Consider the following 72,089-nt stretch of genomic DNA (forward strand, 5'->3'; position numbering starts at 1 on the left):
TGGCGTTGTAGAATGAAAATGGAATGCGATCTACAAAAAGTGAGAGAGGTTATTGTAGGTCTCTGCAACATGGTCTTGTAGGAACTAAAATGTCATGCATATCTCAAAAGAGCTTCAAGATATGCCCTATCAAAGATTGCAGCCCTGTGGCATTTAGTGACCCTTAGGGACATTCTAGTTCAGCGTGCTTAAGAACATTTGAGCTCTGAAGGGGACAAGATGAGGTTGGAGATAGGGTTTACTTGACCACTTGGAGCTAATGGAGTAGATAGTTTGATCCCACGACGAAAGATGAGAGAGATTTGGTAGTTGACAACTTTGTACTGGCCAACTCTACAAGTTTCAGCATCACCTGAGATGGCATTGTAGAATTAAAATGGAATGCGATCTCCAAAAAGTGAGAGGGGTTATTGTAGGTCTCTACAACATGGTACTATAGGAACTGGAATCTCATCCATATCTCACACGAGCTTTGAGATATGCTTCGTCAAAGATTGCAGCCCTGTGGCATTTAGTGACCCTTAGGGACATTCTGATTCAGCGTGCCTGAGAAAATTTGAGCACTGAAGGGGACAAGATGAGGTTGGGGATAGGGTTTACCTAGCCACCCAAAGCTAATGGAGTAGACAATTTGATCCCACGACGAAAGATGAGAGAGATTTGGCAGTTGGCAACTTTGTACTGGCCAACACTTCAAGTTTCAGCATCACCCGAGATGGCGTTGTAGAATGAAAATGGAATGCAATCTCAAAAAAGAGAGAGAGGTTATTGTAGCTCTCTACAACACGGTCTTGTAGGAACTAGAATATCATCCATATCTCACACGAGCTCCGAGATATGCCCTGTCAAAGATTGTAGCCTTGTGGCATTTAGTAACCCTTAGGGACATTCCGGTTCAGCATGCCTGAGAATGTTTGAGCACTGAAGGGGACAAGATGAGCTTGGGGATAGGGTTTACCTAGCCACTTGAAGCTAATGGAGCAGAAAATTTGATCCCATGATCAAAGATGAGAGAGATTTGGCAGTTGGCAACTTTGTACTGGCCAACATTGCAAGTTTCAACATCAGCCAAGATGGCGTTGTAAAATGAAAATGAAATGTGATCTCCAAAAAGTGAGAGAGGTTATTGTAGGTCTCTGTAACACGGTCCTGTAGGAACTAAAATCTCATCCATATCTTGCACGAGCTCTGAGATATGCCCCGTCAAAGATTGCAACCCCGTAGCATTTAGTGACCCTTAGGGACATTCCGGTTCAGCGTGCCTGAGAATGTTTGAGCACTTAAGGGGAGAAGAAGAGGTTGGGGATAGGGTTTACCCAGCCACACGGAGCTAATGGAGTAGACAGTTTAATCCCACGACGAAAGATGAGAGAGATTTGGCAGTTGGCAACTTTGTACTGGCCCACACTACAAGTTTCAGCATCACCCAAGATGGCATTGTAGAATGAAAATAGAATGTGATCTCCAAAAAGTGAGAGAGGTTATTGTAGGTCTCTGCAACATAGTCTTGTAGGAACTAGAATCTCATCCATATCTTGCACGAGCTCCAAGATATGCCCCGTCAAAGATTGCAGCCCTGTGGCATTTAGTGACCCTTAGGGACATTCCGGTTCAGCGTGCCTGAGAATGTTTGAGCATTGAAGGGCACAAGAAAAGGTTGGGGATAGGGTTTACCTGGCCACTTGGAGCTAATGGAGTAGACAGTTTGATCCCATGATGAAAGATGAGAGAGATTTGGTAGTTGGCAACTTTGTACTGGCCAACACTGCAAGTTTAAACATCACCCGAGATGGCGTTGTAGAATGAAAATGGAATGCGATCTCTAAAAAGTGAGAGAGGTTATTGTAGGTCTCTACAACATGGTCCTGTAGGAACTAGAATCTTGTCCATATCTTGCATGAGCTTCGAGATATGCCTCGTCAAAGATTTCGGCCCTATGGCATTTAGTGACCCTTAGCGACATTTCGATTTAGCGTGCCTGAGAACGTTCGAGCACTGAAGGGGACAAGACAAGGTTGGGGATAGAGTTTACCTAGCCACCCAGAGCTAAGTGAGTAGACAATTTGATCTCACGACGAAAGATGAGAGAGATTTGGCAGTTGGCAACTTTGTACTAGCCAACACTGCAAGTTTCAGCATCACCTGAGATGGCATTGTAGAATGAAAACGGAATGCGATCTCCAAAAAGTGAGAGAGGTTATTGTAGGTATCTGTAACACAGTCCCGTAGGAACTAGAATCTCATCCATATCTCGCACGAACTCCAAGATATGCCCTGTCAAATATTGCAGCCCGATGGCATTTAGTGACCCTTAGGGACATTCCGGTTCAGCGTGCCTGAGAATGTTCGAGCACTGAAGGGGACAAGATGAGGTTGGGGATAGGGTTTAGCCGACCACCTAGAGCTAATGGAGTAGGTAGTTTGATCCCACAATGAAAGATGAGAGAGATTTGGTAGTTGGCAACTTTGTACTGGCCAACACTACAAGTTTCAAAATCACCTGAGATGGCGTTGTAGAATGAAAATGGAATGCAATCTCCAAAAAGTGAGAGAGGTTATTGTAGGTCTCCACAACACGATCCTGTAGGAACTAGAATCTCATCCATATCTTGCACAAGCTCCAAGATATACCCCATCATAGATTGTAGCCCTGTGGCATTTAGTGACCCTTAGGGACATTTCGGTTCAGCGTGCCTAAGAACGTTCGAGCACTGAAGGGGACAAGATGAGGTTTGGGATAGGGTTTACCCAGCCACTCAGAGCTAATGGAGTAGACAGTTTGATCCCACGATGAAAGATGAGAGTGATTTGGTAGTTGGCAACTTTTTACTGGCCAATACTGCAAGTTTCAGCATCCCCCGAGATGGCATTGTAGAATGAAAACGGAATGCGATCTCCAAAAAGTGAGAGAGGTTATTGTAGGTCTCTACAACATGGTCCTATAGGAACTAGAAACTCATCCATATCTTGCATGAGCTTTGAAATATGCCCCATCAAAGATATTTGAATTCATAGTGTTTAATGAGAATATAGTTGAGACTTGCTTTACTTTTCTATGTTAAGTTTGGCTTTCAATTTTGGTTTCCCTACTTATCTGTGTGAAAGTTCCACTTCCATAAGTAACATGGATGCAATAGTACTAAATTAAGTATAGGTCCATGGTTCTAGAAGCTTCACATAGCTTCTCTTCAACTATGGATCTTGTAAGCATTGTACCATGACTAATGGTGTTGTGAGAATATACAAAGCATATATATTGTTTGACCAAATGTCTTGAATGTACATGAACTATATGGAAGAAGAGAAGACATGTTGCAAAGTCTTTGAAAATTTTCTTCAAGAAATGTAAGGAGCCATGGGTGATTCATCCAAATTATTTGGTAAAATAAGAGGAGGAATGAATCAACCTTGATGATACAGGTAAATTCTGAATAATATTTATTTAATCACATTGTTTGAAAAAACTTTAATGACCTTTAAATACAATTGAAAGAAATGGAATTGATCTCCCTTACTCATGTAGATGAATAAAATTGGAATTTAAAAAAGAGAGGGACATCCACCATAAAACCATGCAATCATGCACTTCTTGATGGGAGTATCATAAGTTCATTGTTAGATGGATATGCCAAATGTGGAAGAATTAAAAGGAAAATATGTTGATTGATTGAATATAAAACCAAACATGTGGAATATTTAAAAATATATCATGGGGCTATTAATAAAAGCAAACTAATAGAATCAAACTCTACAAACATGGGTATTCAAACTATGAACAAAAAAAACATCATTATTGAGGTTTTAGCATGTTGCGCAAGATAGGGTCTTATTGAAGCTAACAAGAAGCATCATTGTATATAGCATTTTATAGGCATAAAATTAAAGTGGCATAAAACCATTCACATGCAAAAACATCTAGAACATCTGATAAAATCATACGTTCAAACCATTCATGTAGCCATAGTCACAAATTTCAACAAAGAATTCAACCAACATAAAGGTGCTAAACTTTGTAAGCTACGGATAACTATTGATCTTTAAATATAAAAAACATTTGTATGGGTCTAAGGTAATATGCATTATGAAATTTCTTGATTTTCCAAAATATTATATCTTAAAATTTACAATCATCAAATCTTAGCATCCAATCAACTAATCCAGTAATACAAGCATCAAACCAATGTGATAACAAAAAATCAAAGTTGATTCCATAAGGTCTAACAATATCATATAATTCATTTATCAATAATTTGAAACATCATAAGCATATGTCTAATAATGTCATACATGAAATATATATGTAAAAAATGACATACATAGAAAAAATTATACAAAACATATGCCCAATAATGCCATATAGGTGTAAAATGTACATCATTAGATATATACTCTTTCCAACTAGGGGAAAAAAATGAATCCCTAATTGTCTTTAATTTCCAACAAGTGGGAGATGGTGTATATAATGAGGTCTTCCTAACATGCTCACTAGTCCATTAGTCTAGAATCTTCTGTAACTCGACATGTTACAATCAAACTTATATATGAATTTTATATTGAATTTTAGTACTAATGAAATTTTAATGTAAACTCTTTCATTCCTTAGTCATTGGCTTAGAACTAGTGAGTGCAATAAGGACTCGTTGATCAATACAATGATGAAGATGTAAAGGAATCTCTGATGTCAATAGCTGAAAATGATAATACATGAGACTCAAATGCAGTTATGAAGAATACACATTTTCTTTTGTCTCCATATCAAATAAAATATTTTGGTACCTCTATGAATGTAGTATTACATCATTCATTTTATAGTGTTGATCCCAAAGCTACAACACTTATTATTTATTACACATGTATGTAAATTTGTTAAGCATCAAATTCAACACCTTTGTGTGCAAAATAATGTACTATATGTTAGAGTAATAAATTCATTTTCTTAGTAATTAAATTATATTGATATAATTACTAAGTTACTTATTATATTGATATAGTTTACTTATAATTCCTTTCGATTTATAACTAATTGAAATGATTTCTCCAATTTTCCATCTAGTCACTAGAAAATTGGATTTGTTGTCTCTTTCTCTTAAAGAACCGGATCTACTAGTTCCTTTGGTCTAGAAGCCTTCCATTGAGATTGGTGTTTTGAAAGGTTCAAGGGGTGAGGAACTTTTTATAGAATATCTTGAAGAAGGAGAGGTCATGTATAATGGTTTTGAGGAAGGCTAGAGTTCCATCCAGATGGTGTTGCAAAATGGCCAAGCAGAGGAGGAGGTAGAAGAATAAATAGAATAAATGCATGAGAAGGAGGGTCATGGGGGCAATGTAAAATTTGGGGAGGGAAGCAATTAGGAGAATGGGTCAAATATGCTTCTCAACTAGAAGGAGAGTATTGCATTGGACACTGATACTAGTCCGCCTCATAGCAAGATCACCTTGTTAAGGAGATCACTACCAATCAGAATTTTACCTATAAGCCTACAAGACTTCATCCCTTGGTAGTGGTAATGTTGGTAATTATGGTTGAATGTGTTTGAAATAGAAAAAGAAATGAAGGGTGTTTTGCATGACACTATTCACTCATCATAGGTTGTATGGATTCAAACCCACACCCCCTAGCTTTTATACCATTATATGAATTACAAATTATAAGACTATGCCTTTCATGATAGTCACATTTTCATATTGGCAAATGAAGAATGAATTTTGGAACAAACATAATAAATACTTCCAAATACAAATGAAGCCAATGTATTGTATTATAAGCTCGAATGGTAAAGACCAAGCCCAAACATTTATTAAGGTGTAGCATTTATAACTGTCAAGTTCATGTGAAGAAGTCATCGTTCATAGTCTCATTGTTGTGTCATTTGATGATAAGAAGAATACAATGATATAGAGGTTGATAGTGACTTAAAACTTTACAAAATGCAATCAATGAGAATTTTACATTGAGGGGGGAGTAATAATCAATGTTTTATTCTCATTGTTTGACAAACTCTTATATAAAGAGGGAGTAGACAGATGATATGGTTTAGTCTTCTTCCGAGAATCTTAGTCATATTGGTTCGGAAGGATTCATGATACAACTACTATACTTAGCGTGACCAATTGATGCTAAAAACCTTAGTATTGATGCTACAAACCTTAGTATTGACATAATTTAACCTCTGCAATTCTAGGCATAAGATGATTAGCATACAATGGTACTTCAACAAAGAACACTAATAAATATTGAGGATGTGAATTGATAATACCATTTCGCAGATGATTTTGGCATCTCACCCTTTATCACTTGTGCATCAACTTTATTAGCCCTCTTCTTTGGTGACCTAAAAATGGAGAATTAGCACAGTATAAAATCTAAGATAAGATTAAAAAAAGGGTCCTATTAAAGAATCTAATATAAATTCAAATAATGTATCTAGATTCTAAACAAATCAAAACTACATCTCATCACTTACACATCATAACAATATGGTCCACCTTAGTCATGTGATAGTCTTGGGGAAGAGGTTGTAACATTGTATTTGGATCCAATTGATCACTTTTTCTCTCTCTCTCTCCCAATTCAATCTAATGAGCCAACTAGATCTGCTCGACATTTTAATGTCTCAAGTATTGCCTCATGGTCTAACTCGCGAACTTTCCAAAGAATCTTATTATGTGATTTTCCACCATATTTTATCAAGTGGACATTTGATGCGACAACAAGGTTTGAATAATGAAGAATCTTCCTCTCTATTTGCTAATCCTCGAATAACCACAAGTTAGGATTCTTCATAGGATATCGTCTAAGCCATGTGCCTGTTACAACCACCGCACCGACATGGTACTCTAAACCTTCACCATCTATATGAGTGATCCAATTTTTGTTTGGCTTCAACACAATGACACAAATAATAATCTGTCCCTTCTTCATTGTCTTCAGGTGCAATAACAGCAAAAACATGGCCTGCAGTGACAAATGTACAAAATGCAGTCATTAATTCAAAAAATACTTGGGTAAAAGTTATAAAGTTACATATTGAAATTACAAAGATATATATATATATATATATATATATATATATATATATATATATATATATATATATATATATATATATATATATATATATATATATATATATATATATATATATATATATATATATATTACCAGGTTGCACTAGATCTGACAAGCGGTCAAAGTCAATAGATGAATCCATCTCTACCATTTCCAGTGCTTGTGGGGGACGATAGGTGTCAATTGGGTCCAAAACTTGTATATCCCATTTGTCCACCCATTCAGTTAACTCACATTCATCCAAATTTTCCTCTGCACATGATGGACAATAGCATGCCATTTTTTGTGTGTGGATACTCCATGAACCTACATCAGAGCTTCTAAAAGAGTGTAACTCACTAGATCCTATTAGTGTGCAACAATCTTGATATGGTGCAATGTTAGTATTATCTATCAACCAAAAAAATCTATGAACTGTAGACTCACCTTCCTTACTTGGACCCATTGTACCGTTACACCATTGGATGATGGATTTTGCATCTATCAATATTGCTCCATCTTTGTACTTTAGTTCTTCACGAGCCAAGGCTCTTTTAATGCATGCACTTGCACCATCATGCTCTTCCTTACCATGACCAGCCTCTGTGAAATTCCACATATATTGAATTCTACACAACCTGTGCATCCTGCTCAACCAATAGAACATATGTGCATTCTTGAATTGAGATGCACAATTGTCTGACCAAATAATGTGTTGACGATATGATATGCCCCTGTTAGCCAAATCTCCATAAAATAGTTGAAAAAAACCATGTACAAACTCCATAGAATGTGATTGATCATCGCTGATGTAAAAATGGTACTCCCTCAAAATCTTCTTGTCATCCTATGTACTTGTAGGTGAATGCATAAATGTTATGTGAACAAATATGAAAACTTGTTGAGATGTATAATACTTTGCTTGCACCTCATTTTGTGGTTGTAGTGTGTAGTTCTCTGCAAAATCTACAATTGAAACAATGGTATCCAATGGAAACGTATCCTTGCACAACTTGAATTGCAAATCCAACCATCGAGCTCTATGGATATGCCTTGCATACTCGTACATAATCTTTTCACGAAAAATCTTCATGAACTCATGCACTGGAATGTTTTCAATAACTAGATCATATTTTTTACCATGTTTCCCATCTTTTAGAGCATATGTCACTATCTTGAATTTTTCATAATCTACTATTTTATTTCCAATTGCATGTGTACTATCCATATGTTGACAAGTTGATAAAAGTTGCAAAGAACCAAAAAATAAGCATGTACCATCCAAGCATGATGTCTTGTAAAATTTTTGGTCATCCCCTATTTCACATAAAATTTTGGATATGAATTCCCTTGAAGATCTTGGTGGCTCTTTTATGTCACAATCCTACAAAACAATCTGAGAATGCAAAACTACGCATATGTGCCTAAAAACATCAAAATGGTTAGAAAATTCAATATGTATCCTACAACAACAAGTTTTGTGTGTGATTTATTTTCACATAAAAAGGTTTACCCATCTCAAAAAATCTTTGACTTATTCGAATTCGAATTTGAGGCTACCAATCCTCCTTCTTACAACATCTCTTTGATTAGGAGAAACACGTTTGTTATTTTTCCAAAAATCTTCGATCAATGATTTCAAGGCTTCACTAATTTCTTTATCCTTTTGCGGTAGTCTACCGCTAAATGTCCATAACTCATTTTTTGTTGGATCTTCTAATATCTCATGCCTTAGCATGGCTCTCCTTAAGGTACCTCTACCAATTTTTAATGTTTTGCTTGTCTTTCTCATGAGTCGAGCTTTCTTCATTTGGCTACTTACTATTGTCGATGTGAGTACTCGTCTTGTGATATTACTATCTTTTGTGCGTGATTTAGAACCCACTTTTTCATAAGCACTCATTAGATTCTTTACAATATTTCTTTCATTTGAATCATCCATCGTTCTTAGCCCAAGAATCTTCATGATAGGCCTAAATTTCAAATTTCTCATCATTTCAACAAATAATTGGCATTGACTTGTAATATTTAATTCTTCAAAAAATAATCTCCACATATGATTAACTTTTCTTTGACAAGTACGCTTGCTAATCTTGTCAGGCATTGATTTCAAAATGTTAGTATCAATATCAATCAAATATTTTGGTTTTCTAAAATGAATTCTAGAAGGTGTTCTAATCTCTTCAATTCTCTCAACATTTTGAACATCAATATAAGGTTGAGTGTATTGCATACCTTGAACCGAAGATGATGTGCCTTGGCAATAAGATGTAAAAGATGGAATATCACCTACTTGATGTGTTGATGTTGTGCTTTCAACATGACACGATGGAGTGTGTATATCGTCGGATCTATAAATCAGTGTCTCTTCAACATGAGAGGATGATATGACTTCAACATTGGAAGATGGTGTAGCGGATGATATGACTCCAACATTCAAAGATGGTGTAGCGGACGATATGACTCCAACATTGGAGGATGGTGTAGCTTCACAATTCAATTGTCTTCTTGAGCGTAACAATCTCATTCATTCTCTTTGTCTTTCTAATTCTTCCTCCTTGTTTCTTTGTACTGGTGGTTCTTGATCCTCTTCGAAAGTCAATTCTTCATCATTGCTTTGCAATTTTCTTTGTTCACGTAGTAATTTCATTTGATCTCTTTTCATTGTCAAATCTCTCTCCCTATCTGCATTTATTTGAATCTTTGGTTTCTTCCTTGGCATGATAATGATTTCTACATGTCAAATTATTCAAACATCCGAATTACTTAAAATGTGTAAATTACAAATTATTCAATTACATATAAAAATTATAATTATTTGAATGAATACACAATATATATCAAACGACTTGTCAAATTTCTAACCATTTTGAAATAACATTTCATTCAAACATACAATTTTCAATAAATTCACTATATATTACATAACATATCAAATTATAATCAAATTTATATCTATATATCGACAAACAATATTTAAAATGGATTGCACTAACCTTTTATATTAAAGGAATATTCAAAAATTCTTCAAATCACGTATCCAATGATTGAATTTGGTGTTTGCTAGCTTCCAAAAATGTTGAAATATTGTTTGCTAGATGTTGAAACCTATGTTTTCTATCGAAATAACAGAGAGCATAACAGACCAAAAGTTAAAAATGGATGAAATGGGCCCCAAGGTTGGTTTTTGACCATTTTTTGGTGATTTGAGATAGTGCGTATGCACTATAGCGCGTACGCACTATAAAGTGCATATGCACTATAGTGCGTACACACTATCTCAAAACACATCACTCCCCATCCTCCCTACTCTCTATCCTCCCTACTCTCTCTCCCATCCCCTCCCTCTCTCTCTTCCTACTCTCTCCCATCCTTTACTCTCTCTCACTCTCCCTCTCCCACCACCTACTCTCTCTACCTCTCTCACCCCCTCTCCTCTCCCATCCTCGGCTCTTTAGATCTCTCACACACACTCTTATCCCCCTTATCTCTCTCCCTCTCCCTCTCCTACCACCTAATTTCTCTCCCCCATCCCCTACTTTCTCTCTTCTCTCCCATCCCCTACTTTGTCTCTCTTACACAAATTCCCATTCACCCTCTTTCTCCCTCTCCCATCGCCTACTTTCTCTCCCCCATCATCGTACTCTCTCTACCACCCCCTACTCTCTCACACACTCACACTACTACTACCTACTATCTCTCTCTCTCTCAAGTTCTCTCTCTCCTTCTCTACTCTCTCTCTCCCTCATCTTGTACAAGCTCTCTCTACCTCTCCCACTCTCTCTCCCATCGCCTACTTTCTCTCCCCCATCCCCTGCTCTCTCTCTTGTCTCCCATCCCCTACTCTCTCACACTCTCACACTCTCCCCCATCCCCTACTCTCTCTCTCCCCTCCCATCCCCTACTCTCTCACACTCTCACTCTCTCCCATCCCCTACTCTATCTCTCTTACACATACATCCCCATCCCCCCCTCTCTCTTTCCCTCTCCCACCACCTACTTTCTCTCCCCCATTGTCGTACTCTCTCTCTGCCACCCCCTACTTTCTTAAAACACATCACTCCCCATCCTCCCTACTCTCTCTCCCATCCCCTCCCTCTGTCTCTTCCTACTCTCTCCCATCCTTTACTCTCTCTCACTATCCCTCTCCCACCACCTACTCTCTCTACCTCTCTCACCCCCTCTCCTCTCCCATCCCTGGCTCTTTAGATCTCCCACACACACTCTTATCCCCCCTATCTCTCTCCCTCTCCCTCTCCTACCACCTAATTTCTCTCCCCCATCCCCTACTCTCTCTCTTCTCTCCCATCCCCTACTTTGTCTCTCTTACACACATTCTCATTCCCCCTCTCTCTCCATCTCCCACCGCCTACTTTCTCTCCTCCATCGTCGTAATCTCTCTACCACCCCCTACTCTCTCTCACACTCACACTACTACTACCTACTATCTCTCTCTCTCTCAAGTTCTCTCTCTCCCTCTCTACTCTCTCTCCCTCATCTTGTACAAGCTCTCTCTGGCTCTCCCACTCTCTCTCCCATCGCCTACTTTCTTTCCCCCATCCCCTGCTCTCTCTCTCATCTCCCATCCCCTAATCTCTCACACTCTCACACTCTCCCCCATCCCCTACTCTCTCTCTCCTCTCCCATCCCCTACTCTCTCACACTCTCACTCTCTCCCATCCCCTACTCTATCTCTCTTACACATACACCCCTATCCCCCCGTCTCTCTTTCCCTCTCCCACTACCTACTTTCTCTCCCCCATTGTCATACTCTCTCTCTGCCACCCCCTACTCTCACACTCTCTCCCATCCCCTACTCTATCTCTCTTACACACACACTCCCATCCCCCCTCTCTCTTTTCCTCTCCCACCGCCTACTTTCTCTCCCCTATCATCGTACTCTCTCTCTACCACCCCCTACTTTCACACTTTCACACTCTCTCCCATCCCCTACTCTCTCACTTTCATAGATACACACACTCTTATTCCCCCACTCTTCTTCTTCTCTCCCATCCCCTACTCTCTACATCTGTCACACACACTCCCATCCCCCCTACTTCTCTCCCTCTCCCTCTCCTCTCCCTCTCCCACTCCCTCTCCTACTGCCTACTGTCTATCTCTCTCAAGTTCTCTTTCTTCCTCTCTCTCTCTCTCTCTCTCTCTCTCTCTCTCTCCCATCCCTTACTCTCACTCTCTCTCCCATCCCCTACTACTTTCTCTCAAACTCCCACACTCTCTCCCATCCTTTACTCTATCTCTCTTATAAATAAATACACATTCCCATCCCCCCCTCTCTCTCTCTCGCAGTCCTTGTCCCACTGCCTACTCTCTCCCATCCCCTACTCTATCTCTCTTAAATTCTTCCATTCCACCTCTCTCTCCCTCCCACTCCCTCTCCCACCACCTACTCTCTCTCTCTCTCTCTCTCTCTCTCTCTCTCTCTCTCTCTCTCTCTCTCTCTCTCCCCCTCTCTCTCCCATCCCTCTACCATTGCCTACTCTCTCTATCTCTCTCTCCCCTCTCTCATTCTTGACTCTCTCTTTCACACACACACACCCATCCCCCCTCTCTCCTCTTCCATCCCCTACTTTTTTCTCTCACTTGCTCTCCCTCTCCCACTACCTACTCTCTCTCTCACTCTCACTCTCACTCTCTCCCTCTCCACTCTCTCTCTCTCTGCTACCCTCTGGTCTCTCTTAAATTTTCACACTCTCTCCTATCCCCTACTCTCTCTCTCTCTCTCTCTCTCACACACACACACACACACACACACACACATTTCTATTCCCCCCTGTCTCCCCCTCTCCCACTCCCTCTCCCATTGCCTACTCTCTCTTCCATCCCCTACTCTCTCTTGAGCTACTTTGTCTTCCCCCTTTTCCATTCCAGACTCTCTCTCTTTCACACACATGTACTCCCATCCTCCTCTCTCTCGAGTTCTTCCTCTCCCACTTCGTCTCCCATTGCCTACTCTCTCTCTGCCCCATCCCCTACTCTTAACCTCTCTCTCTAAACCTGTACTCTCTCTCACACTTCCTCTCTCTCCCATCCCCTACTTTAAATCTTTTTCCCCCATCTCGCACTCTCTTTTCCACCCCTACTCTCTCTCTCACACTTCCTCTCTTTTCCACCCCTACTCTCTCTCCCATCCTCTACTCTCTCCCCTCTCCTATCCCCTACTTTCTCTCTATCTTTTTCATGCACACACATCGCCATTCCCCTATCCCCCCCCCCCCCCCAACCTATTTCTCCTTTGCAACTTACATCTTAATAGTGTGTGCGCCCTATAGCGCGCACGCGCTATTTAGAACTAAGGTTTAAATAGCGCATGCACGCTATAGCGCGTGTGCGCTATAGGGTGCACACACTATTTAAATCTTAATCAAACCCAAGCCTAAGGCTTGGTTTTTCCTTGGAGATCCAACCCAAAGGTTTGGATTTGATGAACAGGCTTGAGACGTGTTTTCCAGCAAACATAGAAAAAATGATTATTTTTTCTTTTGTGCTCCCCTTCAAGATTTCTCGTAGTTGGGTATCGATAAGATCAGGCTACATAACATTATAGGTCTCTGTGTTAGCTATCTAACTATATAATTTATTTTTAATTTGAACTATTTCAAGCCTTTCATCTATAATTTCTTTTGAATGTATGTTCATTTTTTGTCAGAAACCACCACGTACTAATTGGGCTCTAGATTTTAGCTCATTCATCAAATTTTGTAACAACTTAGTTTTTTAGAAACTAGACTCCATTCTACACACTTTGAAAAAAAAAAAGTTATGATTTTAGATTAGTTTTCAATTATTTCTAGGGGGAGCACACAGATATTTCACATTTTTGGGATGTGTCTAGTTAAAAAATTCATAAAAAAAAAAATACACATTATAAAATTACCTGAAAAATCTGGGATAAACTACACAGTGTTAAGTAACTTTTGGCCAGAGCGATTAAAAAATTTCAAAAAAAAAGTTAAAATTTTTGGGGGGCCACACTTTGTACTGTGTTATGTTTTTTTGGAATAAACAGTACCACTTTTTGTGGCCCCCTTTTTTGAGGACCTAAAACTAAACCATTTTGAAAAAAAATTAGTAGTTTAGAAACTAGATTTAAAGGACTACGACTTTTTTTTTTGTCATATCTAAAAATTTTGAGTGTAACTATCTTCAAATTCTTGTTGAAGTTCAAAATTTGCAGATTTTAGGAAAAAGGTGTCCACTTATACCCCCCTTTTGGCACCACAACTTTGTGCACTTACCCATGAACTATGTGCTAGAACCATGTGCTACCTAACCTATTAACCCCACATTTAATATTGAAAATTTAATTCTTTTCCCCAATATTAAATAATTACATGAAATATTATCACAATGTTACAATACAACTTATCAAGTATATCCCATGCAAATCTTTACATATTGCACATCCATCTAGGTACCCCTAGATACAATATTACATAATGGAATAAAATAATACAATAAAAAATATTATGCAATGTGTGCAACACCCATTATCTCAACATGAAAGACTGCACAATTATTTGGTGAATATTATTTTTGCAAAAACTAACGATAACAACTATCTATATTTGAAGATTGGTAAGAACAATGAAGGTACTACTATCTGAAATAGTTGTTGATGATATCATATTTGGAGGAAATGAAAAATTATAGAAATAATTTTTTGATGAGATGAAGAAGGAATTTGAAATGTCTATGTTTGGTAAGATCAAATTCTTTGTTGGATTACAAGTATATCAAATGAAGCAAGGTATCTTCATTCCTCAATCCAAATATATCAAGGAGATATTGAAAATATTTGGAATCGAAGATTCAAAACCATTTAGTACACCTATGGCCACTGGACATAATTTATCTAAGAATGATGATTCTACTAATGTAAACCAAACATTGTATAGATTAATGTTTGGAAAACTACAATATATTGTTCATAGTAGACCTACTATTGCATTAGTAGTTGGGATAGTTGAAAGATTATTTTGCACCTCCTAAGGAGAATCACATGATGGAAGAGAAAAGGATATTGAGATATCTAAAAGGTACATAAGACTATGGATTGTATTACAAGAAGAATGATAAGTTTGAACTAAAGATGTTCACTGATTCTCATTGGGTAGGAAATGTTGATGATAGAAAAAGTACAAGTCATTGAGCATTCTTTCTAGGAAAGAGAGTACTTTCGTGGATAAGCAAGAAGCATAATTACATTTCTTAATCAATAACTGAAGCTAAATATCTAGCTGCAACAGTAAATTTTTCAAACATCATATGGATCAAGTAATTGTTGAAAGGTATGAAGGAAGAGATTACTGATCAAGTTGTTATCTATTGTGATAACACTAGTGCTATTAACACATCAAATAATCTTGTAATGCACAAAGACTAAGCATATTTCTATCAAGTATCATTACTTGAGAGAACTAGTTCAAGACAAAGAAGTGAAATTGGAGTATGTGAATACTAAGGAGAAAATAGTTGATATTTTTACTAAAGATTTACCTAAGGATGCTGATGAATATCAAAGAGGTAAACTATGGGATGATTCCCCTAGACAAGGCTATTTATGTTGAGTTAGTGCTCTGCATCAAATGTGTTGATTGGACTATCCTACAAGTTGATGCAAACAATCCTACTTTTGGAGTTTCCTAAAGTAGTAGTGAAGGAAGAAGGACAAAGAGTTGTGTCAGTCATATATAGATGAAATGGATGAATTCAGTACTCATATGAAGATATCTACATTTAATATGCATGAGATAGATAGAGAATCTTTGGCATTGTTGTCAAAAAGGGAGAGATTACCATGAATAGGGATATATTGTGAAGAAGTTACCATAAGATAGACATAGAAAATGAGAGAGGGTGATAACATAAGAAAGAAGAACATGTAATTAGTAAGAGGGAGAGATTAATAAGCATGAAATGTGCTACCAAAAATACAAAAGAATTTGATTAATTTCATCATCTGATATGAAAAAGGAAGCATATGTATTGGATATCGCAGCTGCATGGATGAGAATCCCAATGAAACTAAAGAAGTATGTTATTGGACAAAAATATGAGAATCAGAATAAAACTAAGGATATAAGTGAAGATCTAATAATGTACATAGAGGGAGTTTTCTTGATTGAGTACATGTTTTGGATTGCATGGTAACTAGAGTTGTTGCCATCAATGCTAAACAGGGAGATTGTTGGAAACTACAGTTGGAAATATTGTTATGTTTTCGTTGATGTCAAACCTTATTGGTGAGACAAATTTTTATCTGATCTAAGTGCCATATCTATATGGTTGATGAAGAGGATTTGAGAAGTTGGTCATAATAAAAGCACCTAGAGGAAAGGTTGGGTTATGAAAAAGACACTACACATGGACAGTTGATTAGTTAGACCTTGACAAGGTAAAATGATTTTATAATCATGTTACATGTAAAGAAGAAACTTGTACTAAAGCCTTGAAGAAGTGATCAAATATTGACCAAATGAATATGCTTGACTAAGTAACAGAGTAGAAGATTAAGGAGCTTGAAGTAGATCCTGAGTGATGCTAGTGTTGAACAAGTGCCAATATAAGCCAAGCATAAATAGTGTTGACTGAGCATCAATATTGATTGAGTGACAGTATATGTGCTAAACATAAATTTTAGTTTTGATCAAGTAGCCCAGTGATGACCGAGTGTCACAATACAATGTTGGTCGAGGGATAACAATTTGATGGTTTTTGAGAAATCATAATTTCTAGCTAACAAAGTTTATTTTTGGAATATGTAAGGTGTGTTAAAGATAAAAATTGATGAGATAGAACATTTAAATCAAGGGAAACCATGTTTGTGTGTTTCTATGAAAGGATTCAAGAAGAATTTTGGAGAAGCTTCTAGAACAAAAGAAAGAGATGAAATGTTGGAAGGATTTGATGAATCTAACCAAACCCTAAGATCTATGATGATGTTTAAGCAACAAAAGATTAGAATTACCTATTTAAGGAGATACAAGGGCTAACCTTTAGTAAGGTAAAATAAGGTTTTGAAGGTTGGAGTATTTGTTGACGCTATTGACTAGCCAGCTCAAGAAGAAGGCTAAGAAGAGTTGAGAAGAGGTTAAGAGTGATTGCTTGAAGACTCTCCAAGTGAATCAAAGACTAAGATGACAATGAAGGCTTGTCAAACGATAAAATTTTGAGCTGAAATGAGATCTATATTTACAAAGTGAGGTGTATTTGCCAGATCAAACCTATTTTTACTTTCTAACCATAGTATTAGTTCAAAATCCTTTTATCAAGGTTGACCTAATAGTCATATGTAAATCCTTCAATCAAAGTGGCATTCTAATGAAATTTTATAAAGTCCTCTAACAAGGTCACTCCCAATAGGGTGATTAAATCCTTTAACAAGGTCACATTTAATAGTGTGTTTTGTACCCTTTAATAGGGTTGGCTCCTAACATAGCTCACTTCAGAAGAATGAAAGATTGGTGACATGTTACTAGTGGTTCTTCCCAAATTGGGTTTCCACGTTAAATCCTGGTGCCAAACTTGTGTAGATGTTATTTTTGGTGATTTAGTGTTAATGTTTACATTCTATAAGTTTTTTATATTTAGGACAATGGACTACTAGTCTATGTTACTGAAAGTTTACTACAGAGTTCAATCTAACAAATATTAAGATTTGAAATTGTTTAAGTGTTTGTTTGTTCAATTGGTACATCTAGACCTTGGATAGTTGATTCAACCCCTCCCCCCCCCCCCTTCTTAGTTATTCTACATATTCTAATAGTTATTAAGAAAACTAAGGAAAAAATACAATTTCATAAGAGGATTCATCATCCTTGTGTTGTATTGAGTTTGATTAGACCCCCCAAAACATTGTTGTTTAATCCCCCTCCCTGTCTCAAAACTATTATTCCCTTACACTCAGTTCCTCTGTGGCACTCAAATGATCTTATGACTCCTCAAAATATTACCCCTTTGTCTTCTATAAAGACAACCTATACTAATGGCTACTATGATCTCAATCAAGATGGGAAGAAGGTGGATGAGTTGTATATTCTCTACAATAGATAGAATGCCATTGCTAAATGACTCATTATGCAACTTCACACTACTGGGAGGAATAATAATAGGTTGGAAGATATTTCAAAGATATAAAGATAAGGTGGGGGACTACACCAACAATAGGGGGTGAGGTCGACCTAGCATGTGTGAGGTAGTTGACAATACTACATAAAAAATTGTAACAGGGAGATTGTAGAATTCTAGATTAATTAACTTAAGGTTTTGATTCATCCAGTAGGAAAAATATGAGATGATTAGTGCTTGAAAATGTGAAGGCTAATCAGATCCAACTCAACAAACAATTAGAGGACTACATTTCTTTTAGCAAGAAAATGATGGAGACAACTTCTCTCTTCTTGAATACTTTGTAGTGGAGCTAGAAGCAAAAGGGCCAAGAACATAAAATGAAGGGATTGTCTCTAGGTGACTATAAAATACAATGAAGGGACCTCTTCTAATTTGGTGTGAACATCCTCCTAAGATGACTTATTTCCTAGACAAGATCAAGGATATGAATAAGGATTTTAAAGGGGTTCATATTTCCCCTATTCAAGGTCTTGTAGGTTGGTCTTGTTTTTTTTGTGTGGGGTGTGGGAGGGGAGGGGTCTTTTGCCACTTCTTTATCTATTAGTTAGTTGGTTGAATTAACTCATCATGAATTCATTTTGTTTTCTCTGCAAGACTTGATGCAATTTTTATTGGGTTTGGGCCCTATCCTGCTTGACTTAATCAAAACTATATTGTTAAATTAATTTTCTTTAAACCATCCATAGAATTATCAAGTAATTATTTCTATATTTGATTGGGTACATGTTTTTTTGTTAATCTAAATTTGGATCAAACTTCTTGATTCATCAGTTTGATAATAGAGAGAAAAGTGAAAATTATTTTCTCTCTATGATAGAGTATGTTGTTTTTGTCTTTTCTCCCTATCATTCTGATGATGGGTCACAAAGTCTCATTTGAAATGTTGATGTAAAAAATACATACATAATCAAATCCAAAAGTAACACAATGATAAAATATGTTATGTTTGGATAGAGGGAAATTATGATGATTAAATATATGTATCCTTGGATTCATTGCAAGTAGGTGGCTTGGACTAACATTTGAGTTGAAAAGAGAAGGGCCCTCTTCTTTAAATAAATATTATGTAATATAATAAAAAATGAGCATAAGTACATGAGGATGGAAAATTGTTACAAAATATTATGGATAATCATTGATATGGTAGTCTATCTAATATTATCATGGGAAAACACCTTATGATGATAGACTAGAGGAAACCCTATTAAGAAGGATATTGATATTGTGCATAGTAGTAGAATCTCCAAAGGAGATGTCCTAGCCTCCAACAAATAACCACACAATGGAAATAGAACAAAAAAATACACAAATGTGAGATATGATAACCAAATCATAATACTTGACTCATAAAACAACTATTTACAGGCAATATGCACTACTATAAGGCCTTTTGGGTTAGGGCCAAATAAAAAAGCAATTACAAAATATTTATACAAGATCCCTTAAGATCCAACTTCATGCTAATCATAGCTAGTCCAAATTTGCACTCTGGAAAAAAACCCCAAGGAAATCTCAAATTATTCTTGCAAGACCGCCAATCAATCTCCTAGTTTACCAAGCCTCAACTACTAGCCCTTCAAAGTTCACTCCTATGCTTTATCCTCTTCTCCAAGTTGGTTGACCAAACCTCTACTTAAAATCTCCACAAGACCCCCTACTTAAACCTAACTAAGCCACATGTTGGCCTAGTTCATTACAAACTAAATTAAACCCTTACATTAAATGCATGTTGAGTCACAAGTTGACCTCCAACAGATATTAAATACCAAAATTCCTAAAAGGCTTACAACACAAATTAAATGCACATAAGAGAGACAACCAAGACCCAAATAGGTCCACACAAAATCCCAAACTGATCAATGTCATGATCACATGCTACATGTACTAAATGCACCAAATTGAACAAGAAAATATTCAAGAACTCCAGTTGACACCAACATGGTATCGAGTGTCAGCAAACTCCCAAGCATTATCGAAAAACCAACACATGTTGAGAAATCAAGCAGCTAATACATGTTGAGCACAATACTGAGTTCCAAGCAATAGAAGATGTTGAGCTCCTATAGCAACTGAGCCCCACAATGACCGAGTTCCTCAGTAAACACTACACCCAATAAGGACCAAGCACCATTCCTTTGGTGACCGAGTCCAAAACTCCAAGAAAAAATGCCTCCAACATGTAGGATCGCAAAAAATCCCAGGATTCTCTTGCATCAGACATCCTAGGTTTGAAAAATTGTTCTCAATAGCCCGAAGAACATCTTTTGGGACACATAAATCCCAAACTGGTTCTTCACATGCATATCCTCCAAGTCCTCAACTTGTATGCTCTTTCCTTTTCTCTTCTTCTTCTCATCCATCCTTAGTGTGCCACATGTCTACTTTCTATGTTGATCTCTAACTCTCTTAGAATCTTTCAACTCAACTTGGCCTCCAGTACTCAGGTTCTTCCTATCGATCTCTTCATTCTGCAAAGGAATTAGGTAATGCTTCTTGCTACCTTTCACAATAGTAAACACATTCTTGACACAATCATGTACAACCATGCAATCATACTACCAAGTTCTACCAAGCAACACATGACAACTGTTCATGTCCACAATATCACACGACACTTGATCCTTATAGTACCCAAGCTAGAAATCAACAAGACATTTTTCCCTCACTTCTAAAGTATGCTCACCTTCCAAACAACCAATCCTATATGGATAAGGATGTCTCACTCTCTTCAAACCAAGGTTCTGAAGCATCTCCTTAGCAACAAGGTTATCAATACTACCACCATCCACAATCACATTACAAACTTTACCACCAGACTTATAATGAGTCCTAAATAAACTAGTCCATTGACAAGAATCCAGTGTCCTCTAACAAACCAATACTCTCCAAGCTAGTAAATTCTCTCCTTGTTTAGGTTGACTGCTATGATCTTCAACCTCATTCACAACAACAACTCTCCTACCATGAGGACATTAAAAAATCTATGCCCTGCTTCACCACATTTGTAGCAAGCACCCTTAAACTCACCTATACTTGTCCTCCTCTTCTGATCAACGAGTTTTGGTTCATCTTCTACACTTGGTTTAGCCTTCACCGAGCTATTATGCTTCTCCTTCCCTCTAGCATTAAATTGACTTTTCCTCTTCAACGTATCTTCTTCCTTTAGGCCATATTGATAATCATCATCAACCATATCAATTTTCAACATGCCATCCTCATCTTAGATATTAAATCGTAGACCATTTATTTACCAAGCTACCTTTTCCTTTGACAATTCTCTATGCCCAGACCAAATAGTCAACTTGTAGAACTCCTCAGTATAATATTTCACAAAAATATCTTTCTACTTCATATTTTGCAATCTCTTAAACAACTCAAGTTCATAATCAACAAGAATGAACTTACCCTTCAACTTTGTTACCATCAACCTCCATCTAGTAATCTTCATTTCACCTTCCTCCTCTCTATCTCTTTGCATTTCTTTCCACCAGAGAGAAACATGTCCTTTCAAATTAGTTTACAATGTTCAATCTTACTTTGAGTGGATCCTTAATGTCCTCAAGCTCAAAGTAGTCTTCCAATTCACCAATCCAATCAATCAGGTCTTCAAGATTCAAAGTACCTAAGAAATTAGAAACCTCTATCTTATGCTTCATCTTCAATTGAGATCTAGGTCTAGCAAACTGACCAGCCCTAATTCTAATAAGTCTCTCCACACAATCAGTTCTATCTTCACTACTCGATCTAGCAAAGTCTTCAGCAACTTCGTCATAACTACCTTCAATATCCACATGCCTACATACACCAGCTAAAGCACTCACAATTTTATCAATCATGTCACTCTTCAGATCTAAAATCTTCTTTACACCACTAAGATCATCAAGTTTCCTAGGATCTAATATTATTGGAGGCATCTTCCAAGATCCTCTATAAACCCTAAGCAATAGATCCACAAATATAGAAGATCAATCAACTCCACTAGATCAACCTTCTCTTCCAGTCCTCACCCAAGTCCTAGTGCAAACTGCCTCAACTTCGGTGATCATTTTACACACATAGGAAAAACTTTGCTCTGATATCACCTGATGCAATGCAAGGCAGGAGAATCCCCAAGATGTGATAACCCCTAGCAAATAACCACATAGCAGAAACACAACAACAAAATACACAAATGCAAGATCCGATACCCAAATCAAAATACTTGATTCACAAAACAACTATTCACATGCAATATGCCTAGCTGTAAGGCCTTCCAGGTTAGGGCCAAATACAAAAGAAATTACAAAATAGTTTTGCAAGATCCCTCAAGATCCAACTCCATGCTAATACCAGATAGTCTAGATCTACACTCTATAAGAAAACCCCAAGAAAATCTCAACTTGTGCTCACAAGCCCACCAAGCAATCTCCTAGTTCACCAAGCCTCAAATAATAGTCATTCAAAGTTTTCTCCTACACTTCATGTCTTCTCCAAGCTAGATGACCAACCCTCTACCTAAAAACTCCACAAGACCCCCTACTTATACCCAACTAAGCCATAGGTCAGCCTAGTTCATTACAAATTAAATTAAATCCTTATATTAAATACATGTTGAGCCACAAGTCAACCTCCAATAGATATTAAATACCAAAATACCTAAAAGGATTACAACACAAATCAAATGCACATAAGAGAGACAACCAAGACCCAAATAGGTCCACACAAACTCCTAGATTGATCCATGTCATGATCACATGCTACATGCATTAAATGCGCCAAATCAAACAAGAAAATCTTCAAGAGCTCCTGTTGGCACCAACATGTTGTTGAGTGTTAGCAAACTCCGAAGCATTATTGAGCAACCAACACATGTTGAGCAACCAATACATGCTAAGCACAACAGTGAGTGTCGAGCAACAGAAGATGTTGAGCTCCTATAATGACCAAGCCCAACAACAATTGAGTACCTTCAGCGACCAAGCACCTCGGCCAACACAACACCCAATAATGACCGAGCACCATTCCTTCGATGACCAGGTCCAAAAATCTAAGCCAAAATCCCTCCAACATGCAAGATTGCAAGAAAGCCCAAGATGTTCCTGCATCATATATATAAGATGGAAGAATTTTATGAGACTCTATTAAATTGACATAATCTAGCATCATAACCAAATGGGGCTTCAATGAGTTAGAATTGATGGATAGTTAGATGCATCCTCTTGGTTGAGGGCAAGTAAAAGACTATGGTTGTTGTGAACCCTTAAATTTTATTCTAATTGCCACTATTAATTATTTTATTTCTTAGAAACCATTGAAAATCTATATAAACTTTAGGAAACTTTCTTAAATCTATAAAAAAATATAAAGCACTAAGCATGATCGCTAATTATCTAATAAATATTCACATGCGCGATCTAGTTTATTGGTAAAATTGTTACGAAATGATGAGTAGATTTAATGAAGAAGGAAGAACATATTTTACAACAAATAATTCGAGACTCGTATTCCATCAAGACAATTCTTGAACTAGGACTTTCAAGTACAGTAATGAATATTTTCTATGGAATGATTTAGTGCTAAAAAATTCATGACCAAGACTTTTTTCCATGAGTATTGTGTCCTAGAAAATAACTCTCTGCTTTCTTAACTAAGTTGATTGATATATTTAGTAAGCTTAGTCAACGTTAGTTAGTATGTGATAATATTATGATTTATCGTGATGAGTAGATTTAATGAAGAAGGAATAAGATATTTTACAAAAAAATAATTTGAGACTCGTATTCCATCAAGACAATTCTTGAACTAGAACTTTCAAGTACTATAATGAATATTTTCTATGGAATGATTCAAAGCTGAAAAAGTCATGACCAAGACAAGCGTTTGCTCGAGTTTTGTGTCCTAGAAAATAACTCTCCTCTTTTTTAGCTAAGTTGAGTGATAGATTTAGCAAGCTCAGTCCAAGTTAGTTAGTATGAGATAATATTATCTAATTACAAAGAATAGAGGATCAAATGATCAATCATGTGTGTATTTGATGTTATTGATTAAGTAATTAGCTTGCGTTAAGTTTTTGGTCTTTGTGGAGTGCTTTTTCATATATAATATATATTTTTTTAATTGCTATGTGTAAATAAAGAACCCAAATGTTGGCTTAAGGGCCCACTTGAGGTAGACCACTCATCTATAATTTTAGCTTGTTAATATTACCATATTCAATTTTTTTTGAAGATATTTAAGCATTCATGTAGAAACTCTTCATTAGTATTTTGTACAAGACTTTTAGTTGAATATTTTTACTATCAACAATTATGATTATCAAGAATAGAATAGTAACGTTAATGTTTATCCTTAGTTTTTACTTTAGTGATGTTTGTCTCTAGATTACATGGCTTAAGTTTTCTTAGATCTTAGGTATTGTTTCTAAAATTTGTTAATATAAACACATCATATTTTTCTTTCAGTGATCTTTATCTAGTTCCAATTACCTAGTTTTTAAAAAAAAAATTTTATGGAGGTTCAAACTCGCAAGCAAGATCGCCCAAAAGAGGCTTCATGAAGCCTGTGAGAAACCTAGCCCAAACGAGGGTCGCTAAGCTCACTAGGGATCAAGTATTGTTGAGTGCAGGGGTTCATCATCATAAGGGATAAGGTTATTTAATATTTGATTGAGGTAGTTGTCTCATTGTATATGATTATGCATGACACATGTCACAATCCTATCTAATTCTACCTCTCACCTTGTCTTTACAAACATAGCATCTCATGTTCTATATTTAATATTCAACCATTAAATAGTATTTGTATTGTTGATGTAAACTATTATAATAACTTGCCAAAAATAATCTTATATAACTAAAAGTTTGTTAAGAAATATAATATTATTAACCCAAATCATGACGAAAGTCACGATAGTTTATAATCATGACATGCTTGAACTAAGTCACTATAGTGACACCAATCACTAAGATTTCTTTAGAAATATAGAGGAGAAAATCTAATCTTTCCTTGAACTAAATCAATTCATAGACACCACTTAGATATTCCTAAGAACATCTAATCCATTTCAAAAAGATTAACCATAGAAATCATAATATAAAATTAATCTTATAAATTAATGATTAGAAATTCTTTGAAAATCTAATCCATTTAAAAAAAAAAAAAATTGATCTTAGAAATCATAATATAAATTATTATAACTTAATGATTTTTTTAAAAAAAGGTCTTTCCTTTTCCTTACATGATTACTTAATGACACGACCTAAATGATGAACCTTGTTTTCCTTTAAAACAATTGACGCGCTTTGCCACCACAAGTTGGGGAGACAGACAAACTCCACTAGCTACAACGAATAAAAACACGGCCAATAATTTTGCGGAATCTCGAATTTTTGTGTTGAGTTCCTACACGATCCTAACAAATTCGAAAAGCAGAGTTTTACCTAACCTAACTGTATCCGATTGAGGAAAGAATCGAAAGATGAAGATATCATGGAAAAGATGTTGTTGTCAGGAATTTATGCACAGACCACAAAGAATAGATAAGAAGGTACACAGAAGTCTTGCGTGGAGGGAAGGGAATCGTCTGGAAAAAGGTAAATTTTCTGGTGGCTTCCTGCAAATACATCATGGCGGACTTTGGGCCCATAATTAATTTCAATTCCTTTTCCTCTTCCTTTTTGACTAAAATTGTTTCGACCGTCTAGTCCTTCAATTCATTTTGAATCTGAAGGCGTGGCGTCATGGCCTAAGATATTAAAATCAAGCTCATGTCCGAATCAATGGCTGAATCATTAGCGACCACGATTCTCCCACGTTAGGATCAAAGTGATATCCAACTCTTTCCGCCGTCCCGCATAAAAGTGGAGCCCTCGCTTGAAGAACTTAATGATGTGCAAGGATAAATTATATATATCGGCTTCACTTCCTCAGAATTCACATTTCAAATCTGTTGAACTGCAGAATTTAGTAGTAGTTGTGAAGAAAAATTTGGCAAAATGTTTGATGTGCACTTCTTATTCGGCATCTTCGGTTTGTATACTGTCTACTCTTCATCTGCATTCAATCTGCTAACCGAGCCCTGGCTGTTGGGATTCTGATTTATTTGTGTGGTGCTTGTGCAGGAAATATCACCGCACTTATTCTGTTTTTGGTGCCTCTGTAAGTTATTCTGAAGATTTACGTTTTAGGTTTTCGGTTCTTTCACCTCTTTTAAGTCCATTATTGCAGATCATTATAGTTTTTTCTTGTTCATTTGTTGCTTTTGGCTGCAGGATTACATTCTGGAAGATTTTAAAGATGAAATCAACGGATCAGTTTTCTGGTATTCCGTATATTTCTACGCTTCTGAATTGCTTCCTGTCTGCATGGTATGGGCTGCCATTTATATCGCCGAACAACATCCTTGTCAGTACAATCAATGGAACTGGAAGTGTCATCGAATTGTGCTACGTTATTTTTTTCCTTTTCTATGTCCCAGACAAGAAATACAGGGTAAGTTTTTATCAAACTTATCTACAATTTTATCTCCTTTTATATAAGCTCGTTATTCTTGAGAATAAATTGATGAAGTTTCCATAGATCTGAAGTTATTTTTACAAACTGAAAATAAATAAGCAGCTTAATTCTTATGCGTTATCACAGAAAGTTCGTTACTGAGATTGATTTGAAGAAATAGGCGAAAATATTTTCCACAGATTGAGTTGACGTAATCGGGGGAAATATTTTTGACGAATCTTCCAAAATTTGTTTTTGAGAACAATTTTATGAAATAGGCACAAATATTTTTCTATAATATTATTAGTAAGATCTTTATTGAGATTGATTTGCTCACTAGGCGAAAATATTTTTCACGAATTTTCGTAAGTTCAGTCGTTATTTAGACTGATTTGAAGAAATAGGAGAAAATATTTTTCTCTTGCGAATTATCAAAACTCAGTTATTGAGATTAATGATTTGATGAAATAGGCGAAAATATTTGGGCTTTTGGTGATTGTGTTAATGGCGTTTGGAATAATCGCTCTGGTTTCAATATTTGCACTGCACGGAAATGGAAGAAAGTCATTGTGTGGTGTCGCTGCCGCAATTTGCTCGATCTGTATGTATGCATCTCCACTTTCCATAATGGTAAGAAAAACCTTTCATTTCGTTTAATATATCAGATTTCTACAACTTTTAATGAAATAATAGAATTTATACAAATTATTTGCAGAATTTTTTTCATCAATATGATCAATCATCTGGCGATTCAAGGAAAGTAAAGAAAATTTCTGTCACAATGCAGTACCTAAAGTTGATTTAAACATATACTAATATACCATGATGTCAGATTTCCATTGATTTACCGTCACAAATACTGTATTTAGTGGCACCGTTATCAATTCAATAAAGTTGATTTAAGCATACAATGAACTTAAAAATAGAGATTCATTGCATTCTGTAGATAGTGCATTGTTGTGGAACCAACATAATTTTGATATGCAGAATTCTGCCATGTGTCGGAGGCTGTTGCACGTCTCTGTCATATTTGTTGGTAAGAGTGTGGAACATTCTACAGAGATATAACTAATTTTGCTCTAAAACCTTCCATTAATGGTGGTTATTGTTGCAGAGGACGGTGATTAAGACGAAGAGTGTGAAGTACATGCCCTTCTTTCTGTCTTTATTTGTGTTTCTGTGCGGCACGTCGTGGTTTCTTTTTGGCCTTACCGGCAACGATCTGTTCTTAGCAGTAAGTGATATATTTGCAGATATCTTTATATTTGAAATTGGTGGGTTTGGTATTGAATTGATAGGGTTTTTTGGGACAGGTGCCGAATGGAATAGGGAGTGGACTGGGAGCAATGCAGCTGATTTTGTACGCCATATACAAAGACTGGAAGAGCATTGGCAAGAAATCAACATCGGATGGAAAGGAGATGGGGGAAAGTGAAATGGAAATGGGTTACCCGCGCGCCAACGGCAGTGTTGTCAGTCAAAGTGTAAAGAAGATGAACGGTGTTTGAAATGTAACTGACAAAACGGAAAGCAACCCAAGTGATGGCAGTACTGTTTCATGACTGTACCGTTCTTTCTTCTGTCTCCGCAGATGTATTTTCTGTATTTGTCGTGTGGATATTTTGGAAAAAGAAGAATTTTGATTGTAATTGGTGGCAAAATGCACCTTTGATCAGAATTTTAAAAATTGAAAACAACGGATTTTTTGAAATTTTCAACATCTGATCTTTATGATCTGTAATCAAAACCGTGAAAATTTAAGAAAATATCAATGTTGTTCTGGAAATCTGAATTTTTTTTCTTTTTTGACTTTTGGTGCATAGCCAGTGCCTTTCTTTTCTATTATTAAATGCATGTTGGCAGACTATGTTTGCATATTTCAAGAAGTTTTAAAACACACACCCAAGATGCTAGGCACTGTAGGCAGCACTAAGAACTAGTTGACAAGAAAATCAAAAAGAAAATTTGAAAGTGGAAAAACAAAAGACAAGATGTCAGGGCACCAATGAGTTGAGGTACAATGGAGTTTAAGGAATAGTTACCTAAACAAATTTTCAATATTTTGGAACTTTAATTATGAGTGCTAAGTATTCCATTCGTTCATTATTTATAAAATATAGATTTATTTTCATTAGAGATGGTTGAACTACGACTCACTATATATAGATCAATGAACTAGAGTCTTGACCCAAAAACTTACAGAAATAATTTTGATAACAATATCACAAAATTTTAATGATATTATATTTTTATTAAAAAAAAATTGTATTTTTATTAGAGATAAATAAAGTGATTAGATTGTCTAATTTCAAATAAGTAATTTATTTTAAATGGACGTTGTCCATAAGATTATTTTATAAGTCATGAGACTTATCACAATGAAACATTAAATTGTATTTATATTTTTAATTAGAGACTTATTTTACTTAATATTGTTTATCCATTGTCTTGGTATTTAATTGATATCTTTTATTTCCAATTAGTTTCTAAATCTAATTTGTATTAGAGAAAAATCTTTTATATTAGAAATCTTAACATTGAGGAAAACACTTATTTCTTCCTTGATTTTTATGAATATTTAGAAATTCATTAAAATACATGTTGAAAAATATATTTCCATAGAATATTTGATTACCAAGCTTTAGGATAAGGTAAATCAATGGACTCATAGATGGCTTTCTACTGCTGCTCGGGTTACTCTTCAATCTGTTATCCAAGCTCTTCCTACTTATAGAAGCATGGTTCAAGCTGCTCTTGTTTACTTTCTCAAGGAGTTTGATAATCTTTCTTGGCAATTCCTTTGGAGTGGTAATTTGTATAGCACTAAATGGAGCTTGATTAGTTGGGAGACTGTTTGTAGGCCTAAAAAGGGGGGTGTTCTTGGTCTTTGATCACCTCTCTTGAGTAGTCAAGCATTGGTTGCTAAGCTTTATTGGTGATGGTGCTCTGAATAACATCAACTTTGGGATCATATTATCACCCATAAATATTTTCATGGTGTTGATCCTTGCTCTATTTCTGCACTTCCTCTTGAAGGTCATGGCTCAATGGTCTAGCATGATATGAAGATTGGTGTGATGTTAGACAAGAGAGGTCTATTCTGGACATGTAAAGGAGGTTTTGAGGCTTTGTTTTGGTTTGATGCTTGGGATGGATTCCCATCCATATTATCCATGTACCCTCATCTTCAGACTCTTTATGATTGTTTTCATGCTATTGGATGGGATAAAGTGGCTCATTACAAGACTCCTTATCAATTGAGACATGTTGTTGGTTATAGATGGAAGCGCTCTTCTGATTGGCCTATTAGAGGCACAGATGTGGATCGTTAGGAGCTTTCTCAGATTCTGGCCTCTAGAGAGTGTTCCTCTTTGCTAGGTCTAGATGTTTTGGCTTGGGGAGGTACCTTGTCTAGTAAATATCATGTCTCTTATGGGTATCAAGAGATAACTAGACAATTATTTGGGGATGTAGAGGTCCCTTGGTGGAAGCAAGTTTGGAATAAAGTTTCTTGGTCCAAGTACAATTTTTTTATGTGGCTAGTGGCTCACAACCATTGTCTTACATGGGATAATCTTTGTAAACATGGATTTCAAGGCCCCTCTTATTGTGTTTTGTGTGGTAATGGGGAGGAGTCTATCTCCCATTTGTTCTTCCATTACTCCTATTCTATTCAGTTATGGCACCTTTGGTGGAGTGCTTGGGTTTGCTCCTGTAGGCATGCTTCCTCTTTACCTGAGTTTTGGGCCTGCTTGGGCAGTGCTCCCTCCAAGTCTTCTCCTCTCCATGTTGCTTGGATTGCTAGCACATCATTCATGCTTTGGCATATTTGGCTAGAGAGGAATCATCGAATCTTCCAAGATGTTTGGCTTGGTGTTATGCATCTTTGGTGGAAGATCTTACATTTTCTTTAGGAAACTATTCAAGTGAAGTGTGTGCTAGATGGGAGTATGGATCTAGTTGATCTTGCTATATTCAATAGCCTCAATTTTTATCTTCAGGATGGGGTTGCAACTCAAAGGTTTCCAAGAGTATCTAGGAAGCTTCGGCATCAGAGGAAAGGTTAGGTGAATCATGATGGGTATTGGACTCCTCCTCCTCATGCAGTTTTGAAAATTAACATTGATGGTTCCTCCCAAGGGAATCCAAGCCTTGCTGGTAGTTATGGTGACGTTAAATTCTTTTTCTCAGTACATAAGGGTGATTACACTAACAATCTCATGGAGGCTCAAGCTATTTTATATGCTGTGGAACAATGTTTCTTGCGGGGATGGAGCAAGATTATCTGTGAGTCTGATTCCCAAGTGGTGGTGAACTTGCTTTCCTCGTAGGAGCTTAAGGATGTTAGTTGGTAGCTAGGCACTGTTGTTAATCAAATTATTCTCTTTTGTAGCTCTTTTGAGTTCATTAGGTTTACTTATATTCCTCGTGAATGGAACAGAGTTGTTGATTGTTTAGCCAAATGGGCTTCTAGTCATGCTCTGGTTGAAATATTATGGATAGGGGGCAACTTACCTTTGAGATGGTGCAAGAATTTGATGAACTTGTTGCTCAGGATAGAGCTCCTTGTTGAGCTCTCCTTGTTGTATTTATTTCTGTCTTAATAAATTTTTACCCCTCTTTTTCCAAAAAATTGATACAAAATCAATTAAATATTTTAATAATTTTTACATAACTAAGCAAGTATATTTGGGTTAAGAGTCATAATAAAAAATGGACTTGTTAAATACAAGTGTTTTCCAAATAACTTTATAAAAATTCAAACAACTTTTTTGATATTAGTAGATCTTCATCAAAATGTTTGTTATTTTGTTTAATCTCTTTTCTTCAAACAATCTAATTATATTGTCCACTTAAAAATTACTTTCATAATTGTTACAAATTCCATTGCAAGCTATACTCTCAATAACATAATGTCTTTACCTGGGTCTTTTCATTTCATCTCTATATAATAAATACGTTCACATTTCCCATCAATCCTTAAAACTACAATATTTTAATATTTTTTGGCATCTTGATTTTAAGTTTTTTCTTTTTCATACACAAGCCTAAGAATAAACAACTAAAGTAAATGCCCAAATGAGTCCAATTCAACTATATAAGAAAACAATAGAACTAATACTTGATTTGAACTTATATAGCCTTTGAGTTGTCTTGATTTCTTTCAATTTCTTATGATATTAGTATTCTAAATCTCAATTTCCATAAAATATGAATAGAAAATATGAATCAACATTTCAATTTTCAAATATCGTGAAACATAGTCCATCTCTCACTCTTCATTAACAATAACATTACTATGAATTTCATTACCCAACAAATATTTTGTGCAACCCACCAAGTATCTATGAACTTTCATTAATTTTACAAAACGTATAAAAAAATATGTTTCAAGTTTTCAAACACTTACACTAAGAGCACTTGTCTAGCAACTTTACCTTATCTTTAACTTATCTTTAGAAAAGTTAAATTTCAATGGTGTATGTAAATTTACTAATTATTGTGTTTATCGTGCCAATCAAAAGATTTGAATTTCTAAGTATCAATTACTTTTTGAGCTTCTTTTCAAATAAGGTTGGTATAATGTCCATTTCAAGTCATTTTCTACTTGATAGGGATGCCAATGTAAAGTATTGTTCACCTCTTTTTACAATCTAAAATGATTCTTCATTTTTTAATGCATTCAATTTTGTCTCGTGATTTTCTTAAGATTATTTCATGAGTTGTGAGACTTACCACCATGTAACAATAATCATCATTGTAATTTACTAACATTTATTTTAGTGAATGTCATAATCCATTGGACGATAATCAATAATTCTTTTTTGGTGCCCACTTCCAACTCTAATGAAAATTAGACAAATTATTTTCATTTTTGGAGTTTCAAAGTAATCAACATTAAAAAAAGTTATGTTGAAAAAAAAACTTGGCAATTTTTTCCACGAAATTGATGCAAATCCAACGAATGAATAATATATTTTACTAAAACTTACATAACTAAGAATCAAGAGGGTCCAAAGTTGTAATTAAAGAGGATAATTGTAAATGAGTTGTATGGAAATTTCAAATGATGTTAATATTTTCAAGTTGTTTTGGTTCTTGTTATGAATCTCATTATAAATTACCCACTTCTAAATATAATACCATTACCTTTATTTTCATTATTTGACATTTGTAAACTAGACATGTTGACATTTCCAACCAATCCTTAAATATTATCCACCTTCCCATCTCCATATAAAAATATCATTGGTATTCATCTCAAATTCCTATACATACAACCTTGTATTTTTATTTCATTACTATTTTTCTTTTATTTTGGAATGTGAAGTTCAATGGTCACATGTCTTTCTATTTCTCATGGCTCTTCACTTGAAGGATGTATGTGAATGTATAAATGTGTGTCTACAGATATGTATTGTATTGTATGAGAAACTAAATAATAAAGTGATTCCTTGCTAGAGTGTGGAGCTAGGCAAATTTTCCAAATCATGACAAATATCGTGTCTCTTGTTTTGTTCATCTTCTATTTTTATTCTAGTTCTTTTCTTAGTTTAAATTTACAATTTGTATCAGAGTTAGGTTAAGTATTAAGTGGAGATGGCACCAAGACAAAAGAGAAGGATTCAAAGGAGGAAATTGGGTTTCTTCTTTCTCATCTCTTGGTGCAGTGTCATTGCAATTGGAGAACAAATAGAAGACACCATAGATGCCAAGAATCAAAAGGATTTCCTTAAAAATGAAATTGTTACTCTAAAAGAGGTGGTTTCAATGTTGAAGGAGTGAATTTCCTATATGGAAAATGAAAAATGGAAAGTTGTGAAAGAGTAGAAGTTTCTTAAAAAGAGAAGAAACAAAAAGATGAAGATGGAATCAGTTGAGCTCCATCTGATTCATACCGAGTAAGAAATTGATGAGGAAAAATGTGAAATTGAAGAAGTCCATACAAGATTGAGTAGATGGAATTGAAGATAAAGCTACCAAGATAATTGAGCCAAGGGGGAGGCCTATGTTTATTAAGGTTTCCAAGAATGATTGCATGGTGGTAAGAAACTTTATGATGTCAATAAGAGTGACATATTGTGACAATTGAGAAAAATGGAGATGCGATATTTTACTTGTAGGCTTTTCATAAGGAGTACCTTTATTTTAGATCACATATGATCCTTTAGCTGGTTATTATGGCATGTATTTTATGCAAAAAGAGAAGATTTTTTTTAGTTTTGAGGTTGAAAATGTTATGTTGCTAAGTGTTATTAGTTCTCATTTATTTTGGAGAAGATTGATTCAAAGTCTTTGTGAACACATCTCAGCAAAATTGAAATCTTCAATGGGCTTGATTATGATGTAAAGAGTTGAAAATGTGGGGAATGTTGCAGAGCATGGCTTGCCAGTTGGGCTTCAAGTGGGAAATTATTGGGAATGTGAAGCCCAATGTCATGTATGACTGTTATGTTCGACTTCTCATAGCTCTTCACTTGAAGGCTATATGTGAATGTATAAATCGATGTCTCCACATATGTATTGTACTATATTGTACTGTATCATAGGAAAACTTGTCAAACCATGATAAATATTTTGTCTCTTAATTTTTTTCATTTTTTATATTTTTATTCCATTTTAATGCCCAGTTTAAATTTAAGTCTTTTTGACAGGGCCACAATGTCTCACATACTTTGTAAAACACCCTTAATGAATTTTATGTCAAAACATTAAAATATTTCAACCTAACAATGTTTTAAAAGAGTGAGAAATGATACATGACCTAAATAATTAACTTTGTTTTTCACTTTTAAAAGTATATTTAACATTAGTTCTTTTCTGAAATTAATTACTTATATGATCTTTCTTTGTCTTCCCCGTAAGAACTAATTTAATTTTATATTGAAAATATTAAATAGTTGAAATTAACTGACTTAAAGAAAACTAAGTTAATGAAATTGATTAAAGATAACTCAGTTAATGAAAGTGATTTTGTGTTTGTTACTGGATAATCCATAATCAGAATAAGCACTAAAAGAATAACAATAGTTTATTGACTGACTTTTTCCCAAATTTGATTTGATACAACAGTCCAACTTTATCATCAATCACACTAACGTGGAGTACAAACATCTTTTCCAAACCCTCAAAAAGTGAGTACACTGATTAACTGTGCTTTGACATATAAAAACTCGGTAAACATGGTAATCATTATTCAGCTTGTTTTGAGTTCGTACACGACTGCAAAAAATTCCAAAAGCAGAATTTTATTCGGCTGAATCCGATTCAGAAACAGTCGAGGATCGAGATATTATCCGAGCGTATCGTAAGACGTTGCTGTCAGGAATTTATGCAAAGACAACAAGTAAAGATATGAAGGTACGCAGAGGTATTGCGTGGAGGGAAGCGAATCGTCTTCAAAAAGGCAAGTTTTCTGCTGGTTTCCTGTAAATACGTCATGCCGGACTCTGGGCCCATAATTTCAATTCCTTTATCTTAATTTGCCTTTTTGACTAAAATTATTTCGACCGTCGAACCCTTTGATTTATTCTGAATGTGAAGGCGCGGCGTTATGGCCGTCAGATCTTTCCAGCGTCCTGCATAAAAGTGGAACCCTCGCCCTCGCTCCCGGAGCTTAACGTTGTGCAAGGATAGATTATAAAAGTCCACTTCTCAATTCAAATCTATTGAACTGGGAAATTTACAAGTTGTTGGGAAGAAAAATTTGCCAAAATGTTTGATGTGCATTTCTTATTCGGCATCTTCGGTTTGTATATCTCTACTCTTCATCTCCATTCAGCTGCTTAACAACTGAGCCCTGGTCATTCTGATTTAATTGTGCGCTTCTTGTGTAGGAAATATCACTGCACTTATTCTGTTTTTGGTGCCTCTGTAAGTTATTGTGAAGATCTAGGCTTTAGCCAGTTTACCTCCACCTTTTGATTCCATTGATGCAGATCACTAATACTTGATCTTGCTGATTTGTTTTCTTTGGCTACAGGATTACATTCTGGAAGATTTTAAAGATGAAATCGACGGATCAGTTTTCTGGGATTCCGTATGTCTCTACGCTTCTGAATTGCTTGCTGTCTGCATGGTATGGTCTGCCATTTATATCGCCAAACAACATCCTTGTCAGTACAATCAATGGAACTGGAAGCGTCATCGAATTCTGCTACGTTATTTTCTTTCTTTTCTATGTACCAGACAAGAAATACAGGGTAAGTTTTTATGAAGCATATCTACAATTTTATCTCCTTTAACCTCAATTTTCGTAATTTCTTTATTACTGAGAAAAAATTGATGACGTTTCCATAGATTCGAAGCTCTTTTTATAAACTGAATATAAATAAGCAGCATAATTCTTGTGCTTAATCACAGAAAGATCGTTACCGACTTTGATTTGAAGAAATAGGTTAAGATATATTTCAAATGTTAATTTGATGAAATAGGGGAAAACATTCTCGATGAATCTTCCAAACTTTGTTTTGAAGAACGATTTCATGAAATAGGCGTAAATATTTTTTAAGAATATTCGTAAGTTCGCTTTTGAGATTGATTTGCGTGAATAGGCGAAAATATTTTTCATGAATTTTCGTAAGTCGTTATTTAGACTGATTCGAAGAAATAGGGGAAAAATTTGTTTCTCGACTTTTCGTAAGTTCGTTAATGAGATTACTGATTTGATGAAATAGGCGAAAATATTTGGGCTTCTGGTAATTGTGTTAATGGTGTTCGGAATAATCGCTCTGGTTTCAATATTTGCACTGCACGGAAATGGAAGAAAGTTTTTGTGTGGTTTCGCTGCCGCAATTTGCTCGATCTGTATGTATGCATCTCCGCTATCTATTATGGTAAGAATAACCTTTTATTTCCTTTAATATATCAGATTTCTATAACGAAATAACATAACTATTCAAAATTATTTCTGTATTAAATTGTAAAGAAAATTCTTTCTTCAGTCTTTAGATCACAGTTCATGATCCATCATCTGGTAATGATTGAGAGCTCAAGGAATTTTTTTTTTAAAAAATCCTATCTTTAATACTGTACTTAGCAGCACGAATACTGTATTTGGCAGCATCGGCGCGGACCATGATGTACCTAAAGTTGATTTAAACATATACTAATTTACTGAAATCAGAGTTCCATCGATTTCGTGTCACAATACTGTATTTAGTGGCACCGCTATCAATTCAATAAAGTTGATTTAAGCATATAATAAACTTTAAAAAATATATTCATTGCATTCTGTAGATATTACATTGTTGTGGAACCAGCAGAATTTTGATATGCTGAAACCTGCCACATGCAGGAGGCTGTTTCGCGTCTCTGTCGTATTTGTTGATAAGAATTTGGAACATTCTACAGAGATTTAAGTAATTTTACTCTAAAACCTTCCATTAATGGTGGTTATTGTTGCAGAGGATGGTGATTAAGACGAAGAGTGTGAAGTACATGCCCTTCTTTCTGTCTTTATTTGTGTTTCTGTGTGGCACGTCGTGGTTTCTTTTTGGCCTTACCGGCAACGATCTGTTCGTAGCAGTAAGTGATATATTTGCAGATGTCTCTGATTTGAGTTAGCTCCTTGTATTAGAAATTGGTGTGTTTGGTATTGAATTGATAGGGATTTTTTGGGAAAGGTGCCGAATGGAGTAGGGAGCGGACTGGGAGCAATGCAGCTGATTTTGTACGCCATTTACAAAGACTGGAAGAGCATTGGCAAGAAATCAACATCGAAGGGAAAGGAGATGGGGGAAAGTGAAATGGAAATGGGTTACCCGCGCGCCAACGGCAGTGGTCTCAATCAAAGTGAAAAGAAGATGGACGGTGTTTGAAATGAGGCTGACAGAAAGTGGTGGAACAGTCTCTTTTGTCTGTACAGATGTATTTTTCTGGATTATCGTCCGTTTGGATTTAAAACTACTGAATTTTGATCTTGATTGGTTTGCTCTTTAAAAAGTATTATATGTATGTTCATGCATATTTGTAGCAAATTTTAAATCATAAACAAGAGATATGGTAGGGAAAATCAAAACAGAGGAAAACTTGAAAAATGAAAACAACAAAAGACAAACAAACTAATAAACAAAATACAAAGTGGTGCAGGATCATTGAATGGATTCAATAATTGCGATAAAAGAGAATGACAAGTTCAATGAATGAGTCTAGCTCATGGAATCAAGAATTGTAATTAAAGAATAACAAGTTAAATGTAAGTCATCTAAATAGCTTTTGAAATGTTAACATTTTTTTAATGGTGTTAGATTCTCAATCAATATATTTGTTCACATTTGTTATACAAGTTGGGTATTAAGTCTCTCAAGTCTTGGTGGAAGGATTGCAAATGATATTGTGCCATTCTTTTGTCTAGTTATAAATCCAAGTTGGCCAATTATTGTTGGTTGGTCCCCCACTTGCCTATGGTGGATGTGCTCAACTAGTGTTGGCATTTGCATTCTTCTCAGTAAACCTGGAGATATAGATTCGCCATTGTTTGGCAAGCTATCACTAAGCCAAAAATTACACACTTTTCTTGCTATGTCCTTTTCTAGGGGTTTCCATTGGGCCCTTGTCTCCGACATTTAGGTGTTTCGTATCCCAGATGCCCCTTTTTTGGGTAGCCTGAGATGTTTTTGCAAATTTTTTGGTTTTGCAAATGGGTCCAACAATATTGGCATTGGATTCATGATTTTTTAAAGTCTTTTTGTACAAAAGCCTTCTCTTGGGATATGATCTTGTCAGGGGATTTGTTTAGACTCCTTTATAAATACTCTCAAATCTGGCATGCTTTCAGAATGGAGATCTTATTTACTACATGGAAGCACAGAAACGTTGTTGTGTTTTCTCACAACTCTCTTGACATTAATGTTGCTATGTATGCTAAAGCTTGCGTGTGCAATAATGTGATGATGTAGATTCAAGCACAAACTGATAAAGTGGCCTTGGAGGTGACCCACCTATAAGAGCTCTTAGCTCATTGGGGGAATGCTCCCTGTACGGTTGCAAAGGTGCCACCTGATGCTATTTTTGGAGATCGCATGCCTCTTCACAGTTGTTGGCATGGTTGCAGCTCTTCGGTCCACTGATCTCACACCCCCAGGTCGTAGCCTCCTCAACACTCGCCTGGTGGTAGTTTTGGAGGATGTCGGCACTTGGTTTCCCTCTCTTGAACCATGGTTCCGATTATTACCTCGTAGCTCCCCCTGTTGCTCCTACTCCTCTATGCCCTTCTACCCATCTAGATCCAAAGTGGTCCTTCCCTTGGATGGACTTGGTGATCTCGTCTCTCAGGCCAGAAGGAGATAAAGATAAAGAGAAGAATGATGATGTTGAAAATAGGTGGGCTTCTCTGGAGACCCCCACCAACCCCGCAAATGTATGGGGCCATGATGATCGCGATCCTCCCTTGGTTGGCACTACTCATGTAGCATGAAGTTGCTTTATATGTTTTTATTTATTTATGAATAATTAAGTGTCCAGCCTTTGGCTGTGTGAACTCTCATAGGGTGACCTTGTGTCCCCTAGCCCCTTTTTTGTGAATATGTAACTCTATATTTAAATTAATAGAAAGGGATCTATTCATCAAAAAATTAATATATTTATTATTTTCTTTTGTTTTTAAGTTGGCTTATTTTAAAAGTTGTTTTAGGATTTGGTAAGAATTTTTGGTTATTTTTTGAATATTCTTTATTTATCAATCTCAATTTTAAAATGATAGATTACTGTGTTTTTTCCAAATTTTTATTTATACTTTTTAAAAGAAAAACATAAATTGTCTAATACATTCTTTAAAAGAAAAATTCATAATGTTCCTAAGATTATTTGATGTGTTGCAAGACTTACCAACATGAAAAATGAAGTTACTATACACTTAATTCTTATATGTTTTACTTAATATTATTATCCATTGTCATGATATTTAGTTAATAAGTTTTTCATTTTATGAACTTACATAGCTAAACAACATGGACAAGTAGTTTTACATTACCATTCTCAACATAAAGAAAAAATACTTATATCTAGGATAATTTCCAAGTCTAATGAATACACTAAAAATTATATCAGATAACACATTTGATTTAAAAAATGAAAAATTAAAAAGATGGAGTTGATCTCGAATATTGTAGAGTCTACAATTAAGGTTTTTTTCCCTATAGAAAGCTCATGGAAATTGCGACTTCCAAAAGGGTACTACAATATTTGGGGTCAAATTGCAATGGCAATTTGTGATGACAGTGTAATTTGTGGTCATTTTCATGTTTTTTTTTGCAATTGTCCTTGATGTTGTTGCAATACTGACATTGACATTGTAATTGAGACACCCTCGCGAGTATAAAACAAAAAAAGAAACATGACAATCATTTTCCATTTTTTGATTTTGGAGAGAGATGCATGTGAAAGAGGTGGAGAGCTATGAACATTGTCATGGTGCCCTTGTGATTGATGCATTTGGTTGTTGTGCCCTCGTGATCTCTACATTTCATTTTCACACACTTGCTCTGTGATTTCATTGTCATGTTGTGCCCTTGCTTTGTGATTTCATTTTCATGTCGTGCCCTTGCTTTGCGATTTCATTGTCATGTCATGCCCTTGTGATCTTGTGCCCTAGCTCTATGATTTTCTTATAGGATGAGAATAGGTATGTATGTAAATGTTTCTTTTCTTTTCCTTGTAAACCTGTATGTATTTATATTTCCTTCTAAACATGTATCTTTTTATATATTCAAAGAGATCTTTTTCAAGGTGCATATTACATATATGATCTAGTTGCATACATATTCCATAATGCAAATAATAAAACAATTAAAATCACTCAACCTATGCTAAGTGACTTACCTCAAGATCTTGCATAGAAATAATGCAAACCATAAGAAAAGGGCCGAGCTCACAAGAAATATTACAAAAACATATCATAGCAGATATTTTTATAAAGAAAAAAGTCATAACCAATTAAATGGGTCTAGCTATTGATTAGCTAGGTTGACATATATGCATATATTTAACTAGGTTATGGCATCTGCAAGGTAATGGGCCTCATGATTATGCATATGTGTTTAGTCATTTCTTTCCTATGATATATCTCTGTATTTTGTTGTAATGCCCGTGTGATCTCTATATTTCATTGCCATGCTCTTGCTCTACAATTTTCTTCAAGGCTATGTAAATGTTGGTTTCTTTTCCTTCTAAATATGTATCTCTTTATATCTCCTTTTGAACCTATATATTTAGAGATCTTTTATAAGGTGCTAATTGCATATTAGCTACACAACAAAAAAATGATATAGTCACATATATATTGCAAAATCTAAATAATAAATAAATAATACTCACTCAATCCATGCTAAATGACTTACCTCAAGATCCTCAAAAAAAATAATGAAAACCAAGAAAAATGGGCAGAGTTTGCAAGAAATTTTACAAAACCATATCATAGTAGATATTTTCAGAAAGAAACTAGCAATAACTAGTTGAATGGATATAGTTGTTGATTAGTTGGGTTGATTACAAATTCCTTTGGAACTACCATTAGATTAGGTATAATAAAATGAATAATCAATTGTTCCTAGTTAGTAGGATCAAATATATGCAAGGAATTGAAGAATAACTTTAGTGAAGAGTTGAGTGTATGGAGTTGAATAAGAAAGTTCTACTTTTGCATAAATGTCATAATAATGAGGCTCATTCTCTTGTAGAAGCCTCTGCCACAATGACATTACCTCTAAACCTTGCAAAGGATGTTGAAGTGGTTCCCAACCTTGAAACACTCTTATAAGCATTTGATACTTGGGATCATCGCAGGGAGATTGCGCCAATACTTGAAACACTCTTATAAGAATTTGATATTTGGACTGTAAATTCTCAAAGACACAAGTGATTTCAAAGTCATAGTACCTACTGCAACACTTTCCTAGATTCTATCCAGTGGCTCCCATAATATGCTCTCTGTTGTCTACTTGTTGTTTTTGTCATGCAGTCTCTTTCTAAAGCCACTCCTCCTATGCTCTCATGCCTTAAATTTTGATTATCAAACTTCTAAATATCTGACTCTACTTTATCTAAAATCAGCTTCACAGTGTGTTGTAACTCTGGCATAGGTGTTTGATCATCAATTTCTTTCATTTCAGCCTTCAAGTTTTCAAAATTAGTTAACACCTCACTTGCAAACCTCTCCTGCCAAGCACTTTTTGTACTATTTGAATATCATGTTCTTGCTTCTAAGCTAATAGTTCTTCAAATGTATTTTCTTGTAAAAGATTAATTTTGTTGAACAATTGTGAACTCTTAGAAAGTGCATTTTTTTTCTCATGTATGTATGTATTGTATATGAGAAATATGTTAGCAAGTAATACTAATCTATTCAAAAACAAAAGCATTAACTAGCATAAAAACCATAACATAAATGAGAGACTAAAGAGGAAACCCCAATTGGAAATGTGAGCCAAATGAATGGACTCTCCCAATGGGATTTAACTCCTTGCTTGGTAGATGGGTCTAAGGATTGGGATGTATGCTCAAGGTTCCCAAAAAATAGCTTCAATGGAGATGAAAAATGGCAAATTGGTAGCTTTGTGAGCTCTCAATTTGGCATCATAAGGGTATGGTTGATGGCTTTTTGGCTCTCAAAAGGGCATTATAAATTTAGCTCCCAGATTGTGATGAAATGGCTTGGGAGGGGATTCAATTTATAGGCTAAGGGCTTGAGGGATGGAGGGCTAAGATGGAAGGAAAGATGAAAGCTTAAGGAGGGCTAGGATGCACTCAAAAGGGAGCACATGGATTGTGCTTGTTTAGCACCAATTAGGGAGTGACACATGTCACAAGGTGAGTGGATGGAGGAAAGGGGAAGGATGAGTCAAAAAAGGAGGTTCAAAGGATAATATCTTCATAAAGACCCTTCATTATGGCTTGTAAGAGCTTGTAAGAGTCTTTATGGCTTTTGTAAGAGCATTCATTGTTGGGTGGTTGGGATATTTTGGAGGGAGTTGAGATTGTTGACTTTCCTTGGCTTAAGAAAGTCTTAGCTTGCTTAGGGAATGTGACAACATTAGGGGGTGGATTAGGCTTGGGTTTAGGATTAGATTAGGGATGTTAAAGATTTGCAAGTGTATGGCATTCATGAGGGTGGGTGAGTTAGTGGCTAAGCTTGGTTAGTATGGGTGGATGGGGTGGATTAGGCTAAAAAGAGGGTTTAGGAATAAGTTAGGGGCTTTTAGATTTGAGGGTTTTATTTATCAAATAGATTTATTTAATAAATGGGGATTTTGGAATTAGATAGAAAAATAGGATTTAATTGATAAATAATAGGTTATTTGATTTATCAATTAGGACTATAGATGATTAATTAAATTAATCAGCTAGGGGATGGCAAAGGATTAATTAAATAAGAATTTAATTAATGATGCCTTTAGAGATAACTAAATAGGATTACCAAAGGTATGTAATCAAATTTAGGTTTCTACATGTATATGTATGTATGTATGTTTATATATAGAGAGATCTTGTGGATTGTGGATTATGGATTATAAACAAAAAATAAAAAATAAAAAATGACATTAATCATTCCCCATTTGTTTTGACTGATTTTGAAGAGTTGTGCGTGAAAGAGGGTGGAAAACTCTGAATGAGGGTGGATATCTTTGAACATTGGTGGAGATCAGTGGAGATCTAGGATTTTGTTGATGTTCCCTTGTGATCTCCATGTCCTTGCTGTGTGATTTTCTTCAAGGGGAGAAGAGGTACCTATGTAAATGTTCTTTTATTTTCTTTCTAACATGTATCTCTTGTTCATATATAATAGCTTTTGTCAAATTCAAGGATAACTAATTATGATGATTGTATGCATATTTGCATGTATGTATTTAAATCTGTTCACTATGTGAACTACTTTACACGCATACATACACACAAGCATAGTATTTGTGCTAAATTAAATTAATCATTCATGTCTTGGATTCACATAAGCAATTATCCTTGCACTCAATTGAATTTATTCATACCAAACTAAGTATGCAAAAAATTGTACTTAAAAATTATATTATCTCTTGGTGATTGAGTAAAGATCTCGTGCATAATATTGTTCAAGTAATGATTAGATGCATTCACATTAAGTCATAATAGGATTGAGAAAATGATCCATTTATGTTACTTCATACTTGTTTTATTGAACATTTTGTTTAACATAATCAGTAATACTAGAATTATATAGCTACAACTAGTACTCTTGTTTATTTTATTTAATCATATACATTTAAAACTATTATTGTTTTTCTTAAAATTAGACTGCATATTTTTTATCACTAAAATACAAATATAGATCTCTAATAACTTTATCTTTTTTAATTTCAAGATCTTCATATTTAACATGAAGAGTTTTCACTAATGGACAGTGGAATAGCTACAATGTGGAGCTGCATAGCTCATGGTTTTTCCACCAAATTATATTTTTATTATATTTTTGTCCTTAAAAATGGTTAAAAAGTAATAGTAAAATTATCTAATAATATGCAACAACCTTTTCTTGTTCAAATACAATATGCTCTATACTGATATATCACCTTATATGATTAATTTCATGATTTTGTCCTCCTCTACTGCTCGGTAGCTTTGTTCTACTATAATCTATTCAAATTTTTTTTCTCTCAACATAATAACTCCTTCACCAACTTTGAATATATTCTCAACCCCTCTTAACATAGAAATCATGTAGCTTCCTGAATAGATAACCTAACTAGGGTTTTGGATCTTTCTACAATGCTCAAAATCTAGATAAGATCCTCATTCATCCTTATCATCAAGAACATTAAGCTTTTATATAATTGGCTTATACTTTCCTTTGGATCCATAAAATCACACGTTAATCCCAATACATCTAAAACCTAAACATCTCCTTGATCTTCGTAAACTATTTCCTAGCTTGATAGGATTCAACTACATAGAATTATGTGCAATTATAGACTTTGATATTCATCCTATGTTTCTTAGTAAACATCACTAGTTTGGTTAGTGAAACATGATCTCCTCTAGGTAACATACTTTCTCTATAATAGTCTTTGCTTGGTAACCATATAATGTTTAATAAGAAGATATGCTCATTAATGACTATGCTTGGTTATCATATGTCTCAATTACTATGCTTCACTTGGTATCTACCTTAATTTAGTATTAGTGCTATCTCCTTATATTCACCAACCATAATTTTTACATTGATCAAAATAACTAATTCATTTTGAAGTAACACTCTCTCCCTTTGGCATTAGTGACAAAAACTTGTCCATGTGCCCAAAACTATACTTAGTGAAAATTTGGGTTGCTCCCATAAACCTGTACTCCTCGGTTCTCATGTGTTTGTCAATTTGTGTTTTCAAAATTATATCATCCTTATATCTCCATATCAAATACTACATTCACATAGTTATCCCCCTTACTCATATTTATCACAAACTATCCCCCTTTTAACAGTAATGCCAAAAAATGAAAATAATGTATAGGGTATACTTACAACTTATCAAACAAAGTCTTTGCAGTATTGGAGTAGTCTTCCATGATTCTTTTAATGCTTCCAATTCCATTTTTTGGTACTAGATATATGATGAATTATCAATTTGATGTGCAACCACAAATATTTCCTAAGTAGCTATAAGCTCTCTAGCTCTCTAGATAGTCTTTTGTATGATCTCCAAATGTGGAACAAGAAGTTCTTGCATTTCACATATATATACTCTAATTTCATCCTCTTCTTTCTTATATCAATCTGGAGACTCATAAAGTTCCTAACCCTCTAATAGTGAACGTAGAATGCCCAAGGTTCATTGGTTTATCTATTTGCACTACTCTTCAATTCTTCTTCAATTTTTGTAATTTGTTCTACAATGGCTTGGGTACAACATGGAACATTGCACAATTTGATAAGTAGGATATATTTTCCATAACAAGTCAAATTGTGATATTGCTATTAGGATATAGTTGTGTAGTTTTTGAGTCAAACTCATTTACCCATATCTCATGAGAATAAATGGAATAGTTAGCAGTCATTAGATCTAGGTGATTCTCACAAATGTGAAGCTTTGGGACTTCCCAGGAGATCACCCATCTCGGTACTACTCAACTTGAGCATGCTTAACTATGGAGTTCCCTCCATGGTTAAATCCACTCTGCTTGCAACCCCACTTTCAAAGACTTCACCAAGTGTTGCGCCTTATGAACCATTCATTAGAAAGCCCATTAAGGTAATTAGTTGGTGAGTAGGAGATATTTTCCACAACAAGTCAAATTATGATATTGCTATCAGGATTTAGTTGTGTAGTTTTTTAGTCAAATTCATTGACCTTAGTATCATGAGAAGTGATTCACACATGAATCCATCTCTCATGAGAATAAATGAAACAATTAACACTCATTAGATCTAGGTGATGCTTACAGAGGTGAAGCACTGGGAAATCTTGGGAGGTCAACCATCCTAGTACTTCTCCAACTTGAGCATACTTAACTATGAAGTTCTCTCCATGAGTAAACCCACACTGCTTGGAACCCCATTTACAAAACCTTCACTAAGTTTTGTGCCTTATGAACCATTCATTAGAAAGGCCCTTAATCTCACTAGTTGACAAGTGCAAATTTTGGACTCAAATTCTCTATGATCTTATGTTCCATTATTTTCTCTGGCATCTCCATTAGTCTTTCCTAAGCATCTACATCTAGGTCATTTAGTTTAGGTAATTTAGTTTCTCTATAAGAGATTCAAGTTAATCTAATGCTGGTGATTTTTCATTTAACTTTGTCTTTGGGACAATTTCTAGTAAGACGTATTTAACATCAGATAAGACATTTTGATGCTTACCTTCTTGTTTTAACTTTTCTTGTGTACCTTTCTTATTGCATGAGTCATCATACTTCTCCAGTTCATGAGGATCTAAGGTGGTAGGGTCACACTATGGTATATCAATGACTTCATCTAAAGTGACCCAATCTCTCTTATTATTATTTTCTTCTTCTTATCCTTAGAAGTAATTGAACTTGTTATCAATGATGTATTTTGAGGTGGACATTGTTTTTCCTCATTTTCTTACGTGGTTGAACATTATAAGGTTTCTATTCCTTCTTCTTATTCTACTTTTGATTTATAGGAGCCTTGGTGCCAATAAATTGTGCCATGTTTATGTCCTTCTATTGATGTTGTAACTTGATGGGTTACTTAGGAACCTATTTTTTTTTCTCCTTTTCTATTTCTTTCTCTTTTTCATCTTGCTTATTTTCATCAGTTGCCAAGGGTTGTGCACCTAAATATATGCTAGTAGCATATTTATCTATTGTATTCTCAGTAGTTACATTATTTTATTTCTTGGCACCTCTATTTTTATTAGTTGTGGTATCGATGCCTTGATTGGTCTCCTATTAATCATTTCCCTTATTTGTATCTAGCTATATCTTGGGTGCTTTAGTTCCTTCATTAATATCCTTTGGATCATTCATAACATTATCAATATTAAAATTATTAGTTTAAAAGATTCAATATTACATTGTCATTATCAATGGATGGTTTAATAGGTGGATATTCTTGATTTTTTTCTAGCATTATTATATCTTCCTTAACTTTTACTATGGCGATCTCAATATGAGGTGTGTCCTCTTTAGGTTGTTCAATAGAGTCCATTACTATTGGAAACTAGAATTGGAGAAATTGTTATGTTGTTATTGATGTCAAACCTATTGGTAAGATAGAGTGTCAAACCTATTAGTGAGACATTTATTAATAGTGTAGAGTTCCATATCATTTGATTGATGAAGAGGATTTGAAAAGAAGAGATCATGAGATGACCAAGTGAAAGGTTGAGTGTAGCAATGTGTTAAGAATCATGGAAATATAATGGGCACTTGATAAGTTAGTTCTTGAATAGATAATGCATTGTTCAATCAATACATGAAGTGTAGAATGCATTCAGATGAAGCTAAGAGTTGAAACAATTCAAAAGGATAATCTTGACTGAGTATCAGTGTTGTATGGTTCAAACTAAGTGATACTATTTACTCAGTAAATGTATGAAGAAGTGTAGTTATTGTATATGAGCAATGTTAGTATGCTAATAGAAACCAAATTTAAATAAAGCTTCTACAAACTAAAAAAAATTCATAAACTTCAAGATAGACTAAGATGAGCTCTCAATTGAGAATAATGAGCCATTAATGGGCTCTCTCAATGAGAAGCTCTCTTGCTGAGTAGCTTTGTCTAAATAGATAGGATGTATGCTCAAGCTTTATGCTTCAAAAAGGGCTTCAAATGGAGTTGGAATTTGGGTGTGAGTGTATGGTTTTGATGTAAAATGGCTTTTTAAAATGGCATTATGACTTTACTTCATGGATTGTGTTGTTTTGCAAAGGGGAAGGATCCAATTTATAGGCAAGAGGCTCGAGGGATTGAGGGCTAAGATGCAAGGATGGGAAAAAGCTCATGGAGGGCTCAGATTGCATGAGAGGAGAGCACATGGATTGTGCTTCCTTATAGCCAATTAGGGAGTGACACATGTCACAGGGTGAGAGGATGGAGGAAAGGGGAAGGATGAGTCAACAAAGGAGGCTCAAGCGATAAAATTTTCATAAAGACCCTCATAATGGCTTGTAAGAGCAATAAAAGGGCTTGGAAGAGTCATTTATGGCCTAGTGGGCTTCATAAAGTTTTATGGTTGGGATATTTTGAAAGAGATGAGAGGAATTTTGACTTGGGCTTGATTAGGAAGGTTTTAAGCTTGCTTAGGATTGTGAAAATGATTAGAGGATGGATTAGGATGGTTTAGGATTAGTTTAGGGATAGGCAAGTGGATGGCATTTAATGAGGGTGGGTGAAGGATGCGATATTTGTTAACTTTGGCTTGGGTTAGTAAGTTTTAACCCATGTTTAGGGAATGTGACAAGATTAGGAGTGGATTAGGATTAGGTTTAAAGACATCTTCTAGAAGAGTCTAGACTTTGGATGAGGATAAAGACTTTCTAGAATAGTCTAGAACTTCCTAGGATGAGGATGAAGACTTTCTAGAAGAGTCTAGAACTTCTTAGGATGAGGATAAATTAGATTTTTAAGAAATAAATAAAGTTTTATTTATTTCAAGGGTTTGGGTTAAGGAGATATTTATTAAAACTTTTTTAATAAACATGAGGATTAATATTTAATCTTAATTAAATATTTTGAGTTGGGATTAGGGGTAGGAAATGATGGGATTAGCCTTTAATCAAAATTAAAGAAGGATTAGAATATTTTGGAAGAGGTTAGTGGTCTTAAGGAAATTGGCCAAGTTTTGGGCAAAAAATAAAATTTTTATTTATTTTGGGTTTTTTGGTCAATTTATTAATTAAATCATTAATAAATAAGGAAATAATGTTTAAATAAGATTTAAACATTTTTGGGAGGGATTCCTTAATTAAATATTTTTAATTAAGATAAAGGGATTTAATGGCATAAAAATAAATAAATAAATTAAATAATTAATTAATTAATAAATGATGATGTCATCAGGAATTTTTCAGAAAATAAAAATACTTTATTTTCTAAAGGTTTTTAGGTGTCTACATTTTGCCCCTCTTTGATGTGATGCCGCAAGTGGCATGGCATCAAAGATAAGAAAATAAGATGCCCAAGGCTAGAGCAAAAGAGGAGAGAATGAACTGTGAGATGTCCCCTCAAGAAGGCAACGGGGAGAGAAAGCGAGGCTCGATGGTTTCTTGAAAAGTACAAGAATCTCGGATGAGCAAGGAAACTCAAATTGGCAATGAGAAGGGGCTGAATTAGCTCAAACTCTCACTATGGGAGAATGATAAAGGAGAATCAGATGCACAAGAGGAAGAAAACTTAAGACTTTAGGGAAGGTGGAGGATGAAGAAGCGGAGCACTATAAAAAGGAATCCAAGATAGGGAGATGGATGAGGGGATTATAAAGCTGATGCAATAGGGTTTCAAAGAGTCAGATTGGCGAAAGATGGGTTTCGGAGATCCCTAGGACTAGGATTGTGGATCTCGAAAGATGAGGCTTGGTGGATTGATTTGGATTGGTGGATCCCTAAGACTAGGATTGTGGATCCCTAAAGCTAAAGGTGAGGAGTGATTCAAAGAGATACTGATGCATAAGCTGGGGTAGGAGAGATAGATGTTGGGTATGGATGGGGGATAATGGAGATGAAGGAAAACCATTGAAACTTTTTGAGCGGGGGGATAATTCAAAGAGAAGTACCACCATGTAGTTGAGCACTAGATTTGCTATAAGACTGTTGGTTAATTGCCAAGGTTACCAAGAACATCAAGGCCTTTTCACCAACTTTCCAAAGGACTAATGAGCTGACTCAAAACAAACACACAAGGATTGCCCCAGTATCACACATGAATCCCAGAAGAAGCAGTGTGGAAACGACACTAGGTAACCCACAAGAAGAAAAGAAAACAAGCAAAAGACATGATCAAGACCTTACGCTCTGATTGCCCCATTCGCAGTATACCATGATATTGAAGATCGTGGCAACCTTGAGGAGGGAACAAGGAGATTGCTTGGAAAAGATATTTCAAGACCCAACAGGGAAGAGTCCAAATCAAAAGAAAGCGAAAATCCAAAAGAGAACCGTTTGCCAACGAGATGGGTAGGATGAGGTACTAACGGACCAAGATCAAACATGAGGAAAGCTATATCCTACAAGGACCTATCGAAGGGCACCTAAGCTGGTGGATTTGGATGAGTGATGCATCTGGCAAGCTGAACTAAGAAAGATAACACTTTGGTGACAGGAAACCTAGCTAAAGGATGCATTGGAATAGCTAACCAAGATGTGCGATGGGTGCAAGATGTTGATCAAGGACTAACTGAAACGAACATTGGATAGATACAATGGTACTAAGCTAAAGAAGATGTACAAGCTGATGGACCAAGATATGTTACAAATGTACAAATTTGTTCATGTTTTGGTTTTTGTGAGATGGAAATGTTTGTGAAGGATGGGATGTCTATAATAGGTGATAGGTGGATAGGTAGATGGTTTGCGAAAAGCTTAAGTGAAAATGGGATTTTGTGTGTGCACATGATAGTATACAAGCTAGGGTACAAGATTATTTACAAGCTAGAATATGGTACAAGCTTTGGACAAGATTCGGATATACAAGGTATGGTACAAGATTTACAAGGTAGGGTACAAGATTTACAAGCTGAGGTACAATATTTACAAGCTGTACAGGAGGTATTTACAAGCTCCATTAGATTTTGGATATTTGGTTGGAACACAAAGGGAACAAGAAGGTGTTTTATGGGATGGTGGGTGAATGGATGAGGGATAGGATAGTGATAGATAATGGATTAGTCTTAGTACACAAGGCGCTTGAATTACCAGGGTTTCACCAAGGTACCTATCCAAGGCGCTTGAATTGCCAAGCTTTCACCATTGGACGCTTAGTTCTCTTTACTATTTTATTTTTCTATTTTTTCAAAAGCTGGGTATACCAAGGATTTTTAAGCATAGAACTTCTTGAGATGAATGATGTTAGTAGGATCATTCAAGAGTTCTCCTTTGGGTGTAGATAGCTGATAGGCTCTGGAGCCAAAGGATGCAGTGACAACATAAGGACCAAGCCATGTAGGTTCAAACTTGCCTTTCTTTTCTCGATCTGCTTGGACTTTCATGTTTTCTTTGAGGACCATGTCACCTGGTTGAAAGTGTCGTGGAAGCACCTTCTTGTTGAAATTCCTTTTGAGACAAGTTTGGTAGACTGTGAGATGATCATAGGCTTGTCGTCGCTTCTCATTTAAGAGATCTAGCTGGGTGAGCCGAGCTACTCTGTATTCTTCATCTGATATTTGCCCTTGCAAAGATATGCATAAGGAGGGAAGTTCAACCTCTATAGGTAGGACCGCTTCAGCACCATAGACTAGGGAGTATGGAGTTGTGCCTGTGCATGTACAGAAGGAATTTCGATAGGCCCATAGGGCTGGATTTATTTGTAGGTGCCAATCGCGGCTAGAATCATTGACAACTTTCTTTAGGATTTTGAGGAGGGTTTTGTTAGTTGCCTCTGCCTAGCCATTACCTTGTGGGAAATATGGGCTAGAAAAGCGATGATGGATGCGGAGGGAAGTGCATAATTCTTCTATGTTGAGATTTTCAAAGTTGCCTCTGTGGTTGATGAAGATGGTGGATGGGATGCCGAAGCGGCAAACAATGTGGTACAAGATAAACTTGGAGACCTGAACTCCTGTAGCTGAGACTAGGGGGACTGCTTCCACCCACTTAGTGAAATAGTCTGTAGTGGTTATTATCCATTTATGTCCATCAGATGAGAGGGGTGTGATAGTTCCAACTAGATCAACGCCCCAACAAGCGAAAGGCCAAGGTGGTGCAATAGGCTGTAGGTCCTGTACTGGAGCGTGCACGAGATTTGCATGCTGCTGACATGGGAGACACTTTCTAACAAAGTCATAGGAGTCTTCTTCAGTGGTAGGCCAATAGTAGCCTGCTCTAAGGATTTGTCATGCTAGGAAAATACCACTCGTGTGGGCACCGCAAAGTCCAGAGTGTACTTCTTTTAACACCATTGCGGCCTTGTTTTGGTCTAAACATCGAGAGAGAGTATCGTGATAACCTCGACGATATAGGGTATTGGCTATGATAACATAGCAGGATGATTTTCGGATGAGGTTCTAGCATTGGGTACGTGTGAGGTGAGGGGATATGATACCATTGTTAAGGTAAGCATGAATCTCATGGTACCAAGGGGATTGGGGACCAACCAAAATACAAACACGATTTGAATCCTCATTCGCATAGGCGGGTGTGAGGAGCTACTCCACTAAAAACTCATACTGTGTAGCTGCTTGGGGAATTTCCAAGAGTGAGCCTATAGTAGCCATAGCATCTACTGCTTTGTTCTGTATTCGAGGCACTTGTGTAAACTAAAGCCTTGTAAAATGTTGGGTTAGCTGATCAACTAGCTCTTTGTAGGGTAATAGCTTTTCATCTTTGGTTTGATATTCATTTAGGGCTTGCTTGATGGTGAGCTGAGAATCGCCAAAGATTTGTAGCTCAACAATGTTCGATTCTACAGCTATCTTTAATCCTACTATGAGGGCCTCATATTCAGATATATTGTTGGTGCTAGGGAATTGTAGCTTGAAGGCTTTTGGAATGTAATCTCCTTGAGGTGTGACCAACAATATTCCTACCCCTGATCCATGAGATGTGTATGAGCCATCAAAATAAAGTTTCCATGGGGGTTGTTCTTCAATTAGACAGATATGCTCATCTGGAAATTCTGTGATCAATGGATAAGCATCTATTAGAGGTGCATCAACTAGGTGATCTGCTATAGCTTGCCCTTTGATTGCCTTTCTATCCACATATTGGATATCAAATTCACTAAGGAGCATAACCCATTTGGCCAAATGGCCTGTAAGTGTTGTTCTGGAGAGCATATACTTGAGAGGATCAATCTTGGAGACTAGTTGGATGGTATGACTTAGCATGTAATTGTGAAGCTTTTGAGTTGAGAAAACAACTGCCAAACAAGCTTTTTCCATAGGATTGTAATTGAGTTCATAACCAACTAGGGTTCTACTGATGTAGTAGATGGCTCTTTCTCTATTGTAGTCATCGAGTTGTGCTAGAAGTGCCCCTAGAGAAGTAGGTGTTGTTGATATGTACAAAATCAGGGGACGACCAGGAACTGGTGGAACCAAGATAGGGGGATTGAGATACTGCTTGAGATGGTTGAAGCTATGCTGACATAAAGATCCCACTTGAAGTTCTCATCCTTCTTCAGTAAATGTGAAAATGGTGTACACTTATCTGCAAGCGGGGAGATGAAGCGCCGAACAGATTGAAGCTTTCCTTGAAGAGAATGAAGCTGTCGCAGTGTCTGGGGAGGAGGCATGTCTAAGATAGCCTTGACCTTCTTGGGGTTGATCTCTATACCTCGTTTAGAAACTATAAAGCCTAGAAGCTTGCCAGATGTGACCCCAAAGACACATTTCTTGGGATTTAGCATGAGATGATATTTGGCTAACCTATCAAAGACTTTCTCTAGGTCAGTAAGATGATCCATGAAGGTATGAGACTTGACCAAGATATCATCCACATAATCCTCCAAAATGCTATGGATGAGATCATGAAAAATGGTTGTCATAGCTCTTTGATAGGTAGCCCCAGCATTCTTTAGGCCAAAAGGCATCATGTTGTAGCAAAAGGTTCCCCAAGGGGTATTGAATGATGTCTTATGCTGATTCTCTTTTGCAATCTTGATTTGATTATACCCAGAAAATCCATCCATGAGGGACAAAATTTCATGTCCAGCTGTAAGATCTACAATCATATCTATGTTGGGCAAGGGAAAATAATCTTTTGGACAAGCTTTGTTAAGATCTTTGAAATCAATGCAGATTTTGATGTCACTAGAAGGCTTAGTGACGGGGACCATGTTGGAGATCCACTCTGAATACTCGATAGGTCGGTTAACCTTAGTAGCTAGCATTCTTTCTAACTCAGCTTTGACCAGTAATGCCACCTTGGGGTGCATTTTTCTAAGCTTTTGTCTGACGAGCTTGATCTGTGGATTGACTGCAAGATGATGAACAACAAGCTTTGGATCAAGCCCTGGCATGTCTTGATATGACCATGCAAATTGGCCAATGTTCTCTCTTAAGACCTCAAAGAGGAGATCAACTTGGTCTTGTGATAGGGATGCAGCAATGTGAACAAGCCTAGGGATCTCTGAAGAACCGATGTTGACTTCCCTAGTATCCTCAATTAGAATAGAAGATATCTCTGGTCGATTATCTTGAGGAGGTAATGCTAAATCCTCATGTTCTGCTTGTGGCTCTGGATGTTCTTGCTGAGGGGTTCTCTTCACTGCCTTAGCTAGTCTTAGATTCACCTTAGTTCCAATTTTGGGTGTATCGAAACTAGGTTGGGGATTTTTTCCAAAATACCCCTTGGGATCTAGCTTGTAGATATAGGCAAAATCTAGCTTTGTTTTCTTGTGAGGTGTTTCAGCTCCCATGAATCTCAGAAGTGCTTCCTCTGATGTGAACAGAGTCTCCGAGGGAGATTTGGTCTAGATATCGTCGTAGGCTCTCTTTTCAACTTCCTCAAGAATGTCTTCGATTTGGACAAGGTCGTGGTGAATGTTCAAAAAAGTTTGATCGTCTATATTGGTGCCCTTAGTTGTGGGTATGCCAAAGCCAAGACCTGACTTTGATTCCCACTTGTGTGCGTTGATGGGGCACTGCATGCCTCTTTCTTCTTGTCCTAGACCACCACCTTCATAGTTCCATTTGTCAGTGATGAGCTTATGTTCTTGGGGATAATTCTGGCTGAAGTGATCAAGGCATGCCTGATTCCTTTGAGGTGCATCCTTATGTAACCAATTGTTGATATCTGGAGTGAGCTCCTCATGAAGAGGGATTTTTGAGGATACAAAGGTTGTTGGGCCAAACTGCTTGTATCAAGGAGGTGGAATCTCCTTAGCTTTGTGATATGTCCATCGTCCATGGGCATGTGGATCAAGTGGGAGTGCCTCGACAACAAATGCATCCAATAGACTATACTCTCCATAGCCCTTGTTATTGATCTTCACGGTAGATAGGTAGAGGCGAGGATGGTTTCTGGGTCATTACAAGTGTGGGATGAGCTGGCGATGGATGTACCCATATCAATTCCAGGGCAATGGTTTGTATATGAAGCTTCAAATGCATTGCAGCAAGCAAAGGGTTTTGGATCGGCATGGATGGTTACCTCAGTGCCTTGATGCAAAAATTTGACGCACTGATGGTAAGTGGATGGAATGGCTTTCATGGCATGAATCCATGGGCGACTGAGCAGGATGTTGAATGGTAGGTTTAGATCAATAACATGGCAAAGTGTTTCTTGGATGACTGGCCCAACCTTGATTGGCAGCAAAATAGTTCCTTCTGTAGCTCTTTCCAAGTTGTCATAAGCTTTGATGGTGATAACCTCACTAATGATATCTGCCTTAGTATACCCAGCTTGTTTTATGAATTTTAGGGGGCAAATATTGAAGGCTGATCCATTATCTATCATTACTCTTTTCACAACAAAATTGGATACCATGATGGCTATGCGAAGCGGAAGGGTGTGATCTAGCTCGACCACGGGTATGTCGATGGGTTTGAACGATAGGGCACATGAGGATGAAAGGTGTCCAACAAGATTATGAAAATTAGTAGCATTGATATCAGAAGGGACACGCGATTCTATGAGAGCACTGTCAAGGATGTTCTTGTACATAGGACTAGTGCAAAGAAGGTCTAAAATGGAGATTTGGGCTGGCATGTTCCCAAGGTGTTCCAAGATATCGTACTAGCTTTTTGATGGAGCTGATGGTGTTGGTGAAATGGGTGGGCCTGCGATGTTAAATTGGGCTCTTCGAGTGGTGACTGCACACTCATTGTTTGGTCCTTGGATATTGATAACATTGACAGAAGGCTCTTTCTTGGATATACAACCTATAAGGCTACCATAGTCTATATAGGATGAAGTGTGGTCATTGTTCTTCCCATGCTGTTGGTTTGGCTGACGGTTGTTGGTGTTGTTGTTGTTGGTTTGGATAGGTTCTTTTCTAGGATTTTGATTGTTGTGAGGAGGAAAAGCATTTTGATAGATCTATAAGCTTGCATTGGGAGAGGTTTGGGCACCAATAGTGATTTCCTTCCGATCAATGAGGTCCTGCACATAGTCTTTTAGTTTCATGCATCTGAGGGTAGTGTGACCTTTTACCCTATGAAATTTGCAGTACTCATTGTCTTTGTACCATGCAACTTTGGATTGGCTTGGGTCAATTTGCTGGGTAGGAGGAAATTTGATGAGGTTTTCCTTGACTAATTTCTCAAAAATGACATCCAATGGCTCACCAAGGGGTGTAAAGTTTCTAGGTGTAGGTTGGAATCTGGGCTTTTGTCCTGCAACTACATTGATGGCATTAGCTTGATTGCTAAACCCTTGAAAGTTTGGTCTTGGATTGTGGTTTTGATAGCTGTGGTTATTCTGCTATTGGTAGTTGATAGCTTGCTGATTGTTTGGTTGATAGGGTGGGTTGGACTGGTTGTGAGAAGGACCAACAATATTCACATGTCTGGTGTCAGTGACGCCATCTGTTGCAACATGCTTGTTTTTGTTCCAATACCTAGACTTGTCATTGGAATGTGATTGATTTTGGTTGGCTTCCTTGTAAATCTTGACCACACCATCTTTAATGAGTCCTTGCTCAAGGATCATTCCTTTCTCTTTGATATCTTTGTAGGTTTGCAAACAGTTCATGGTCATGTGGTGAGCCAAGCTAGGATGGGCATTATCAATAAACATTTTTACCAAATGGTGCTTTGGCAAGGTGCAAGATATGCGAGTGGTAAGGGTTTGCCATGTTTGCAGATATTCGGGAAGGCTTTCTCCACCTTTTTGCTTGGTGTGGACAAGATCAACTACTGATAGCTCTATTTCAACAAGATGGGCATATTGGGCTACAAATGCCTCAGATAATTCAGCAAAATTTTTAATTGTGCCATAGGGGATTCTATAAAACCATTCAAGAGCTGGTCCGGCCAAGCTTTTGGGAAAGAGATGCAAGAGGAAGATGTCATCGTATGCCACTTCTTGGCAGTGCATGTAAAATTCTTTGATATGTGTGACAGGGTCTCCTTTTCCTCTAAATTTGTCAAATTTGGGTGTCTCAAAATGCTTGGGGAATGGTGTCATGGTAATGGCTCTATCAAATGGGTAAGGGCACACATTCTCAAACTTGAAAGTTTTTGGATCATTTCCCTCTTGGATGTTCTTCAAAGCTGTTTTCATGGCTTCCCATTCTGAATTAATGGGTGATGGTTGGGGTGCCCCCAATGTAGGAGTGCCTTGAGGTAGGTATGCAATAGATGGGGCCACTGAATATGGATGGCTGTGAGGGATTTGTTGATAGGGATTGTACATTGTTTGGGCAGCTACATGGTGGATGATGGTTTGCTGAGGGGGAGGTGGCGCATAGTGCTGCATGTGTTGCGAGGCTTGTTGTTGATATGGGATTTGAGGTTGGGATTGAGGAACATAAGCTAGCTATGGGATAACTAAATTGCTTTGTGGAGGTAAGGTATAAGATGGTTGTGAAGCTTGGGGAAAGGATTGGGGGGCTTGTGGGGTTTGACCAAGGTATGTGGGTTGTGCCCCCATTTGGGATGGTACCTGCAAATAATTGGTGGTTGGTTGGATTGGTGGGTTACCTCCTAGAAGTGGCATTGAAAATTAGTTGGTAATAAGAGGTAATGGATTAGTTGGTGGTGGAGGTGGTGGGAATTGAAAGCTAGGAAATGGAATTGATGGGGTTTGATAACTTGGTGGCTAGATTTGAAAGCTTGGTAGAGTGGTGGCAAGAGCTTGGGTCACTTGAGAGCTGGGCAAAAAATTGGTAGTAGCTTGTGGGGTTTGATAGCTTTGTGGAGTGAGGGTAGTAGCTTGTGGATTTGTGGCTGATGGAACTAAGCTCCCAAGACCTAATGGAAATGATGGGATTGTGCTTTGGGCTGTGGTGAACAAGTTGGGGGTGATGAAAGGTTGATTACTTGGCCCCATGGGCGGCATCCCTATTGTATATTGCTGAGGTTGGCCAAAGATGCTAGCACTAATTTGGGAGATGGGTGGATTTGGAAGGCTGGGTTGGGGAGCAGCAGCAGCAATAGTGAAGGGCGTGAACAGTGAGGTGTTTTGGGTAAAAGGGGTTTGGAGCAGAGAGGTATGAACTGAGGATGGAGTGGTGGTGGCTGGGTTGGCTTGCGGCATGGAGATTTCAACTTGGGTGGATGATGGTATGTTTGGGTCTATTGGATCATATGGATTGGCTGGAGGCTCTTCTTTTGGCATATATTGGGGATAATTTGGATCATAAGAGCCTATGGGTGGTGGTAGCTGCCCAAACAATAGGTGAGATGGATATGATAATGGAGGGGGTCTTCTAAAGTCAAAGGTTCCTACATTGTCCCTTCAAAAATTAGCCATGATTGTCTCTTTGTTCTTGTCTATAATGGCGTTTACCAGTACTGCATTTCCTGGTTGGTTCATGAAAGCTTCAATGTCGATAGATGATGGCATAGCTTTCTCTAGGCTAAAGGATGGCTGAGTGCTCAAGAGGGGTGAGGCTTTTTGATCCAAATGATAGGGCTCCATTGTTTCTTTCTTCTTGTGTAAGCGAGTGACAGATGGCATGAAAAATGCTCCTAGGGATGAGATGCAACAAATGCTGGTGGATGCAAAAGGGAGGAAGGCTTTTCTATGCAAATGATTTCCTAGGTTGAAGCAAAGCTATATGAAAAAACCTAAGGAGGATTCGATTGGGGATTCTAACTTCAAAGATATGTTGCCAAAGCACAAAAGGTCTGCTTTTCTATGTGCAAGCTTGGTGGTGATTGTGTCAACTTAAGGATAGACTGATGATCCTTTAGGAAGAACACGAGATTGACCACTTGTGGATCCCAACCTTTAGCTCAAGGTGATGAGGGATAACAAGTGGCAAAGCTAGATTACCCTAGACAAAGCTTTGTCAAAGGGATAACCTTGGTGAGATTGGTGGTTTTGAAAGATTTTAGGAATGGCAAACTTTTAGCAAGGTGACAACAATTTTTGAAGGCTTGGATGTGAAGATTTTGGATTGCTGGCTAGATGGTTTGGTCCTAAATGAGATGGATGAGCTAATAATTCTTAAGGGGATAACCTAAGATGGCTGACTTTTCTACAAAGATGACTCTAAGGTGAAGCTTATCCAAGAAGGTGTGGAGAAACAAGGGTGTCTAATCATGGAAATCATGCCTAGTTGGTAAGGCATAAGCAGGATTAACTCCTGGATGTTGGCTAAATTTGATGGTGCGCTCTAATCAGGCCTCTTGAAGTGCTTCGTTGGCAGCTTTATCCTCTGCTTTGTGGAGTTTAGCAATTTGAGGACTTGGTGTTAGTTCCTTTCTCTTGGTTGAAAGTTCTTGGTATGCTTGAGATGGTTTGGGTTTAACTTTGTGGAACTTCTGTTTGGGTTTGGGTTGCTCTGACATCAATTCTTGAATCTGCTGGGCTTTGAGAGACCTCGGTTATTTTGCTTCAACTTGTTCTAATTCTAGAATAGGCAGTGACTACGATAAGTGTACCCTAAGCTAGGATTGACCAAGTTTGGCAAACATTCATTCAAGAAATAAAAAAGCAAGCAATTGATAGGAACAACCAGATAGAAGTTTTTGATTCTCAGAATGTGATACTTGCATTGAGGAGTGTGTATGTTTTACAAATGTTTCGATTAGTCACTTCAAACACATTAACACTCTAGATGGTTGTCTACAAGTTTGACAGTTGGTTTAGCTAGGGAGTCCTCGATATACCCAAAGGTACGTGAGGCCCAAATCCGTAGATGAAACCAACAAGATGTCACACGACCGAGAGGAGTGGTAACCCACTTCTCCTCTTTCACTTCTCAAGGGTATAAAGTTCCTTGAGGCTTAGCCCGAGTGACAAAAATCTTGATTCCAAGAGAGGTGTCTTTCGATTCACCTCCTGATTCTTATACTCTGCCAGAACGCTGGAGTTGAGGTCATCCAAGGGGTGACGAAATCTCCAAGTAGACCTCCTAAAAAGAAACAAGGTTTTGGATCCTAATCTTATGCACCCAAGATGGCCTCGAAAGACAAAAAGGGGAGAGAAGACTTGGATGACCTTGGGCTAAAAAGAAACACACTTGTTCTTTTACCAAATGACTCTTATGTGTGCTAATCTAGACTTTGCAAGCACTTATGTTTAAGAGACAATGTTCAATTCCAACTTGAAGCACCAACAAAAGTAAATCGATCGAAGAATGCAAACAAGAAGAAGAGTTAGGGTCAACAAAAGCAAACTCGCGCGCCCAGAGGCCCTCCACGTCAAGTATCAATTAATTTCCTTTAAAGCATTCAAGAGTTGGCATGATTTTGTTTTAAGCCCAAAGCAAAGATGTGTGAGACTCGATTTGTCAAGCACGCGCCTGGAGGCCCTCCATGTCAATAGTTGTTCAATTTTAGTGCCCAAACTTGATGTGTGATCGATTTAATCTAGAGTTTTGGTCATTTAAATTTTTTGATAAAGTTAAAGCAAACGTTCAAAGACCAAGTGAGTGAGTTAGATTGTGGAACATTTAACACCTTTTTCAAGTAGACCCATCCTGATAAATGGTGCTGAGATTGCAACCAATGGTTGAATTGATGGGTGATTAGAAAAGAAGTGAGTCCAAGGAAATACTCAAATTGATTTTTGCAAATTTGTATTTAACTTAACAAAGTTTCTTAAATGTCCAAAAATCAAACTTTACCTAAATTGCACGTGGAAAAGAGATTTGTTTTGTTCAATTTTAGAAGCTCCAAATGAAGTGTTTGATATTGCAATGGTTAATTGATCCTTGGCATTCAAGATTGGATTTGTTGTTTTAATCATGCATTCAAGGAAAATTTGATTTTAATCCATGGAATTCAAGAGTGTGTTTAGCAACATGCATTCAAAGACAAGTGATTAAACGTTCAAGTTTTTTCCTTTGAGCATTCAAGATTGAGATTTTGTGTGTTGTTTTAAGAACTTTGAAGTGCTTTGTTTTAACCTTAGATCATTCAAGATTGTTTTGGACTCAAAAGTGAAAATGACTCTTTGGACTTTGGTTTTCATTCAAGATTTTGTGTTCTAGTTTGCATATTTTAAGCCCAAAAATGATATTCCTAGATTGTTTTGATGCATGAAAAACCTAAGAAACATTCAAGATTTTGCAGCAAGACATTTGTTTGGAACAAATAACAAAGCTTTTAGGACAATTTTTGGCAACCATTTAGGACTCTTAGTTTTCATGAGATTTTTAAAAGAACTTTAAAATATTTGCAAATGAGGTTCATTTTATCCTTGATTGATGCTTTGAGTTTGATTTAGATTTTAGTGTGCCCCTTAGTGTTGATTTTGAACCTTTTGAAATGGAAACTTGAAGTTCTTTTTAAATTCCCAAAAAATGAAGTGTTCCTAACTTTGCATGAATGCATCTAAAACCTTATGTTGCAAGGATGCAAATGATTGGATTGGTTTAGTTTCACTTGTTAAAAGATTTTTTCTTTTTGGAAATTTTTTAATTTTTTAATGGATTTAAGTATGATTTGGGGGTTCATTTTAAGCACTAAAAAGAAGTGTGTATGATTTTGCTTCCTTAAAAAAAAAAATGGCCAAGATCTCCCACAAGAAGAAGAAGAAGAAGTAGATGGAATAAGAAGAATATAGACAAGAAGAGGAAGAAGAATTCCAAGTGCTTTGTCCACCTATAAGCTTGAAAAATCTGCAAATACTATGAGATAGACTATGAGTTCCTTTGTCTTCTTCATGCTCATGTGGACCTACAAAACCAATTTATACAATCCTACCAATCACAAAAACAAGCAAAATTAGCCGAAATTAGCAAATGACATACAAAACTTGACTAAAAAAGCTAATGAAGATGACCCATGCAGGGTCTCATCGGGCGTGCCAAAATGTATATGAGCAATGTTAGTATGCTAATAGAAACCAAATTTAAATAAAGCTTTTACAAACTAAACAAAATTCATAAACTTTAAGATAGACTAAGATGAGCTCTCAATTGAGAATAATGAGCCATTAATGGGCTCTCTCAATGAGAAGCTCTCTTGTTGAGTAGCTTTGTCTAAATAGATAGGATGTATGCTCAAGCTTTATGCTTCGAAAAGGGCTTCAAATGGAGTTGGAATTTGGGTGTGAGTGTATGGTTTTGATGTAAAATGGCTTCTTAAAATGGCATTATGACTTTACTTCATGGATTGTGTTATTTTGCAAAGGGGAAGGATCCAATTTATAGGAAAGAGGCTTGAGGGATTGAGGGCTAAGATGCAAGGATGGGAAAAAGCTCATGGAGGGCTCAGATTGCATGAGAGGAGAGCACATGGATTGTGCTTCCTTATAGCCAATCAGGGAGTGACACATGTCACAGGGTGAGAGGATGGAGGAAAAGGGAAAGATGAGTCAACAAAGGAGGCTCAAGGGATAAAATCTTCATAAAGACCCTCATAATGGCTTGTAAGAGCAATAAAAGGGCTTGGAAGAGTCATTTATGGCCTAGTGGGCTTCATAAAGTTTTATGGTTGGGATATTTTGAAGGAGATGAGAGGAATTTCAACTTGGGCTTGATTAGGAAGGTTTTAAGCTTGCTTAGGATTGTGCAAATGATTAGAGGATGGATTAGGATGGTTTAGGATTAGCTTAGGGATAGGCAAGTGGATGACATTTAATGAGGGTGGGTGAAGGAGGAGATATTTGTTAACTTTGGCTTGGGTTAGTAAGTTTTAACCCATGTTTAGGGAATGTGACAAGGTTGGGAGGGGATTAGGATTAGGTTTAAAGACATCTTCTAGAAGAGTCTAGACTTTTGATGAGGATAAAGACTTTCTAGAATAGTCTAGAACTTCCTAGGATGAGGATGAAGACTTTCTAGAAGAGTCTAGAACTTCTTAGGATGAGGATAAATTAGATTTTTAAGAAATAAATAAAGTTTTATTTATTTCAAGGGTTTTGGTTGAGGAGATATTTATTAAAACTTTTTTAATAAACATGAGGATTAATATTTAATCTTAATTAAATATTTTGAGTTGGGATTAGGGGTAGGAAATGATGGGATTAGCCTTTAATCAAAATTAAAGAAGGATTAGAAGATTTTGGAAGAGGTTAGTGGTCTTAAGGAAATTGGCCAAGTTTTGGGCAAAAAATAAATTTTTTATTTATTTTGGGTTTTTTGGTCAATTTATTAATTAAATAATTAATAAATAAGGAAATAATGTTTAAATAAGATTTAAACATTTTTGGGAGGGATTCCTTAATTAAATATTTTTAATTAAGATAAAGGGATTTAATGGCATAAAAATAAATAAATAAATAAAATAATTAATTAATTAATTAATGATGATGTCATCAGGAATTTTTCAGAAAATAAAAATACTTTATTTTCTAAAGGTTTTTAGGTGTCTACAGTTATGACTGAGCATAGTAATGGCCAAGAAAGCATATTAATGCTGAGTGAAAAAGTATAGTGATTTTTGTGCTACATAGTTATGACCGACCTGAAGAACACAATGACTGTTGAGTGATATCAAAATTTATAGTTTGATAAAGATTTGATTTTGAGGGTGACATAGTTGGAATTTTGAATTAATCAAAGTGTGTGGAAGATAAGGATTTATGAGATGACATTTCTAATGCATGAAGAGAGTTTTTTACATGATCAAAGGTAGGGATTTGATTAAAAGTTTCTAGAAGAAGAAGGAGAACAAAAAGATGAAAGAATTTGATGAATTTGACCTAAACATAAGATCAATGATGATGTTTAAGTAGAAAAAGATCAAAATTACTTATTTGAGGAGGCATAAGGAATAAATTTCAAGGTTGGTTCATTTTTTATTGGTGATTTTAAGGAGAAGTTGTGAAGAGGAAAATAGAAGAGGTGAAATGTGAAGAGTTCATGAAGTGTGATTGCTTGAGGAGGTGCCAAGCAGATCAATGATTTAGATGTACTTCAAATATTAAACCTATTGTTACATTCTAACCATTGTATTAGTCCAAAATCCTTTAATCAAGGTTGAGCAAACAATCATTTTGTGAATCCTTTAATCAAGGTGACTTTCTAATGGACTATTCTAAATTCGTCTAACAAGGTGTGTTGTGTAACCTTTAACAAGGTTGGATCTCAACCATTCTCACATTAGAAGAGTGAAAAATTGGTAGCATGTTCCTTGGTGGGTTTTCCTAAATTGGGTTTCCACATTAAATCCTGATGTCTAAAGAGTTATTTTCATGTGTGGATGTTATTATTTTGCATGCTATATTTTATAGGTGTTTATTTACTAATAGTAAGCACATATAGAGAAAAAGAGTTAAGATATTGGATGAAGTGCTACATTTTTTTTTATGATATTCTTTAGAGACTAAGTGGGTATTTGAGATTGATTAAGTTGTTTTGAAGTGTAAATTAGTTGAATTGGTACTTCTATACCTGAGGATAAATGATTCATCCCCTTCTCCCCCCTCTCAATTATTCTAAATCATTATAACACATTACATCCTAATTCTTGTAAACATTATTCATCTGGATAATCATCATGACTACCAAAACTTTAACTCTTTCTCCTATCTCCATGACCATCTATGGTATAACACCTATCACTTTATATATTGTATCCATGGAATTCACTTCTTGATTGTCAAACTAAATGTTTTCCTAGGGCTTGGTAACTAGTGCATCATTCTCTTTTTGATTCCTATCAAGTTCATATATTGTTTTCCAAAATTTTATGCTTTCTTCCTTGACTTCTTGTTTCCTCCTGATCATTATCTTCAATGATCTTCTCTACACCTTGAGCTATGGTGTATATAGTTTCATGGATTCATCAATTTCCTGCATAGTAAGATTAGGTGATGTCATAACACACATTCTTTCTCTCATTTTCCTCTCATGTTCTAAGCCATATTTCTACTAGTAAAAAGTTTTTTGTATAGATCATACATAACATAGCTAGAAATTTTGATAGGAACAAATTTGTCTACAAACATATAATAAATAATAGCCTCTTCAATTTTTAGCTTATCTAAATCCATCATTCAATGCATGATACTTTAGAAGTAGTAACAAAGCCTAATCCTCCAATTTGTCTTATTTCTTCTTCATGTTCATATATAGTCTTGGGAAGTATATTACTCACCACTCTGAATCTACTGACATCATCTAATTTTTTCTTTTCACTATTATAATAATTAGCAGTGTTCTTTTGTTGGACTTCAGTGGCTTTTTCATTTATTATTTAGTGTTCTTTATTTTATAATATGTTTTATTCTATTTTTGTTTAGTTGGAGTGTCCTTTTCTCTTCCTTTATTTGTAAAACGTATAGGTGTTATAATAGCTCTGGTCCTAGCTCAAGTAATATTAGGACTATGTGGTTGTGCAATATGTATTTTCTTCCCTTTCTACAATTTATGTTTTTCTACCTCCTTGATTTTGCCTTCACCAACCTCCTCACCATATTTGATTTCTTTCTCTTGATTCTTCTTTTTATCAAATTTCACTAAATTATTCTTCAAGCATATCTATAATATTTTTAGAATTCTTATTAACTTTTGGAACTAAGAGATTAATGTTGATTCTATTCTTTTCCTATTCATATGAGCCAAATGGATTGGAATTTCTATCTATGGGTTCATTCAATGATGCCTCAATTGCTTGTGAATCGGTCATTATTAATTTCATATTCTCTTAGTTCAAGTTATGCAGTCCTAGGTTCTACTACTTTGATTAGAAAAATGCCTATGTCTACTAAGAAACATATGGGGTCCTTATAGTTTTCTACTAATTTACGTGGTGTCCTATACCTTTGGTGCATCATTGCCTTAAATTTCTCAAAGTATTTGTTCATTAATTATTTCAAAATTCTCATTGAGACCATTTATGTATTGATTAATTTGATAAATGGCTAGTCTATTTATGTCCCACTTCACATTACTAGTTATAGGGGAAAAAAATTGTAGATACAAAAATATACATAGCAATAGTGAGCCATACTTCAGTGTGTTAGTCTTTTCCATTTGGATTGTCTTCATGTTCTCCTTGAAATGCTTAAACAATAGCTCAACAAGATCAAGCTTGAGCCCTTTCTTAACAATCTTGTATGCTATGTCTACAACACCACATGGAACACTATTTGTGCTTCTTGATTGATATATTTTGTAAGAAATAATGTATGCACCAAAATTTCTTTATGGATAATTGATTGTAGCTAGTTTAAGATGTCTACTATCCTAAATTGGACAAATATTTTTCTCTATGACTTCTCTCAGTGAAGCCCTTATTGCATCTACCTTTTCAATAATAGGGTAACATGTAACTATTGGAAGATTGGGGAAATTGTTGAAAGATTGATTGGAAGAATGAATGCTGATGATATTCTTATGGGGGAGTACTAATATGATGATATGTTAAATTCATGACTTAGTTTGTCCTTGATGTCAACATATCATGTTTTATGTCTACATAGAAATTTTCTATGGTATCTGATAGAAGAACAATGAAAAGATCAAGTTGGAATGGACAACTAGTTGAGCATGATAGCCACCCAAGGTTATGGGAGGTACTTTTGAGTATCTAGTATATTTAGTTAATTTAAAAAGAGGAAAAGACAAGTCTAGAAGAAGTTATGTAAGTTTTGATGATGTATGTTCTAAGATAGAGTTATAGAGGCATGTTCTAGTAAACTTGTTATATCTCTTAGCAGATTTCATATCTTGAGGATTGAGGTTGAGGAAAAGGAGAGGACATATTGAGAATGACATGGCTAAGCTTGATCATCATAATGTTTCGTGTATGGAAAGTTATTCAAGTTGCAAGGCAGAAGATGAAGGTTATCACTAAGTGTCACATAATAATTAATTGAGAAGGTCTAACAACTAACTTATGGAATTGCTTTATCGACTCAGTATAAAGGAAGTCCATTTTCCTTTATCATGATATGGAAAAAAATGTGAACTATGAATATTCGATGAACAAAAAAGAGTGCAAAATATGAAGTTGAGCAGAGCAGTGCAAAAGTGAAGGAAACTTCATTACTGAGGTTTTGCTAAGTGATCTAAGGTTTGGTATTTATATCTAAGGTTTTTGACCTAGTCTACAAGGTTTTATAGTGATTGGTTCATTTGATAGGATAGAGGAAAGGATAGAGGAAAGATGAAGATAACAGTAAATTACATGTTTGAGCAGTGAGCTCTTCTTGTAGTTGAAATTACATATTTTTGTAGTGGGCTCTTCTTGCATACATTATACCACAACTACTAACAGGGTTTGAATCTTCAAACATGAATTCAAAGTCTCCTAATAGAGATTCATTGTACTAAATGTTGTAGCAGACTCGTAAAAGGGTCCATCCACCAACAAGGAATATTTATATTAGTACTTCATCTTGTGGGCATCATTCACATTGGAGTTTTCCCTCTGATCAAGGGTTTCCCTAGTCAACATATTTAGTGTAATTGTCTATGTGCATCTTTATATGGTTACTATTTACTTTGGTTAAATGGTTAAGATTTTTCAAAGAAGATAAATATTTTAATTATTGGCTAACTGATTCACCCCACCCAGTTATCTTGATGGACTATTGTTTCTAACAATTGGTATCAGAGCATTAGGTCATTGAATTAAAATTTTAACAATTTTGGGATATCCATGGCTAACATGTTTAAGAAAGATAGTCCAAAGTTTGATGGAACAAACTATGATAGCTAGAAGGAAAAGATGAAGACACATTTGTTGTGTATGGGCCTGGGATATTGGATCTTGACAAAATCAGCAAAGAAAAGGTTTTGGAAACTTGCACTGAGGCAGAAAGAGATCTTTTAATGTGTGACATGAGAGCTAGAGAAGCACTATTGACTACACTTCCTAAAATTGAGTACAATCATGTAAAATCACTCGCTACTTCACATTTGATTTGGAAATCTTTGGAAAATAGTTTTGAAGGTGATCTACATTCTCAGAAATTGAGGCTACAAAGTTGGATTTGTGCTTTTCAAGATGCTAAAATGATGGAAGATGAATCTTTAAGAACATATAAAGGTAGGATATCAAAAATTACTATAGGTATTAAAGCTCAAGGAGGAACCAAAGAAGATGATGAGGTTATATGGAAGATATTGAAAACTCTAACACCACCATTAACATTAGTAGTTTAGATGATATAGTTGTTGATATCATGTACCAAAAATTTCACAAAAGAGACATTTCTTGAAAGATTGAAGTAGTTGAGATTGAACTTAGAAAATCTATAGAATTGATCAAAATAGAAACAACTTTCAATGCCTTGAATATTTGACCTAACTTATCAAGGAGCATAAGTTCTAGAGGAGATTTTTCTAACAACAACAAATCTAAGGAAGACAAAAAGATTGAAGAAGGAGTAGCCTTTCTAGTAAGAAGAGAAAAAGGAGGCAAGAAAATCTTGAAATGTTGGACTTGTGATGAATATGGTCATTATGCATCTAAGTGTCCTAAAAGGGAGAAAAAGTATAAATGAAATCATAAGCTTAGAAGAGATACAGATTGTTTGGATGCAAATGAAAATAATGATTCTCATGAACAAGCATTAAGTGCTAGTGATGATGAAATTGGATTTGTGGCGATTAAAGAAGAAAGTCTAGAGAAGGTAGCTTTGGTATCATAGCTTGATAAGAAATCAAATTAGATAATTAATAGTGGTTGTTCACATCATATGACTAGTGATATGAACAAGTTTATTGACTTCAAAAGTCAGGATGGAGGAATTGTCAGAGTTAGAAACAATCCAGCATGCCAAGTTAAAGGTATTGGATCTATAACTCTTGATGGTAAAACTAATACTGAGGATTTATACTTTGTTTATGGTTTAAAGCACAATATTTTGAGTGTTGGACAACTAGTAGACAAAGGTTATCAATTGAAATTCATAGAAAAGACATGCATGATCTGAGATAAAGTTGGAAAGATAATTGGTATAGGAATCAGATCTAAGAGGTAATGTATTTCAGCTGAATCCTACTAAAATGACATGTTTGGTTGCAAAGGTAGATGAAAATTGGTTATGGCATAAGAGATTATTTCATATAAACTTTGATAGTATTGTGAGGACTAGTAGAATGTTTGCTATTAGAGATTTGCCAAAAATTGTAAATCCTACTAACACAATTTGCAAGGAATGTGTTTTGGCAAAGCATAACAGAACTTTTTTTTCCAGCAAGAAATTTAATACTACAATGAATTTAGAGATTGTACACAAAAATCTCAGCAGTCCTAAAAAGACTAAAGGATTATATGGTGAGAGGTATTTTATGATTCTAGTTGATGATTTTTCTAGAATGATGTGGGTTGCATTTCTTAAAGAGAAATTTGAGGCATTTGACAAGTTTAAGATATTAAAAAATAGAGTTAAAAATGAATCCAATATGAAGATTAAATTTTTGAGATCATATAGAGGAGGAGAATTCACTTCAAATGAGTTTAATATGTTTTGTAAAGAAAATGGAATTAAGAGACAACTATCAGCTCTGAGAACCCCTAAACAGAATGACATTGTAGAGAGAAGGAACAAGTCTATTATAGAAGTAGCAAGAGCTAAGGTAGTAGAGAATGATGTATCCAAGACATTTTGGAGAGAAGCTTTGAATACATCAGTTTACACTATAAACATAGTACAAGTTAGGAAAGACACAAAAAAGACACCTTATGAAATGTGGTTTGGTCACTCACCTATAATTAAGTATTTCAAAATATTTGGAAGTAAGTGTTACATAAAGAGAGATGATGACATTGGTAAGTTTGATGCTAGAATTGATGAAGGTATGTTTCTTGGTTATTCATTCAAAAGAAAGGCTCATAGATGTTATAATTAGAAAACTAAGACTATTATGGAAAGTGCAAATGTGGGAATTGATGAGAAGTTTAGAATATAAGAGAGAATAGTTGATTACAATTTAGATGATGATGTTTTTACTAAGCCAAGGAATGATGAGATATTTCTTGAGACTAATAATGATTTTTAGAATGAAGGAGAGCCAAGGTAGGGTCAAAGCTAAGAAATCTTCAATAGAGCCAAGAGTTGAGATAACAACTCCTACTTTAGGAAAGAACATGATAAAGAATCACCCATCAAAATAGATTATTGGAAGAAAGATAAAGGTGTGATGACAAGAAGTAGAGTAAATGAAGAACTATGCTTGATATATCAAGTTGAGCCTAAGAGTGAAGATGAAGCATGCAAAGATGATCACTAGAAACAAGCTATGAAAGAGGAATTGGATCAGATAAAAAGGAATGAGACATGGGAATTGGTCCCCAGACTAGAAAACAAGAATGTGATAGGAACTAAATGGATATTCAGGAATAAGACAAATGAGCAAGGAGACGTCATAAGAAATAAAGCAAGATTGGTATCTAAAGATTACTCACAACAAGAAGGAATAGATTATGAGGAGAGTTATGCTTAATGGCTAAAATAGAAGTATTAAGATTATTCTTAGCCTATGCAAAACATAAGAAAATCAAAGTATATCAGATGGATGTCAAGTCAATATTTCTGAATGGAGAACTTGAAGAAGAGGTATACATTGAGTAACCTAGAGGATGTCATTTTGATAGATGACAAGGACATGATATGTAGACTGAGGAAAGCATTGTATGGATTGAAGCAAACACCCAAAACCTAGTATGTGAGGTTGGACAAGCATTTGACAAAGCTTGGATATAGAAAATGTATGGCAGATAGTAATCTGTATTGGAAAGAAACTGATGATGGTTTGATGATTTTAGTAATATTTTTTGATGACGTTATATTTGGAGGAAATGATGAAGAAAGTAAGAAATTTGCAAAAGATATGAAAGATTTTTTTGAGATGACTATAATAGGAGAAATGAAATATTTCTTAAGATTGCAAATTGTACATAATAAAGAAGGAATCTTTATTTCTCAGACTAAGTACCTAAAGGATTTACTGAAAAGGTTTGGTTTGGAAACATGCAAACCCATTAGAACACCTATGCTAACTAGACATGAGTTATCTACAAAGGATAAAACACTTGTTGTTGAGCAGAAGAAGGATAGATCCATCATAGGAGGATTGCAATATCTAACTCACACAAGGCTAGATATAGAAAATGTAGTTGGAATTGTTGCAAGATTTCAGGCTAATCCCATAGAAGCACATTATGCAACAATGAAAAGATATTTAGATATCTAAAAGGAACTTCAAAATTTGGATTATGGTATGACAGATCTAATGATTTTACTCTAAGTGCTTATATTGATGTAGATTGGGTAGGTATGGATAACAAAAATAGCACCAATGGAGGGGCTTTATTTCTTGTAAGAAGATTGGTTTCTTGGTTAAGAAAGAAGTAGGATTGTACATCTCAAAGTACAATAGAAGCAGAGTATGTTGTAGCAACAAATAATTGTAATCAAGTAATTTGGATGAAGTAGTTACTGAAGGATATAAGGATAGAAATCAGTGAACCTATTGTTATATATTGTGACACACAATTACAATAAATATTTCTAAGAATCCAGTATTGCACTCGAAGACTAAGATAATTTATTTTAAGTATCATATGTTGAGAGAAAAAGTTACAAAAAAAGAAATCAAATTGGAGTATGTGAGCACTAATTAGAAGATTACATATGTATTCACTAAGCCTCTTCCTAAAGAGACTTTTGAGTTTTTGATACGTATGCTTGGGGTTATGCCCCTCCCCACATGAGAGTAGAAGATGCAAGAGTCCATTAGTCCAATGTAAAAAAGAACCATTGTTTGTCTAGACTGAATGTTAATACTTCCTATATGGGGGGGTATCTATGATGAACAAAG

The 72,089-nt window shown here is 35.9% G+C and overlaps 1 protein-coding gene across 1 annotated transcript; it reads left to right on the forward strand.

Moving 5' to 3' along the window:
- The first annotated feature begins 25,489 nt into the window (after window positions 1–25,489).
- LOC149570705 (uncharacterized) lies at window positions 25,490–37,594 on the forward strand. The gene is made up of 15 exons (XM_089817253.1): window positions 25,490–25,770; window positions 26,299–26,335; window positions 26,449–26,668; window positions 27,143–27,301; window positions 27,786–27,905; window positions 27,985–28,176; window positions 28,263–28,316; window positions 34,051–34,168; window positions 34,914–35,100; window positions 35,362–35,420; window positions 35,509–35,545; window positions 35,655–35,874; window positions 36,349–36,507; window positions 37,079–37,198; window positions 37,297–37,594. Exons 1-15 carry the CDS (start codon window positions 25,656–25,658, stop codon window positions 37,489–37,491), a joined length of 1,992 nt encoding a protein of 663 aa, XP_089673379.1. The 5' UTR covers window positions 25,490–25,655; the 3' UTR covers window positions 37,492–37,594.
- The last annotated feature ends 34,495 nt before the right edge of the window (window positions 37,595–72,089 follow it).

The sequence above is a fragment of the Cupressus sempervirens genome, chromosome 3 (genome assembly GCF_028749045.1).
Source record: "Cupressus sempervirens isolate cs-2001-9-10 chromosome 3, ASM2874904v1, whole genome shotgun sequence".
Lineage (NCBI taxonomy): Eukaryota > Viridiplantae > Streptophyta > Pinopsida > Cupressales > Cupressaceae > Cupressus > Cupressus sempervirens.

Coding starts and splice junctions, on each gene's coding strand:
- LOC149570705 (XM_089817253.1), top strand. CDS start 25,656: ATGAAGATATCATGGAAAAGATGTTGTTGTCAGGAATTTATGCACAGA. Junction 26,669..27,142: donor TCCCAGACAAGAAATACAGG/GTAAGTTTTTAT, acceptor TTGATGAAATAG/GCGAAAATATTTGGGCTTTT. Junction 27,906..27,984: donor GCAACGATCTGTTCTTAGCA/GTAAGTGATATA, acceptor TTTTTGGGACAG/GTGCCGAATGGAATAGGGAG.